Raw genomic sequence first — 65,245 nt, 5'->3', positions numbered from 1 at the left:
GTTGTGTCAAATCCTCGGCCATGACTTCACAGCGCCGTGGAACTGTACTTCTTGATAGCTGGAGAGCTCTGATTGAAGATAATATTTCGGTTTTGTTTTTAAAGTCCCGAAACAACGAGTCAGCTGCGTCTACGAATGCCTCTTTTATCATCTCTCCGTCTTGGAATGACTTCTTGTGTTTAATGATGGAGTGACTCATCCGGAACGATGCTTCGGTGGCTGCCTTAGCATTTGAAGTCAGTCGTGAGAATCGTAGTTTTTATGAACAGTCCTAAAGTGCCGCTCCACATTTCCCTTTTTCGGAATAGCAATGGTAGCTTGGCAGATCAGACAAACGCACTTCGAATATGACATCGTGAAAAAAAATCATCCTCCCATTCCGCATGGAAGTGATAAGTCTTCGGTTTCTTGCTTGATCCCGCTAACTCACTCATTTTGTACCCTTTCTTCAATAGGAATAAATTGGAAAGTTAACTCAGTGATTTCGCTCGATAGCCTTTAGCGCTGGCGCGTTTGATCGCACACGCATGGTGAGAGAAAAGACGAGATCTCAGACTGGCTGCCCTCTACATCATCGCTAACATCTATTTTTTTTGAATGGGGATCTACCAGCACTTCCTTTGCGATCGACCGGACGTATTGGGCACCCCTGATCTACCCCTTTTATTTATTACAGTATTTGGTGAAATGAACTTGACTGGTTTATATCTGTGTGAAGCTGCTTCATTCACAATAATATTATATTCTCTTTTTCTTATTTCATTATTCATTACAAGTCATCTGGACCTCCCATAGAAGTTTGTGTGACAGAAGACAAGACAGCACTCACACTCCGCCCATCTAGTTAACTTCACATCATCTCCCCACACACGCAGTAGTTTAGACATTGTCTAGACTGCACACGTGGGTCTGCGCTACAGCTCCATTTCACACACACACACACACACACACACACACAGGTTTTTATCACATATTACTTCTCCCTGCTGATCCACATCCCCAATAATCACACTACACACACCAGATAAGTTTAAAACAGAACATCTTTATTTACGTGTCTGTATATTTGTATAGTCTGTCTTTGTTTGTGCTGTAGATTGTCCGCGTCCGTCTTCCGGGTCCAGTCCGCCGAGACTACAACAAGAGGGAGGAGATAAACTCCTGTCCTATTTCTGCACCAGTGTTTATGTGTCTGGGGGAAAAGGGGGACTTTTATTGAAATGAACATGAGGAAGGTGATTAATATGTGTGTATGTTCACATTATGATCATATTATATGTTAATGATGATGTATACTTATTTTTATGTGTGAGGTTGTTGTATTCATAATAATAATAATAATAATAATAATAAACTTTGATAGAGTGCCTTTAAAAGCAGCTTCTCAAAGCGCTGTACGCACAATAAGAAGTACACAGAAAAAAATGAAATAAATAAAATTTAATAATAATAATAATAATAATAATAATAATGAAAAAGTAGACATCAGCAGTCAAATGCAAGTTTAAAAAGTAAGTCTTAAGTTGAGCTTTAAAAATGCCAAAGGTCTGAGCTTCCCTAAGTTCGAGAGGAAGAGAGTTCCAAAGGGAAGGAACATAGACAGAAAAAGCCCCGTCACCCATAGATTTTAAGCAGGTTTGTGGAACAGTTAACAGATTACATTGTGAGGAGCGCAGTCTGTGATTTGGGGTGTAAGGAATTAATAAAGCAGACAAGTAATGAAGAGCCAAACCATGTAATGCTTTGTATGTCAGCATCATAATTTTAAAATCAACACGGAACCTGACCGGGAGCCAGTGCAAGGACTCCAGAACAGGAGTAATATGATTGTATTTCCTGGTCCCAGTCGGGATCCTCACAGCAGAGTTTTGAACATATTGGAGTTTATTGATTGTGGATTTAGAAACTCTGACGGTAATCCAGCCGAGTGACAACAAATGAGTTTATCAGTTTTTCAGCTACAGAGAAGTTTAGCATAGGGTGCAGTCTTGCTATATTTCTGAGGTGAAAAAAGGATGCTCAACAGTGCTCTGTACAAAAGAATCAAATGTAAGGCCGGTATCAAAAATTACTCCAAGGTTCCTCATTTTACTTTGAGTCTCTAGAACAGAGCCATCAACAAATAAAGACAGTGGACCAGCTTTGAGAATTTGCTGACGGGAACCTATAAGCATAACTTTGGTTTTACTGACATTCAGGTACAGAAAATTATTATTCATCCACGTTTTTATCTCAGAAATACAATCAGAAAGAAAACAGTCATCAAGGTTTTCACCAGATTTTGAGTGAATGTAGATTTGGCTTTCGTCAGCATAAAAGTGATAATGGAGGCCGAGTGATCGCAGCAAATGCCCAAGTGGAGACAAATAAATATGAAAAAGTAAAGGGCCTAATACTGAAACCTAAGGAACACGAGCGAGCACAGAGCTAGTGTCAGACCTGTAACCACCCATAGAAATAATTCATACTTACCTGATATTTATTCTTTATCATGGCTCATGCCAAATGGGCGGAGCTTCAGCTTTATAAGCGGGCCACTACCCTACATGCGGGCGCTAATGGAAAGTCCGATTCATTTCCGCGAACCGGTTCTTTCTGAGGGTTTGTTTCAATGAACCGGTTCATCGGTTCCTTTACGTCGTCAAGCAATGGCGTAACTACATATTCCTTTTCTAACAACTCAGTGTCATGTTGTATCAATGAAACTGCTGGCCCAAATTTAGCCTATTACCCAAAGACACTTAAAATTCAACATAGAAGCAAATACTCACATCTGTGAACCCAGCTGGAGATAGAAAAAAAGACACCAGCCGTGAGTGAGAAGAAGCAAGGGTCCAGATTTATCGGTTCCGTTCCACCACACGAGATCCACACTGATGAGAATTCTCAGAAGTGATCTTACACCTGGAGCTCATGCTCCAGTATTTATACTGTATTTACACAGTAAATAACCAATATATCTTAGAAAGACTATGATATCAATACCAATAGGGTTCAAAAAGAGCTCATCTACATTACCATGATGTTTAAAAAGAGGCTTATCAAATTTACCATTATGTTTTGAACAAGGATTTTCTGACTACCATTATGTTTTGAAAGAGGACTTTCTGACTACCATTAGGATTGAAAGTGGGAGAGAGACAAAACAATTTAGAGAGACCTTGGTCTCAGCTACCCTTATAAATGGCTCCTCATGGTTTTCTCTTAAAATTATGGCCCCCGTCTACACCACGCCTGACCCTTCCTCGCGAGACAAGAATCTTCACCATCTGAATTATGAGTAAGTTTCTTTGACATTTTTCTGTATTTCTGGTTTATAATTTACTTTCATATTTGCTCTATATCTCTATTTTATATATGGTTATACCGCTTGCAAATGGTTTACTGTACTCCCTACTTCATAATATCATTATATTTCCTTCTAATATCCTACATATCCTACTACTCTTTATATTACCCTTATAATATCTTAATACTCCTTTTTATTATTCTTATAAAGTTATAATGTTATGTGTGTGTGTGGGAGAGAGAGAGAGAGAGAGAGAGAGACAGAGAGAGTGTGTGTGTGTGTGGGTGTTATGTCTGCACGCCTGCCCTTGACTGTACGAGAGTGTGTGTGTTTCTCAGCCTGCACTTCTCAGCTCTTATATTGCTCTGTGACTAATAAACCATAGTCTGTTACTCTTAAAGATCTTAAAGTGTGAATCCAATTCGTCAATATCCGCCTAATACCGCTTCTGTGTGTCTAGGTGCCCGTCATCATTTTTCCTTCTCTCCTTTACTGGAGGGGCTGGATTTGGATCTGAACACTCACTATCAGCTCGCGCATCTCACTGCTGACATCATGGTGCTACTTAACGTTCTTAACAGTACCCCCTCTGGAAATGGAAATGCGGGGTTCCCCCCCTCTCAGATACAGAATCCACCCCGTGAATGTGTGTATTGACGCCTCTACACAGACAGACCCTCTGCCTGACCCTCCCTCCAGCTTTCAGTCTGAGGATGGTGTCACCTTCTCTGATCTGGGCTCTGACCATTCTTCCCTCTTCTCACCTGTCAGTCCGCTGTACTCTCAGTGTTCTCCTTATTTCACCCTTGCTGACTATCCCACGTCCCCAGGACGCACCCCATTTTCTTCCCCCTACCGCTCTCCTCAAGATTACGCACCCACCAGTCCTGTGAATTTTCAATAAAATGACATATTACTCATACTAGGTCTCCCTCATGTTTATTTCATGTCATTTTTATCCACAACATTCCCCCATCTGAGGCTATAAAGCCTCATAAACTACCTTATTTAAGCAGGTATCTGTGGAGAAACTGGTTCTGCCGCACCCCATGGCCGTCCCTCGCTAGCTGTCGGAGGATTACTCTAACGAAGCCATAATTCCTTCGCTCATCCTTGTAATCAAATGGGTCCCTTACAGTAACCACTTCTATGCTACACTGATCAGGATAGGAGCTGAGGAGGGTTTGTAGACCTGGTGGGAGACGTGCTAGCGGTGTGCGCCCCGGGGCTTCATAGTAGATTGGCAGCTGGAGAATGGGCCTTAGGACCCCCTACGTCACGTCTACTTTGCGCCGGACCCATGTAGATGTACCTAGCCATAACTCTTAACCCTTAACATTCTCCTTTCAACTATATATATATATATATATATATATGTTATTTCGAATCTAACTACCTTGATTATATGTTTGTTTGCCTACATCGATTATAAGTGTGATTAACTGAGTTCCCCAAATCATTTATTACTACTACTACTGCCATCGCTAGACTAAGTATGAGTGGCCACTACAGTAACTACTTGATTGGATCTACACGTCCCTATCTTTCTCAACTAGGCCTGTCAGCCCACAGTTTTGTATTTGTCGGGACCTGCAGAGTCTTGCTTCCCCCCATAAAACAAACCCCAATCCTTCGCAGTCAGGGGTGGGCGAAAAAACCTCCTATGAGGAAAAATTCCCACACTGCCAGCACTATGTGCTCAACAGCACCATTATACTTTTCTCGTGCCTGATTACGTCACACTTTGTTGCACATCACAGATCATACCCCATCACATATCATATCACATATCACATATCACAACATTTTATAACAATCGACATGACAGTCTCTATCGGCAGTATCTCTATGTATTCCGGTTGTCTTCGGCTCAAGCACTTTACGTACTGTAGAGAACCACCCTTTGGGGAGAGGTTAGGCTAGCACTTACACCCAGGGTATGGATCATCACATCTTCTTCTCACCCCTCAGGGTTCAGTAGATCTGCAACACAGATGAACACATACAAAACACCAATAGGTCCCGTTTTTCTCGGATAGGCCCAGTTGGCCACTACCTTGTACAAACGGGTCCTTGCGCTCCCTTGCGCTGTCCTCATCAGTCCTGGCTCATGTCCCGTCTCATGTCCTCGTAGACCCCCCAAGTCTCGCTGGTGTTGCTGCTGTCTCTGCTCATTGTCTCCCTTCGCATGGTCTCGATCACCACCCCCCGTTGAGGCGGTAACACCTCACCCTTAACAATGTACTGGCCAGAAAAGGAGGCAGAGGACATCACCATCCGTCGTGCGCAGGGGATCACACAGCAGGCCACCAGACCCACAAGGAGAAGGAGGGCAAGCAGGGGCACTCCCAAGCGGGTCAGGGCAGCAGTCCAATCTCCAGAAAGAAACCAGGAGAGCCACGGCGGGAGGCGGAGACTAGACCCAAAGCTAGAGTTAGCTGCTTGCTCCGCTTGGAGGGCCTGTAGTTGACCCAGGACCTTGGAGAGAGCACCCTCAGAACCAGTGTGCAAAGGGATCGCAGCACAGCACTCGGGACCAATCATTGCATAGACACCCTCTTCAGGGGCATGCATCTAGTCCAGGACAAAACGGTTCTGAGCAGCCATAAGGGAGGTGGCATGGAGCTGATCACGGACCAGTCCGAAAGCACTCACCGAGTAGTTAATGAAGCGTTGCTCGTTGTACCAAATGTAATTAATCCACGCCACGTTGCGAGTGATCTGCACGGCCGGGAGCAAAATAGATGTTACACCACTGCCAACAGCCTCCATGGCTCTGTAGCGAGCAGGAACGCCAACGGGGGTGCCCCCAAAGTCAAGATGGATGGTCTCATCAGTGGCCCAGTCAGAATAGCTCACTGCACCAGCGTCACGGACATACTGAGTCCACAGGGCCACGTCGCGGCGTGAACGGGACCGGCTGGATCACGGTTGGTCAGCCACCAACAAAACACGGGTCTTACCGTCCAACCTAACCGGGGCGCAGCACCCCTGCCATTCCGCAGGCAAAGTCTGGCGTACACGTTGGCCCCCACAAAACCAGAAAACATCCGCAAGGGGAACAGTACCAACACTAAGATCAGGTAGGGGAATTGTCACACTGGGGGTGCATGGGGATGAATCACAGACAGAGAGGGTCTCAATTTGCAAATCATTAGCGAACAGGGAGACATTACATCGGGCAGACACGTTTCCCACAGGATACACGCCAACAGAGGAGCAGAGGCAAATGGGAAAGAACAAGGGCAGAGATGGTTGGACGCGGACAAAAGTCGACACATGAGTGGAAACAGGGTGAAACAGGCATGAGGAGCTTGCATTGTACATCCACGATGGGCCAAAGTCAGCAGAAAGGGCCCCAAGAAGGCACACAGTAGGACACAAAAAATCAACAGAATAGGGGGTGGTGAGGCATTCCGTGAGGTTCCCCATAGGCAGCATAAAATGGGGGGTGAGGCTACGATCATGACATACGAGACACGAGCGATCCGTCACAGATCGAGCAGTATGGACCATCCATGCCAGATACATGTTACTCTGCTCCTCCGTAAGCGAGGTGTTATCGGTGGAGATTGAATAGCGTTGTAATTTCATTAATTTATGTGCGATAGGAGTTGACATCGGGGCAATGAGGAGGGGGTGGAGAGCCCGGGATGCGAAAGGTGAACCTGTACTATCATGGTAAGAACACGCCGTAGTCGAGCAAAGGAACGGTAGCCACAGGGGGCCAACAGTGGGCAGCTCAAAGGAGCACCTACTCGTCCGTGCCATAACAGTAATTCTAAGATGTCCCACGCGAATCTCCGCTGATCAAGCTCGGGAGAAAGTGAATGAGGCCAAATGGGGACTTCTGCCAATCAGGGACTCTTCATGGGCGAGTCTAAGGAGAGCTAACGCGCACATCGAGCTACGTGAACCCACATTTAAGCCAAGGGCAGTCCAGGATCGAACATGCCTAATACGGGGATAGGGGGCTGTTCGGGAAGTAGCAACCAATCGTGGGCGAAAGGTGTTATAGGAATCCAGGGCATTATTGAAGGTATGAATAGTCCTTCTGAACATCGGGTCATAGAAAAAGAAAAAGAATGCTATTAGCCCTGCTGCAAAAATCACCCTACCCCCATATGTGCTACTATTCTGCGGAGCTCGTGCCACCGGTCCCCTCCGGAACCGGTGGTAGGGGAGTGTGCAAGGATTCATGCGGAGACTGAAGCTCAGGAGTAAGCCCAGGTAAGCTCAACTGTGCTTCAAGGGACTGCAGCGTATCCAAGTCAATTAGGCTCAGAGGCAAAGCGGGGTCGTCAAGGTCCTGACAGAGAGTGGCAAGCGTAGACAGAAAATCCTCCTCCGATGGGGTTACAAATTCCTGCGGGCTGGTAGCTACGACACCCGTCACTTCTACTCAGGGCGAGAGAACAAGTTCCATATCATAGTAAGGAGTGGAGAGAAGCAGAGGGCCGTTTGGGCTACTGGCATCAGACTGAGACAGTTTATCTAGTTTTTCCACAGCCCGCCGCTTAGTCTGGGCTCGAGTGCCGTAGGCAGGGCTCAGTTATGCATCTGAATCACTGTCACTATCGATGAACACCACTGCCTCAGTGGGCTGCCTTGACTAGGCCTGAGGTTGACGGTTATTCGTCGGTAGTGTCTTGCAGTAGCGGTCCCTTACCTGGTTCGGCGCAGCTGCAGTGGTTCAAGTGATACCAGTAATTCCTCCCCTGAACTTTCACAGCCGTGGGGGTTGCAGTGACCACGGTGAAGGGTCCTTCCCGGCGTCCCGCGAGGGGGCTCTTCCTCTTGAAGATACGAATGTATACCTGGTCCCCGGGTGCCACTAGACGCACGTCCTCCCGTACCTCGTTCTCTCCATGGACTGCCTCACGAACCTGTGAATACAAATGTCTGTGGATTTGGGTGAGGGTTCGCACATAATTGTGCCAAAGATGGCCCTGTGTATGGACCTCGGGTGAACGCCATGGGCATTGGGCGCCCAGTAAGCATTTCATGAGGAGTCAAGTGCGTCATACGATTGGTCTGTGAACGCATCTTCATCAATGCCAGTGGTAAGGCTTGGACCCAGTTTAGGCGAGAGCTCTCGCATATTTTTGCCAGTTTACTTAGTAGGGTACCGTTCACCCGTTCCACCATGCCCTGGGATTGAGGATGATATACACAACCTAGCTTATGATCTACCCCCAAGGCAGATGCAACATTGTCGATGACGTTATTCACAAAGTGGGTGCCGTTGTCCGAACTCAGAAAATCTGGAATACCGAACCGGGGAATGACCTCGCGACATAAAAATTTAGCTGTGGCCATCGCGTCCTCCTTGGAAGTCACAGTTGCCTCCACCCACCTGCTGAAGCGGTCTACTATTACTAGAATGTAGCGCTTCCCTTCTTTCCGGTTGTCTGCTCCCATGTCTACATAATCCATCATTATATGCCGGAAAGGTCCCGTCGGTGGGGGAATATGTCCTAAAGGGGCAGTAAAGTTCTTTCGCACATTGTTCTTGATGCACACATCACATCTTTTCAACGCATAGTCCACCATACTGGCCAGAAATGGGGACCACCATTCCTGACGGATTTTTCGGATAGTTTCGGTCCTATGGGCGTGATCCAAGCAATGGGCTTCTTTGATCAAGAGCGGGAGGTAACAGGCTGGGGCTATACACAACCCTTCTATGCTGCGCCACAATCCAGTACCCACCTCTTTTTTCGCCCCCCGTTTTATCCACGCCGATATTTCAGCCACCCCTGCGGTGTTTTGCAGCTCCACTAAGTGGGCCACATTGTCTTCCTGTGGATACCACAGCTGACTCTCCCCGGGCTGAGTTAGGGCCATCATCTGCGCAGGCACTATGGCAGCTTTCTTTGCTGCCTCATCCGCCAGTGCGTTCCCTTTAGTGATAAAGGAATCATCAGTCTTATGTGCCCTGCATTTCACTACAGCTAATTTTGTGGGCAATGTCATAGCATATAGTAAATCTGAAATGGCTTCCCCGTGGGTCACGGCGGACCCATCTGCCCGCTGGAATCCCCTTTGAGCCCAGATTGGTCCAAACACATGGCAGACTCCATGAGCATAGGCCGAGTCCGTATACACAGTGCAACTATCATTACAGCCCAACTTACATGCAGCTGTCAACGCCCGTAGTTCAGCTAGCTGGGCCGAGCAGGGTTGGGGAAGGGGAACACTCATCACCACCTCAAACGTCGCCGGGTTTCGTCGTGCTTCTACTACTGCCAACCCAGCCTTATTGCCCGTATCGGTACGATAAGAGGAACCGTCCACAAAATACGTATGCTTAGCATTATCAATAGGGCAGTTCTCCAAATCCGAACGCGCTTTCAAAAATTTCTCTGATTCCGCTACGCACTCATGGGGTACACCATCTATCGGGGTTACCAGTTTATCGGCCGGATTCACCGTGGTGCACCGTTCTATAGTGAGCTCCGGGGCTGACAGAATGGAGTCATACCCCGTTCGACGGGAGTTTGTTATCACAAAGGTCTGACTCGTTAGGAGCGCATGCAGTGCATGGGTCGTATATAATGTAACTGGGTGCCCCATGGTGATTGAGGACGCTTTCTGATATGCAAATGCGGCCGCTGCCAAAGAACGATAACAGGGTGGCATCTCCTTTTCTACGTTATTGAGAGCCGTGCTGTAATAGGCGATGGCCTGTTTCCCCATGCCTTGTTGCTGTTGAGTTAAGACGGCCGACGCATACCTCTTTCTTTCGGATACATAGAGGTGAAACTGTTTGCTATAGTCTGGGTTAGCCAATGCAGGAGCGGTCATTAAGGCCATTTTGATATCTGCGATTGCGGCTAGAGCTTCAGGAGTCCAAACAAGGGGGGCATTTGGCTGTGATTGGTCTGCTGCCTTAATCATGTCCCGTAATGGTTGAACCCTTAGCGCGAACTCACATATCCATGGGCGACTGAACCCCGCCATTCCTAGAAACTCCAACATCTGCCGTACGGTGGTTGGCTGTGGGGCCTTGCGTATGGCCTCTACATGCTTTGGCGCTATAGTACGGCTTTCTCCCTCTAACACACGACCTAGGTATTCCACTTTTTGTCTGCAAAATTGCAACTTTTCTTTACTGGCCATTTTCGGCCATTTGTGGCCATTTTCGGCCAACATTCTTAGGACCTTTAGTGAGTCGTGCTGGCATTGTTCTTTGGATGCACTACAAATCAAAAGGTCGTCGACATACTGCAAGATGGTGCTACGGCACTCCAGGGCTGAGAGGTCTTGAGCCAGTACCTGATTAAATATGGATGGGCTTTCACAGTAACCCTGCGGAAGTCTAGTGTATGTGTACTGCTGCCTTTCATATGTGAAAGCAAATAAATGCTGTGAGTCTGGGTGCAGTGGCACGCTAAAAATGCTGTGCATGTCTATGACAGTATACCATTTGGTCCCTTCTGGAATGTTCGACAATAGGGTGTGTGGGTCTGGCACTACTGGTGTTTCAGGTATCACGATTTGGTTAATAGCACGCAAATCACGTACTAGCCTCCACTTCTCTGAGTCAGGTTTTCTAACTGGAAAAATGGGGGTATTGCACTGACTTCGCGTAGAGATTAGCACTCTGGCCTCTACCAATCCATGTATTGTGGGCCGTATGCCTTTCTGTAGCTTGCGCTGACAACGGATACCGTTTCTGCTAGGGCAACCATGCATTCTCTTTTACCTTATTCCGAGCTAGGTCGGTGGATTTAACAAGCCCTACGTCGGTCAGATGTTTTGTCCATAGCTGTTCTGGAACAGTTTTCAGTATTTCCCCATTGTCCTGATCTTTTGCTGCCTTAACTGCCATTTGCAAACCACTTCTGTCCATGCTCGTGCATATGCAGACACTAGTGGCCACGGCGGTGTCAACTGCCGTTATTGAGATTCGCACAAACTTTCCATCAGGCAGTTTGTGCAAAGACGGATTGGTAGTTGGTTTCCACTCTTTTACTTCTTTCGTCTGCCTTATCATTGGCCCTACATCTTCCGGTTCAAGGCCTTTGGTGACCATGAGTGTGACATGGGGCGCCGTCCCTTCCAGCTGATACCAGTTTGTGATTCCCTCTGGGAGCTTGATCATAGCCGCCACTCCCTGTGGGCCGCTTATTATATCCATGGTTTTAATGTCCATTACTTGTCCCTGTTCCATGTCTTCCCAAAGCTGAGCATATTCCTGGTCTCGTCCACCATCATCATATTTAATAGTGCAATGTAAAGGGGCCTCCACCTCTGTGCAATCGGGCCGCATGTACTGTAACCATGGTTTCCATTGTGCGTATCTGTGCCAGAGTTCCGAATTAGATGGATCGGACATCTCCAACCAGTATACCATCCTCACATTACGGGCGGTGCTAGGTGGTTCGTGCAACAGTAGGTATTGTGTGGATATTGATTTAGGAACTGTCACCCAAATCCCAGTCGCCTCGCACTGTATCTGAGCTCCCAGCTTACACAGGGCATCACGTCCCAGTAGGTTAACAGGCACTCCTGGCAAATATAACAGGGGTGCTTGTATTGTTACACCATCCAGAGTTAGTTCTTGAGGCTCGGTGAATCGTAAGGTCTGTATTTTTCCTGAGAAGCCCATAGTTTGAATTGCCTTACAGGTGAGAGGGAGCTGTGAACCTTCTTTCCCTATGCTTGAATATGTAGCTCCAGTTGCCACTGAGGTGGCATTCCATAGCTCTCCGGCACTCTCAGTCCAAGCACCTGACCTCTTCTTTCGGCTCTATCCACGCGGTCTCCCCAAGTTGGTCGTGGGACACGTGGACAATTTCTCCTGAAGTGGCTAGGGTCGCCGCATCCCCAACACCCTTCAGCTGCCATATTTGGTCTTTGCAGAACTCGACCCCGTCCGTATCCTTGTCCCCTCCCCCAGGCGGGTGGCGTCCCCGGGTACATGGGGGCCCTCATTTGATATATGTAATTCATCTGGGCGGGGTGCAACATAGTATTTATGTGTGGGACTTGCGGTTGTGGGTGGGCCTGGTATCCACTGGCCAGCAGCAAAGGGTCAGCTGCCGTTTGTGAATGGGGCACCATTAATGCCGCTTGTTTAATGTGTTCCTTCCTCCATTCCTTCTCTTCCTGTTTAGTCCTGGTCAGTTCGCCGAGCTGTGCTTTACAGAGTTGGCTCATTAGGGTTTCAGTGGCATCTTTAGCTTCTTTTTTCAGCTTTCTGTGTTGCTCCACGTGATGGGTCACATGTGCCAGAAATGAAGCCCATTCCATTGCGTTGAGCCCCACCACTTCCTCTATCTTCTGCTGCACTTCCCCAGGGAGAGCCTTCTTCAACAGCAGTTTGAACAGTCCCACACTTGCCACCGAATCATCCCATTTGGCACCCGTTTCATCCCTCCATTTGTCTTGAAACTGTTGTATGAAGGTTATCACGTTTTCTTCGTCTTTCAGTTTTATATTTTCGAGCTTCCCAGGGTCCATCTTAGCCAGAAACATGCTCCTCACTGCATCCCATATTTCAGTGGTGCCTCCAACGGGGGGTGGCCCTTGAGTCCTCTTCCTCACTGACGTCCTGTTCAACTTTTCCTTCGTCTTCTGTTTCGGTCCCCTCGCTCTCAGTCCCTCCTTGTTCGTCCAGATCCATGTCTGAACTCACTTGCTTCATCTTCTGCTGGTGGTATATTAGGCCGTTTGAGTCCTTACTCAGGCTCTTCACATGTTTTCCTACTGTCTGGTTCAGTGCTCTTCTCGACCTCTGTGATTTTGATTCTCCCAATATACCGTCCTCCAGCGGTCGAATCCTGCCCTCCAATTCCTTATCCTCCTCGATAGCATATGGGGAGAGCACCACATCCCCCTCTATACAGACCACCCGCCCCACATTGTCTCTCGGCTCCCCTTTTTCTCCTCCTCTGGTGTGTGGAGCCCCTCGTGCTCTGTTTTCACCCTCATGCCCTCTCTCACTCCTATGACCTTCTTGATTTTCACTGGTCCTATGCTCCTTGTCTCTTTGCTTGTGCACCATCGGCTGTGACCCTGGCCTCTGGGTGCTAGTGCTGGTGGGAATCTCCCCATGCTCTGGCCACCCCGGAGTGTGGGTCCAGTTTTTCATGTACTCCTGCAGTTCCCTGTCCCTCTCTTTGTTGCTTACATGTGGGAGGTCCAGCCGTGGGCTTTTGCTCTCGACCGGGGTTCTATCCTCGTATCCGGCAGCTCCTTCTTCCATTTTGGTAGGTTCTCCATCCTCCCGCATGCGATGCCTCATTCTTTGGTATCCGCTGAATGTACCCTGAATGTCCAATTCGGTTTCCTTCCATTCATCTTCTCTGTCCTCCAGTTCTTGCATCATGTAGAGCCTGGCAGGTGGGGCACTTCTGACAGGTCTCACACAGGGAGGTACTGAGGGTTATATGGGGGCGGGGCCTCGGCCCGTTCTTTCTGAATGGCCTCTTATATCTTTTTTTCTAGGCTTGCTTCCCTTTCTTCTTTCTTCCGTACCACTGCCTCTGCTCGTTCTCTCTGCCATCTATCCTTCTCCTTCTCCTCCTTCCCTGCGTTCACAAACCAGTCCACTATCTTCTCTGTCTTCACACCTTTCTCCCTCACTCTCAAGCCTTTTTTCTGTTCATTCCATACAGCTAATCTCTCTTTCATTATCTGGCATAGCTGTTCATAAAGAGTACCTTCCTCGGGCCATTTCCACTCACCACTAGTCTTCTCACTCCATTTTTTACAATAATGCCTAATGTCTTTCTCATCTGTACAGTGTTTGCTTATCACCCTCTCTATCGGGCTCATCCCTTTCTTACATTCGACCATAACTCTACTGCAGGTCGTGTCTCACACCTCTCAGCCCTTAGAGTCTTTTGTACATGCCCCCCCTAAAACCCTACGTTATCCCTCACAGCCAAATGTTTTCCTCCTACCTTGTCCTGTTGTTCCGGCCTGCTTAACCTATCTCGTACCGATTTATGCCTGTTTATCCCCTTCCGTCCGTACTCGGTCCAGCTGCCCTAGGGACTCACAAACACTCAGAGCACATACATATCAATGCACACAATTGTGGTCTCAGAGTATAAAGCACCTTCACACCAGCTCCGTATGTATGAAGCTTACAGTCATATAAATTAAATGCAACTTTCTCCTAAACTAATTTTCAAAGCTTATCCAACACACTTATCTCCTTATGTATGGAGCTCATGTTCAGAGCACTAATGAATACATTTTTCCCTGTCTCCAAAACTAAGTTTCAGAGCTTATCGCACATGCATGCACGCTCTCACACCACACTCGTATTATAAGCACACACATTTGTTATTACACATTCATACACCGGGCACGCTGGGTCCGTTCCCTAAGTTGCATGACCCGGACCTGGGCCCAGGATTTATACCCCTCTCTATCCAGACCTGGATTCAATCCAGCGGTATTAGTGGTCCCCCACCAATGCAGCCGCCACCTCTAGTAGCCGGTATCTGGGGTTTGAGGCCTCATATCCACCTGCTTCCTATCCAGCCCTGGAATTTTTAACCAGTGGTATTACAGGACTTTCATTCACACAAGACATACAATTTCATTAAACAGTCTTATGAACCTTATTCATAGCCCTTACACAATTACAATCGGTTCACACTTCTCTTACCTCTTCTCACTCACTCAAGGTTCTTTTGGAGACCAACTTTAGTCTTTCTTCCCACCCCGGGGGCTTCCCAATCGTAACAACAGACCACTAAGACAGAGCTTTGAAATAACAGGTGTCTGCAATGCCATCTTTCTACACGGCCTATCTGTTGCTTGGAGAGTAAAGTCCCATGGGAGAGATTACAGACATATAGATCTTAGCCCAGTCCCATCTGGGGTGCCAAATGCTGGCCCAAATTTAGCCTATTACCCAAAGACACTTAAAATTCAACATAGAAGCAAATACTCACATCTGTGAACCCAGTTGGAGATAGAAAAAAAAGACACCAGCCGTGAGTGAGAAGAAGCAAGGGTCCAGATTTATTGGTTCCGTTCCACCACACGAGATCCACACTGATGAGAATTCTCAGAAGTGATCTTACACCTGGAGCTCAAGCTCCAGTATTTATACTGTATTTACACAGTAAATAACAAATATAGATTAGAAAGACTATGATATCAATACCAATAGGGTTAAAAAAGAGCTCATCTACATTACCATGATGTTTAAAAAGAGGCTTATCAAATTTACCATTATGTTTTGAATGAGGACTTTCTGACTACCATTAGGATTGAAAGTGGGAGAGAGAGAAAACAATTTAGAGAGACCTTGGTCTCACTGTTATCTCGCGGGGGCAGCTTGACTCAGCTACCCTTCTAAATTGCTCCTCATGGTTTCTCTTAAAATTAAGGCCCCCGTCTACACCACGCCTGACCCTTCCTCACGAGATAAGAATCTTCACCATCTGAATTATGAGTAAGTTTCTTTTACATTTTTCTGTATTTCTGGTTTATAATTTACTTTCATATTTGCTCTATATCTCTATTTTATATATGGTTATACTGCTTGCAAATAGTTTACTGTACTCCCTACTTCATATCATCATTATATTATCCTTCTAATATCCTACATATCCTACTACTCTTTATATTACCCTTATAATATCTTAATACTCCTTTTTATTATTCTTATAATGTTATAATGTTATGTGTGTGTGTGTGTGTGTGTGTGTGTGTGTGAGAGAGAGAGAGAGAGAGAGAGAGACAGAGAGTGTGTGTGTGTGTGTGTGTGTGGGTGTTATGTCTGCACGCCTGCCCTTGACTGTACGAGAGTGTGTGTGTTTCTCAGCCTGCACTCATCAGCTCTTATATTTCTCTGTGACTAATAAACCATAGTGTGATACTCTTAAAGATCTTAAAGTGTGAATCCAATTCGTCAATATCCGCCTAATACCGCTTCTGTGTGTCTAGGTGCCCGTCGTCATTTTTCCTTCTCTCCTTTAATGGAGGGACTGGATTTGGATCTGAACACTCACTATCAGCTCGCGCATCTCACTGCTGACATCATGGTGCTACTTAACGTTCTTCGCAGCACCCCCTCTGGAAATGGAAATGCGGGGTTCCCCCCCCTCTCAGATACAGAATCCACCCTGTGAATGTGTGTATTGACGCCTCTACACAGACAGACCCTCCGCCTGACCCTCCCTCCAGCTTTCAGTCTGAGGATGATGTCACCTTCTCTGATCTGGGCTCTGACCACTCTTCCCTCTTGTCACCTGTCAGTCCACCGTACTCTCAGTGTTCTCCTTATTTCACCCTTGCTGACTATCCCATGTCCCCAGGACGCACCCCATTTTCTTCCCCCTACCGCTCTCCTCAAGATTACGCACCCACCAGTCCTGTGAATTTTCAATAAAATTACATATTACTCATACTAGGCCTCCCTCATATTTATTTCATGTCATTTTTATCCACAACAAAACCTTCAAATAAAGTCATTTGTGTGAACGCATATTGCTGATTATTGCCTTTTATTCGCTTAAGTTGATGGTGTTTGTGGTCACAGTTTCATTCGCTGGTCCTTCATATCAGATTCGACAGACCAATATTGAGTAGCGTACATCTTGGATAAGTTTCCTACATTAAAGTTTTACACCTACAGCACACATTACAGACATTGATAAACAATCATGGATATGTTCTATGTGTCTAAAGTATAAGGAAAGAATAAACTAGTCTTATAAACTCCACAATTTAGCTTCAACTTAGATAGAAAGGTTTTTCCATATTTTAATAAGAATGTATTTAATGTAACTAGTCATAAGCATATTTCCAGTACGTTTTGTTTGTTATTTAAAAAAAAACAACAACTTACATTTCCCATCAGGCTCGTTCAAGTCATGTGCATAGTGTCAACAACTCACTCGTCTGAATCCTCTGCAAACTTCAACAGTTAGTTGAACCGGCTCATACGGTACTTTTTGAGTCGAATATATTGAAAAATCAACTCTGCCTGTAGGTTTGATTTGACCTAGTATAGTCTCCAACTTGTTCATTTCGAACTGGGTCTCAGGCTCGTGGCAGACACCCTGGATCGTCATTATAGGCTACTATGTTGGTGTCGATGCATAAAGTGAAGCATCATTGAACAGCATCCATTAAGTCTAATGACAAATGTAATCACAAGTTCACAACTGGAAAACAAATATATTTAGGTTTAATAGGAATGTTGTAGAGTAAAATGCCTACTTCAAATTCTCAAGACCTTAGTTTGCACATATTTTTAAATAAATCAAAAATAACAGAAACAAAGATCTGTCAGTTTATAAATGTTTCATTCCACTACTGCCATTAACGTCACAGCACATAGCGGGTCCTCAGTAATCCTCGGCAAACTTCGACAGTTAGATGAACCTGTTCATTCGGTTCTTTTTGAGTTGGACATGGTGCGGAGCATGCTACTCCAGCTGTGTCTTCATCATCAAGCCAGATTAAAGTTCGATTCAGTGAACCGGCTTGACTGATTACTTCTTGAGAACCAGCTCAAAAGAACGATTCTTTCAAGAACTGGCCATCACTACATGCGGGGTTTAGTTTGCTGGTTCATGTGGAGTTAGATGTGAGAGTAGAGTAGTGTTGTCAATAGTAGTGATATCGAGAACTGTTTTGAAAAAGCAATCCAGTCTAATTATAAAATTATTATTATATAATTAGTATTTAATATATATATATATATATATATATATATATATATATATATATATATATATATATATATATATATACATATGTATATATTATATGTGTGTGTGTGTGTATATATATATATATATATATATATATATATATATATATATATATATATACACATATACATACATATATATATATATATATATATATATATATATATATATATATATATATATATATATGCCCTGCGATGGACTGGCACCCTGTCCAGGGTGTACCCATCCTTGTGCCCAATGCTCCCTGGGATAGGCTCCAGGTTCCCCGCGACCCTGAAAACGAGTAAGCGGTAGAAGATGGATTGATGGATGGATATATATATATATATATATATATATTAGATATTCATTTTTCTTTTCACCATTGTGTAAATATTATTTTTTTTCTTTGTTTAGCCTGAGAATGTAAAATGATGGATCAGCAGTACAAAATCACTTTAGCACCTCCTGTCTCTTTCTCACTTTTTAAATCACACTGCTGAGAAAAGCAAAACACCACAACTGCTTTAAAGCCCAGTGATGATCAGAGTGGGAAATGTTCACTCAGTCAGAATAGAGGCAGTTAAACAGCTCCTAAACAGAACCAGAATTATTGTTAACAGTAAATAAAATGAAAAGTCTAGCCACTATATTATGGAGACAATAGGACAAAGCCACAACATACACCCAATCAATAGTAAAGTGATTGTGTGGGAAAACGAACCTACAGAGCCCCCTAGTGTCAGGTAAGAAAGAAAAAAAACAGCCATGTGTAAACCGTGCTCTCAGATTCGTAATCCGTGCCCTTATTGGTCTGCCGAAGCCATACCCCGAGCAAAGCCAATAGATTAATTCACATGTCCTGCCACACACACACACGCACACACACACACACACACGCACATGTATATAAAGATGTCATTGATTTTGGGAAGACACTGTCACTGTCTGTCTATGAAGCTCTCTGGAACTACCTGTGCAGTAGTTTTAATCGCACCACCTTCCAACCAATCAGAATCCAGTATTGAGACTGAGAATTTTATAATACAACATGATCAACTTTGTATTCTGCTTACATGGGACTGCTCCAGAAGATATACTGTTGTATAATAATTAAAGTATTAATGTTTTATTATAGAAACTTGGCAAATCAAATTTCACCTGGCCATTGGACTATGTCCTTACTGAGAGACTGTGAGGTACAGCTTTTAACTTCTTTGCATGTAAACCATTATTATCAGCAGTGGAGTGTCATCATATACTACATTCACAGTACACTATAGACTGTATGTACAGTATCTGGTCTTATTCCACTCTTCATTAACAGGGACACCACTTCAGCTTGGAGCTACGGACTGTGGGATATTCATGTTGATGGTAAGTGGTCATATAATTGCTATACCATTGCCTCTGTGTGTGCTAAACACTGCATTTGTTAATATAACATCAGAGTTTTGATTTTGTATTTAACGAGGATGATGCCTTGTTGGCCATCACAATGCAGGACCTGTTTATCAACACTATTTTTTATGAAAGTGAAATGGACGAAGAGAAAATCTGGGCTCCCTTCCTTTTCACCTTCGAGAGATTAGAGGACATGGAGTTTTTCATGCAGGAAATATACGATAAGAAATATTCATGTGTCTTGCCTGCACAACCCTCACCGCTAACAAGCTAATTAGTGGGGTAGATCTGTGAAAATATTGTTTTTACGTGTAGTTTTAGGTTTTGTAAAATGTTTTTTTTTTTAACCAATTAAAGTTTTGTGGGAAAAAAATGTGTTCTTGAAACCTAATATACTAAAATTTTATTTTGTATCTTTTATCTTATTATATATTTTTTTCCTAGAGTGAAGACTGATTTTTATGTTAGATGTACATTTTGTTAATGAAGGTGAATAGAAATAAAATAAATTCAGCAACACTTGAGGGCAGTGGAGTATGTGACTAATAAATTGTTAATTAAGTAACACTCCCAGTCTACTACCAAATGTTCATGGAGTTGGTTGCCTTGCTACCAGTCTCAGACCACATGTGTCCTCTTGTTTTGTTCTTTAGTGTGACACGTGGCTGGGTTCAGACTACAAGACAAGTTGCTTATTACCATTTGATGAAGACAATCACATGTGGACTGAGTCCATCCAAAATTATATTCACATATTTCCATCTAAATTATATTCACAATGATACTCTCGTTGTACATGCATTCATTTTTCTTTCATGTGGTGGAGACCCTAAGTGTACATTTAAAAGCAACAAAAGAGATAAGACAAGCAGATAGGTGATCATTTTATTTATTTATTTATTTATTTTTTATCATACCTGCAAGGGTAACTCAGTTCCCATGTTTAAAAGCAAACAGCATATTAGGAGCACACTTTATTACATTAATGAATCACATATGACTGAGAAAATTCACAAATAGCTTACATAGCCTTAATACAGTGGGGAAAAAAGAAGGTAGTCTAGTCATGCAGTTTGTCACAGAAACAGTGCAGAAAAATCATGAAATCATGAAAAATGTTAAAGAAAGGTAAGGCAATATTAGCTATGCCAGCATCTCCAGTTCCATGCAAGTCTCATGGTTACTTTGACCTAACCTTCGTGCATTAACAATCAACATTTTTTCCCCTTTAGGTAAGTTTGATCTAATGAAGGGCTTGCATTGACGTTAACAGCCAGTAGGTGGCGAAATGAGCCATAGAGGTGGAACTAGACTACATCCATAGAGGTGAAACTAGACTAGACCCATAGATTACTAGACTAGATCAAGAGAGGTGGAGCTAGACGTCCAGCTCCATCTATTTGGCTCTGCAGTGAGCAGTAGTGATGGGAAGTTCGGACCATTTTACTGACTCGGATCTTTGAATCTCGTTCAGCAAAATGAACAAATCTTTTTTCAAGTCATTTCTTTAATTTCAGCAGAATACAATTAAAATGTTACATGTTAAATTCACCAACACATCTAGTACTTACGCAAACGTTGATCACATTTGGAATAAAAAATAAAATATAGGCTATTGCAGCCAAGGCCAAATTATGAGAAACAGAAATGATTAATTAATAGCTTAGCATTAGGTCTTCAGGCTATACAGTCTGTTAGTTCACCTCACCTCCCGATCCGAGTCGTTCTTTCTTTTGTCACGTCGCATTTCTCACGTCTGTTCCCCGGAAACAGAAATGATTATTTCAGCTCTCGAGTCTTCGGGTCAGAGTCGTTCGTTCATCACGTTACAGCTCCATGGACTAAATGCAGTGTTCTCTGTTGCACGGGGAGCTGCTGTTATATAAACGCTAGATGATAAAAAATAATGTAAACACCTGAGACTCAGACAGACGCTTCAGCTTCTATCACTCTGTACGGTCTGTTGTCCTCATCAGGGTCAGCTGTAAAATAAACACTCATGAACACTTCAAATTAGCCTCTTATTAAATGTTAGGGTTTAATTTTATGGCTAATGAAGAACACTGTGAGGTCTTACTTCGAGCTCTGTAACATTTCACTGCCAGAATGATGGTCACCAGCACATACGGAGAGGCCGCTACTGCACTGCTGAGGAGCTTCAGTACTGACAGTGGAGCTTTTCCATCTGATAGAACTGGAGGGAAAAATACATAAGATAATAAAATAATTATATAATCATCATCATAATAAATTATAATTAATCATATATAAAGCATACATTTACAGATCATACATTTAAGTTTCATGTGAAGATATGAGTCTGAAAAGTTGTCTGTAACTTAATGTTTCTTTAACCACATACATTTAATTGAACATTAGGGCAGTTATATTTGCTTTTATGCTAGTGATAAAGATGATACTGACATCCAAAAAGTCTCATCTTTCTGTATTCTTTTTCCCTCTTTTTTATTCTGAGTCTGATCTTTGTGTGCAGATGTGTGTATAAACCTCTGTGTCTCAGATCTCTGCAGCCCTGAACACAGCGCTATCTGTTGGTCTTTTGTTAGAATCGACTGAATAAAAACATCAAATCTGTGTCACCCTAGACACTGCACTCAGTTTCTTTATAACAATATTATAATTTATTTTCACCAATTCAGTAGATTATAAAAGTGTTATCTTTATTCCTGTATATTGTACATCTATTACTGATGAGAACATTGAAGACTCACGGTGCACTGTGATGTTGACAGGTTTACTGCGTCCTCCAGATTCAGACATTAATAGCATTAAATGTTATTGTTACAAAGGGAATCAAATACTTTGAAAGCTGACTGAAAACACTGTGCATATGAACTTTGTTAATAAAAAGAGAATCAAATAAAAAGAAATTCTCTCAAGGTTTCTCACCTCTGACTGAAACCCAGCTTTTGGGTGACTCTTCTCTCTCTGGGTGTTTACAGTGGTAGAAACCTTCATCTGACTTTGAGACAGTACTGATGGTCATCTCTCCTGTAGTCTTGTTCTGCAGGACTGAACCATCTTTATAGACATCAACACCAGAAGCTGAGGTATTTGAGTTGCGAGATAAACAATGTAAAGTCAGAGGATGTCCCTCAGTCACAGGATGGACAGGACTGTCCAGGATCACATGACCATCTGTAGGAAAGAGAAAGAAGACACTGAAATCAGAAAGTGTGTAAAATACAGTAATGATTTTAACACAGAGAGCTACAGTAAATCAGTGGTAGATATCAGAGAGAGTGTACACAGTGCAGCGCTCACAGAGTCTTCATGTGTGAAAGAGAAAATGTGCTTAAATGCCAGTTTTATCAGTAACATTCAGATGTGAAAGCAGCTTTCACTGTAATATTCTTAACATCCTGAAACTAAACTAGTCTTCATGAGTTATTCTTATTTCTGTTTATATTCTTATTGTTAAAACATTGTGAGAGGCTTTTTTAGGTTTACCCTCTGCAGTCTAACTTCTATATGGGGATAATAGTTTTATTTATGTAAGTCTAATGTATTTATGCCTCTTCTCTCTCTCTCTTGCCTGCTTTGTGTGTGTGTGTGTGTGTCTTGCTCAACTCTGTCTACCTTGTTCTTTATGTTAGTGATAAAGGTTATATTTACAATACAAGTTGTATTATTATAAAATGTTATAAAATGTTTGTGATATGACGCACTCAGGCATGAGAAAAGTATAATGGTGCTGTCGAGCACACAGTGCTGGCAGGGTGGGAATTTTTCCTCATAGGAGGTTTTTTCGCCCACCCCTGACTGCGCAGGATTGGGGTTTGTTTCTTGGGGGGAAGCAAGACTCTGCAGGTCCCGACAAATACAAAACTGTGGGCTGACAGGCCTAGTTGAGAAAGATAGGGACGTGTAGATCCAATCAAGTAGTTAGTTACTGTAGTGGCCACTCATACGTACGGCAGTAGTAGTAGTAATAAATGATTAGGGGAACTCAGTTAATCACACTTATAATCGATGTAGGCAAACAAACGTATAATCAAGGTAGTTAGATTCGATATATATATATATATATATATATATATATATATAGTTGAAAGGAGAAGTAAGTTAAGGGTTAAGAGTTATGGCTCGGTACATCTACACATGTCCGGCGCAAAGTGGACGTAGGCCCATTCTCCAGCTGCCAATCTACTATGAGACCCCGGGGTGCAGGCGCTAGCACGTCTCCCACCAGGTCTACAAAACCTCCTCAGCTCCTATTCGATCAGTGTTGCGTAGAAGTGGTTAATGTAAGGGACCCATTTGAGTACGGGGACGGGCGCAGGGTTTATGGCTTCGTTAGAGTAATCCTCCGACAGCTAGCGGGGGACGGCCATGGGGTGCGGCAGAACCAGTTCCTCCACAGATACCCGCTTAATTAAGGTGGTGTATGAGGCTTTATAGCCTCAGAGGGGGGAAATGTTGTGGATAAAAAATGTCATAAAATAAACATAAGGGAAACCTAGCATCCAGCAAAGGGGAGAGGAAGGACTGACGACGGGCACCTAGACACATAGAAGCGGGATTAGGCGGACATTGACAAATTGGAATTACACTTTAAAGATCTTTAAGAGCAGTAGTAGTCAAAAAAGTCAAAAAGAGGTATACGAGCTGAGCTGAGGAGTGCTAATATACACACACACACACACACACACACACACGCTCGTACAGTCAAGGGCGGGCAAGTAGACACAACATACACACACACTCTCTCTTTCTCATACACACACATGAATAACTTTAATAATATCTTATAGTAATAGAGAAACTCTCTATAAAAAAACAGAATAGTAGGATATGCAGGACAGTAGAACTGTAATGATATTAAGAAGTTGGAAGTACAGTAAACCGCTTTTCAAGTAGTATAAATATATATAAAATAAGAAATATAGAGCAAATATGAAAATAAATTATAAACTAGAAATACAGAGAAATGTAACTTACTCAGGACTCAAATGGTGAAGGTTCTTGTCTCGCAAGGAAGGCCTTAATTTTAAGAAAGAACCATGAGGAGCCATTTATAAGGGTGGCTGAGTCAAGCTGCCCCCCCCCCCCCCCCCCCCCCCCGCGAGATAACAGTAAGACCAAGGTCACTCTAGATTGTTTAGTCTTGTCCACTTTCTATTTTACGGGTAATTCAAATTCACTGGTTTCGATTCTCTGGGTAACTGAAATTCTCTGGTTTTGATTCTCTGGGTAACTGAAAATCTCTGGTTTTTGTTCTCTGGGTAACTGAAACTCTCTGGTTTTGACTTTCTGGGTTATTAGAAATCCCTGGATTCTGATTTTATGTGTAAATTGAAACCCCTGGTTTTGATTCTATGTGTAAGTGGAATAGCCCTTTTCTGGAACATAAGAGTAAGGTAGATGAGCTCTTTTTTAACCCTATTGGTAGTGAGATCATAGTCTTCTTGAAACATATGGGTTATTTACTGTGTAAGTACAGTATAAATACTGGAGCTTAAGCTCAGGGTATGGGGATCACTTCTGAGAATTCTCATCGGTGTGGATCTCGTGTGGTGGAATGGAACAATAAAGCTGGACCCTTGCTTCTTCTCACTCACGGCTGGTGTATTTTTTCTATCTCCAACTGGGCTCAGAAGTAGATGTGAGTATTGGCTTCTATGTTGAATTTTAAGTGTTTTTGGGTAATAGGCTAAATTTGAGCCAACAACATCCAAAAAGTCTCATCTCTCTGTATTCTTTTTCCCTCTTTTTTATTCTCTGAGTCTGATCTTTGTGTGCAGATGTGTGTATAAACCTCTGTGTCTCAGATCTCTGCAGCCCTGAACACAGCGCTATCTGTTGGTCTTTTGTTAGAATCGACTGAATAAAAACATCAAATCTGTGTCACCCTACACACTGCACTCAGTTTCTTTATAACAATATTATAATTTATTTTCAACAATTCAGTAGATTATAAAAGTGTTATGTTTATTCCCGTATATTGTACATCTATTACTGGTGAGAACATTGAAGACTCACGGTGCACTGTGATGTTGACAGGATTACTGCGTCCTCCAGATTCAGACTGACACCAGTAAACTCCAGTGTGTGATGTAGAGAGGAAGCTGATGTTACATGTAGATCCTGAACCTGATGAACAATCAGACACTGTCTCACTGTGTGTGTATCCTCTCACTGTCCATCCAGTAGAGTCACTCTGGTCCTCACAGCTCAGTGAGAGAGAGTCAGCAGTAAAGTGTTGAGTTCTGCTGGGATTGATGATCAGAGACACTGGAGGAGATTCACCTGAAACACACACATTATAATTCAGATCTTATTCTGAAAATTAACATGTATTTAGATTTTATTATGATGTTAATTTCACTGTACAGTTTAGTAAACATGTGTAACATTAAAATTACCACAGGACTAATACTTGCTCTGATTAGACAATGATATCCGAATAAAAATCTACTATCAGGTGCTTATTCAGCTGCTTTACACATTCCTCACTAAGGAGTTTAAATAAACAGTTATTACACAACACATTAGCACAGATACAACACTTAATATTAATAAATGTACATTTGCTACACTCCAACTCAACTCTATTGTTGATTTATTTCCTCACCAGTGATCCACAGTGGCTGTAGGTTACTGTCCCGTGTGTGAAAGACCGGTTCTCCTCTCTCTGCTCTGCACATATAAACTCCTGTGTGCTTCACAGTAACAGGACTGAGAGTGTAGGAGCCTCCAGATCCTCTGCTGCTGTCTGAGAGGAGTGCTGTACTGTACCTGAGGGAACCCTGACTGTCTCTGGAGGGAACCTCTGTGTACCAGCTGAATGTCCAGCCTGTAGAGGAGTGTCTAACCGCACAGCTTAGAGTCACTGAGTCTCCTTCAGTCAGCCAGCGCAGTGGAGACACACTCACTACTGCCTCTGCTGCATCTGATGGACAACAAATGTAAAAATAAATAAATAAAATTATACAGAGTGGTAATCTCGTTATATATAATTAATGACAAGATAAAACAAACTCACACACTCACCTGATACAGTGAGTGTAACAGCATCACTGATCTCTGAGCTCTGAGAGTCACTTCTCCTCCCTCTGCAGGTGTATTCACCACTGTCATCATTTCTAACTGAGCTGAAGCTGAACTCCTGTGTTGTGCGGTATGGGTAGAGTGTGTTATCTTTCTTATACCAGTCGTATGTCCACTCAGTGTCTCCTCCTCCCTGTATTTCACATCTGAGAGTCACAGTCTCTCCTCTGAACACATGTTTATCAGGCTTTATGGTCACCACAGCTTTAGGATTCTCTGCAGAAACATAATTTTATTATTAATTTTATTATTTTATTTTTGTTTTATTATTAACCCAAATACAAACACACTTCAATAATATACAGTTCTAATACTACAACTGCTGTATATTTAAGTGATTAGTGATGATGCAGTCTTTTGCAACCTGTTTTTACTCACCAATAACATTTACCCAGAGTGCATCACTGTAGTGTGTGTAGTAGACTGGGTTTCGTCTTCCAGCTCTGCACCTGTACTGACCTCCATCAGAGACTCTAACGGAGCTGATGTTGTAGTAGTCTGTTTCAGTCTCAGTCTCAGTGCTCTGTGTGGGTTTGATCCAGTAAAACTTCCATCCAGCAGACTGCAGCTTCAGTGTACAGGACAGAGTCATGGATTTTCCTTTCAGTACAGCTCCTTCACGACTTGGTGTGAGTTCAGGTTTAGGTTTTTCTGCAGTTGGAGATGAAACACACAGTTCAGGATGTTAACTGTTCATGTTCTGCTGTCAGAGTGTTTAACTCACTAATCACTACTACAGACAAACACACTATTACTGATACACTGTAAAGACTCCTGTCATAGTGAAATTATTCATGAATATCTATCAAAATATTTTGTGGTATTTATGAAAGTAATTTAGTTTTTGTGAGAGTAGATTTAATGTGGAGTACATTGTTCTCTTAGTCAAGAAAAAGTGTACAGACAAAATGTACTGCATTATGTTTGACTGTTATTTAAAACATCCTTCAATATAAAATGTTTGAACCAGCAGAATGCATTTTATTATTTCATTTTACACTTAATGCAGTAATAATAAAAGAAGAGATATTTTGCCATTAATGTTATTTATTATTGGATAAACCTGGGACATTTTCATGTTCAGCATTTTGCAGCACATTGAGTCAGCAAATAAATAAAAATCACATCTTTAGTCTTCATCGACTGCATTTCACATCATCATCTCAAAGTCCAACATCTTTACTGCATATCACACTTTGTATGCATATTGTGCAGCTCTAATCTACACCAGTACTGAGTGCTGAGGTGAACCTGAGGTTAATGAGTACTGAGGAGATGATCACACTCACCTGATACAGTCAGTGTAACAGCATCACTGGTGTGTGAGGAGTGTGAGCCTCCTCTCTCTCCTCCTCTACAGGTGTATTTACCTGCATGAGATGTTTCAGCGCTACTGATTCTGTACTCCTGTTCACTACTGACACCAGAACCATCTTTATTCCATCTGTAGATCCAGTCAGAGTCCTCTTCATCCTGTAGGTCACATCTGAGAGTGACAGTCTCTCCTCTGTACACCTGTACATCAGGATTTATGGACACCACAGGTTTTGGGAGCGCTGTACAAAGATAATAAAATATTTCCTGAAATAATTAGTATACTTTTGATTGATTGATTTTCATGAGTGTAGAGAGTTTAGAAGATTTTGGAAAAGAATGTAACATTACACATGTAAAGGTTTTGGACAAGTTATAACCACATGCAACAAAAAGTCCAGCGTCTTCAACAGATCCTGATTCTAATCATTTGGTATTGTGATAGATGTATTTATAGTAAAGTATTATTCAGATTTGTTTAATAAAATGAAAGGTGATTCATGACATCACATTTTATTCTGTATAATTCCATGTTTTGGTCATTGGTAAGGAAGCAGAGTGGAGCAAAAGAAAAAAAATCCTACAATTACTCGAGATCCTGATGTGATCTGGCTCCAGGTCGCTTATGTATGATTTCCAAAGTGATTAGTCAGCACTTATAGAGACGAAGCAGGTGATTTATTTACAGTGTAGCTTTAAGGCCTCTGGAATCAGACACACACTGTACATTCTTTCTATATTGATCATAATTTAATATTCTGTAGTGAGTGTTTCAGCACTAATGTCTGTGTTTCAGTTACAGTTATAAACACCATCATGAGTCTGATTAACATGAGTGCTGTGTAATTATAATTTCCATCTTTCTACTACCATGAGATTTATTATCCCTACATATCACTGATATCTGATAGTCTGTATCTCTTATAACAGAGATTCTCTTCCTGATGAACACACACTCAGCGGTACTTTAACTTTTGCTCTACTGTTCATGAATGACAGGCTTTATAAATATCTCAAATATAATAAGAAATAACTTAAAACATGCAGTGAGAGAGTAGAAAGCATGACGTACCTCTAACTGTAACTGTAACTGGATCACTGAGCTCTGAGTCGTAGTTTCCTCTGCGTGCTTTACACTGATACACTGTTTCTCCTGCATTAGAGACTGTATCATGGAGTGTGTTGGTGTCTTCAGCTACTTGGATTAGAGGTCGCTGATCTTTGTACCAGAGAAAAGTCCATCCATTAGACAGCAGATTACAGTTCAGAGTAACTCTGTCTCCAGTGTAGACGGAGCTCTGAGGATTCACTCTCACAGTCGGTTTGGGTTTTTCTGTTGATATGAAATGATGATATTAAAGTTTTCATCTTTACAACATAAACAAGGGTTTTATCATCTTAAACAGATGATTTGTGTCTAATAATGCATTTATATTCAGCATTTGTTAAACAGTTACAGTTGTGCGACTTTATTACATGACAACATGGTCTTATAATATCATTATACTCTATATATACTGTACATGGAATTAATTGAATAAATTTTTCATAACTGAACAAACACACTGAAGTTGTAATGAATTCATCTTCATCAATGTGTGTTCACTATTATGAATGTTGGACGCAGTGAATGTACAACTACACCATTAATCATTACTAGACACAGGATAAGTAAATAAACGTTGTTTTTTTTTCGGATCTGTGACATTTTAAATAAATCTTGTGACTTTAATCCACACTGCATGTAGTGATGTGATGCTGAAGTTAATAAATATTGGTGTGAGGAAGAGATTAACACACACACACACACACACACACACACACCTGACACAGTGAGTGTAACAGTGTTGCTGGTCTCTGAGGTCTGAGAGTCGCTTCTTCTCCGTCCGCTGCAGGTGTATTTAGCGCTGAGAGACTCTACAGGAGTGAATGAATAATTACTGCTCTCAGTGTAGGAGGATATTTGGACACCATCTTTATTCCAGTTGTACATCCACTCAGTGTCTGCATGTCCTCGTATTTCACATGTGAAAGTGACTTCCTGTCCACTGAATATCTGTCCATCAGGCTGCAGAGTCAGAACGGCTTTTGGTCTCTCTGTACAGTTACAAGAAATACATCAAATCAGTCAAACACACCCTTCTCTGACCATCTGATATTTAATCAGTGTGTTTTGTAATGATTATGTGTCTCAGTGCATGTTACAGGAGTGTAAGATCAGACATGTACCTCTCACTGAGAGAGTCACTTCATTACTACCTGTCGTGAACCATCCATCAATAGACCCGTAACATCTGTATTTGTGACTCTGGTCTACTTTTATAGTGTAGTAATTTTCAGCAGATCTGTGAACATTAACACCATCTTTGTTCCAGTGGTACGGTCCACTTCCTCCTGAAATCCTACATGTGAGTGTAACCGTCTCTCCTCTGAATATTTGAGGTAAATTCGGCTCCACAGACAGAACTGGTTTAAACACTGCTGGAAAAGTCAAAAAGCAAACACACACTGTCAATGTAAACAACTTAAATTCTGCATGACAATGTACAAACAATCTTCTCCACCTTAATACAAATCCAACATGTACACAACATGGGCAATAAAATATGTATAAATCACCTTGAGCTTGTCCGACTTGGATAAGTGAAATAAGCACTAAAAAGGGAAGAGGAACAGAGAATATGATGTAACGCTGACTTGTTTCTTTTCTTTAAGAAGACAAATGAGAACAATGTCATATACTGCAAAAAAATCTGTATTTAGTTTCACTTCAGCTATAAGAAATGCAATATATCGACCTGTTTCAATAATGAATGGTGTTTAGAAAAAGCTATTTTCACTCAGGTCACTATGCTGCTCATTACTGTCTCATGTTTAATCTGATCCACATCTGCTAATCTGAAGCTGGATTACACACTTCCTTCTCTGTGTCTCACATGAGAAAGGCGCTCCTGTGCACTAAAGCTGTGGTGTAATACATACAGCCTGCAGAACGATGTGTCATATATGAGGAAAAACCCGATCTCAGTAGCACATACAGGCTAATGAACACACACAGTTTAATGAACACACACAGGTTAATGAACACACACAGGCTAATGAACACACACAGGTTAATGAACACACACAGGTTAATGAACACACACAGGTTAATGAACACACACAGGTTAATGAACACACACAGGCTAATGAACACACACAGGTTAATGAACACACACAGTTTAGGATGATCAGTGTAAATTGTTATTTTGTCTTCTGGGAAACATGCAAGTATCTTATTTAGCGTCTGAAGGGCAGTACTAAATGGAAAAAATAAGATCTTTAAATAAATAAACAATTTAAACTGATCACCCTGTTCAAAAGTTTACACCCCACTGAATCTTAATGTATCGTGTCACCTTCTCGAGCATCAGTGAATGTTTTGCACCTTATGTAATAGTTGTGTACGAGTCCCTCAGTCGCCCTCAGTGTGAAAAGTCAGATCTGAACATCATATAGCCTGTGTTGGAAAGGGCTAAAATATACAGAAGATGCTGGAAAAGCAAAGAATGTGCAGGACCTGGAGGATTTTTCTGAAGAACGGGGGCAGTTTAACTGCTCAGGAGAAACAAGGGACTTGCGAACAACTCTCACAAAACATAAACACACTCGTGGATCATCCAGGTAAATCATCCAATGGTTGAATTTTAGTTTCCCTACTAAAATGAAGTACATTTAGCAGTTTCTGGCCCGGGGACCAAGCCGACTCTCAGCCAGATCTGTCTTACAGTGTCTGGGGCAGACCCGGGCCAAATAAAACAATATAATTCACTTTACAGTGTGTGGGCCGGATCTGGGCCTGAGGAAATTGTGTATGTCGGTTTGCAGTGTGTGGGCCGGATCTGGGCTGGAGGAAATTGTGCGTGTCAGTTTGCAGTGTGTGGGCCGGATCTGGGCTGGAGGAAATTGTGTGTGTCGGTTTGCAGTGTGTGGGCCAGTTTTGGCCTGGGGACCCAGGCGTATACTGGGCTAGAACTAAAGCAAGTATGTGGCCCACAAGTGGCCAGACAAATTTTGCTATCTGGGTGAGAGACGGAGATTTAACAATGTCATGGATGAGGAGACGCGCCCTTCGTCCCTATTCGTCCCACTGTGAATGTTTTTAGAATGTAAGACGAATGTAATGCAAGATGTTTTCCATGTAAAATAGTCCATGTTATTACAGCCTAGTTCTCTGTTCAAAATAGTTATAGTGTTCAGAAACATTTCATATCATTCATGTTCAATACCTGTCCGTTATATACTTTTATAAAAGTCATAAAAGTTATTTTTTAAAATCATGAAAGTTATGAAAAGTAATAAAAAAGTACAAAAACACAAAAGCAAAAAAATTATCTATCTATTTATTGATCTATCTATCTATCAAAAACAGATTACATATATATATATATATATATATATATATATATATATATATATATATATATATATATATAAAATAGATCATCATTATACCTGGTCCCCTATTATATGGAGGGGGGGATGGGGGGCATGCCACATGATAGGGAAGGCTTGGGGGGGGGCTTTAGTTACAAAAGGTTGAGAACCTCTGCCATAATGCAACGGGACTGGCGCGGAAGAGCTGTCAGAATCGGTGCCGAGTAGTATGTCTGGTTTGTATTCATGCTTACCACTTACTACTGATCAGCACTGTACTGTATCAACGACCGAGCAGTAGGTACTGAATCTAATGCAACAGGTACTGAATCTAATGCAATAGGTACTGAATCTAATTTAGTAGGTACTGAATCTAATGTAGTAGATACTGAATCTAATGCAATAGGTACTGAATCTAATGTAGTAGATACTGAATCTAATGTAGTAGGTACTGAATCTAATGCAATAGGTACTGAATCTAATGCAGTAGACCTGTCACAGTATGTCTTTTCGGAAGGAGCCGCAGTTTTCACCACACACACGCTCACGCACAACTTATCAACACTATCTTTTATTTATTTATTTAAAAGTAACAACATAACACTCTGATCATGTACTCATCCTTTCATACCTTCTAAGAAACAGAAAATGTTCATCCATGATAAAAGCCAACCAAAAATATCACAAACCAAAATCTGATTCATGCTCAGAAAAAACTCCATGTCACCTCAGACACTCTACAACCCAAAATAACACACATATACTGAAGATGGTAGATTTTAGATTCCACACATATTCACTAAAATGGACCAAAAGGTCTTCACTGCAGTCTGTAGCATAATGACACATTGGATTTTATCCACTAGGTACTGCATGTTGTAACACGCATGCGCCAACGCCAGACACAGTACATCACTGTTATCCATCTATGGTTAGGGTTGGGGTTAGTGTTAAGGTTAGAACATCCAGTACGTAGTATATCTAATCTAATGTCATTACACTACAGGCTGCAGTGAGGACACACCCAATTAACAGCAATCCATATAAACTAAGCTGAAAATAAAAAATATTTAGTCCCCTCTGACACCATTGGAACAGCAGGCCGCGTTATTGTTATTGCTGTAGACTGAAGACATTTGGGTTTGATATCAAAAGATGAAAAGGAGAAGAGAGGTTAGAATTTCAGCTTCTGTTTCCTGGTATTTATATGTAGATGTGTTAAACGACATAGAACATAGCACATTTCTTTCAGACCACCCAATTGGTAGATACTAGGAAATAAAAGCTGAAATCCTAAACTCTTGTCTCATATCCATCTTTTGATCACAAACCCAAATGTCTTTGGTGTACAGCAGAAACAAATGAATAGGCCTTGCCGTTCCAATAGTTTCAGAGGGGACTGTACTGTACGCTCCCACTGATATCATTATTAATGTAACTAATTAATACTATTCTCTATATAAATGTAACCCTTACCTTAACCTCAGTAACCAAACAATAAAAAAAGTTCTCACAAGGGCTCAACTCAAATGAACTAACTCACACAACTGATATGGATGTACACTGATCCAACAATCATATCAGAGACTCCTATGAAAATGTTCTAATCACATATTAACCTCATCACACAGGACATTAGACGTCATCTGAACATATTGTTTTAAGCCGCCACTCACTCTAATGAAGACACAAAGAAAACATTTACTCACAGATCATCACACGGAGTGGACGGAGCTCCATCCTGTCACACTGATGAAGGACTGACTGATCAGTGGTCTGTGTTAAAGACACTACACTTCCTGTGTTCTTACACACAGAGAGAAAGTGAGAAAGACTTCCGTTCTGGTCAAAGTTGATGTGCTCTTTTCATGTGAACCCAGAAATTATAACAACAATTTGCAGAACATAACTTTAGTCAACTCCTGAACATGTACAGTTCCTCTGCTACTTCACTCAGGTTCATGATTGATCTCAACAAGACATCCAGTGGACCTTCTGTAAAGCTTTTTATCTCGTTTGATTGAATAAGCAAGCTAACTCTTTTAAAAGAACGAGGTCTTTCCTAAATCAAGAAACTTTTCTATTCTGTCAGATTTACTTCAGGTTTCGGGTTTGATGCATTCCATAAAGATCAGAAAAGTTCACTGGACATGATGTCAGAACCTCCTATGAAGCTGGGAGGCAGAGCTTCTGCTAGTCACAAAATGGGGTTCTGAAATGTACAACCTAGATGTAATCAGTGAAAGGGATTCTAAAATTTAGATTTTTCCAATAAATCTGTGTGTATTTTCATCCATATTATTTGGATAATAATAATAATAATAATAATAATAATAATAATAATAATAATAATAATAATATCAATAATTCCTTAGATCAATGTAAGGCTTTTCTAGGCACTCAAAGCGTTTTGTATTGTATGGGGGGGGGGGGGGTAGCATCCACCTGGATACACCCGGAACACCCAATACACCCAGAACACCCAGAACACCCAGAACAACCAGCTATTGGTGGAGAGGAGAGTGATGTATCCAATTCAGGGATGGAGATTATTAGGGGGCCATGATGGGGGCCAGTGGGGGAATTTCACCAGGACACCAGGGTTATACAGAAAAATAAGTGTTCTGGGATTTTAATGACCATAGGACCTTGGTTTAATGTCTCATACCATAGACTGTGCATTAGGACCCACACTGAGCACCCCACAGAGTGAGCACAGCATGCTTTCTTTGCTGCTACAGCAGCAAGCTTAGTTTTCCCCAGAGAGTCCTCCATGAAGGTAATGGCCAAACTCACCCCTGCTTAGCTGCAGTGGGAAACCAGACGAGATCTACAGGGGGACATAGCTCGAGCAAATGATAAGATAACAATCTGTAAAGCTTCATGTGAAAGTAGAAGGTGTTTTTCTGGAGATGAACAAGTACTGAGTAATGCTGCTGACAGGTACTGAATAAATAGGCTTGAGAAATAAAATGCTATTGAAATCTAAAAAAGTTTTAAATGAAAACAAATTAAATGGAAAAAGTGAAAAGAGTCTGATATGTACTCTGGTAAAAGTCTGGAAAAGCATCACAAAAGAAGGAATTAATAATGTGGTGATGTCAGTGAGCTGCAGGCTTGATGAAGTTATTGCAAGCAAGAGATATGCAACCAAATATTAAGTGTTATTTACTTCAGTTTACTTCAACTTATCTGTTCCTACACTTTTGCTCACCTAAAAATTGTTTGGTCTGATACAAAAGGTTCTATGTTTTATGATGTTTAACACCAAGATGTAAATACCAAGAAATAAAAACTCTAAACTCTTGTCTCATATCCATCTTTTGATATTAAATCCAAAGGTCTACAGGTGTACAGCAGAAACAAATGAATTGGCCTTGCTGTTCCAATAGTTTCAGAGGGGACTGTATGTACTAATCCCATAAACAAGTGTTTAGATCTTTTATATTTATTAATCCCCATAGTTAATGTGTGTTTAAATCTTTTATATTTATTAATCCCCATCACTAATTCATGTTTAGGTCTTTAATGTATGCTGCAGTGACATCTAGCATTATGTTTATCTTGTATTATTAGCTCAGCTCACTGAGTGCTGTTAGTGTTTGCCACAGAAACTAGAGTGAGAACATGCAGGTGTGACTGTTTTAATTTTGGCATTACTGAGAATTTGAATGGCAGCATTTCCTCATTTCTCACACAGCTCAACTAGAATAGAAACCAAACCACAATAATGTTTCATGTCTTAACTGCTAATCATTTAAACTGTGTAATCATTAAAATCATTTAAAATCACATATCTGCTGACGAACAAATAAGAACAAATAAACTCTTTGTGTAGTAACGTCAATTAATCACAACATTCATTGCTAGATATACATGGTTATTTTTTAATGTAAATCAGATCTGAAATGACTGACGTGAGATAATGTGCAGTTGTGTACAGTTTTCAGATAAGACTACCAGCACTTCCTTTGCGATCGACCGGACGTATTGGGCACCCCTGATCTACCCCTTTTATTTATTACAGTATTTGGTGAAATGAACTTGACTGGTTTATATCTGTGTGAAGCTGCTTCATTCACAATAATATTATATTCTCTTTTTCTTATTTCATTACTCATTACAAGTCATCTGGACCTCCCATAGAAGTTTGTGTGACAGAAGACAAGACAGCACTCACACTCCGCCCATCTAGTTAACTTCACATCATCTCCCCACACACGCAGTAGTTTAGTCATTGTCTAGACTGCACACGTGGGTCTGCGCTACAGCTCCATTTCACACACACACAGGTTTTTATCACATATTACTTCTCCCTGCTGATCCACATCCCCAATAATCACACTACACACACCAGATAAGTTTAAAACAGAACATCTTTATTTACGTGTCTGTATATTTGTATAGTCTGTCTTTGTTTGTGCTGTAGATTGTCCGCGTCCGTCTTCCGGGTCCAGTCCGCCGAGACTACAGCAAGAGGGAGGAGATAAACTCCTGTCCTATTTCTGCACCAGTGTTTATGTGTCTGGGGGAAAAGGGGGACTTTTATTGAAATGAACATGAGGAAGGTGGTTAATATGTGTGTATGTTCACATTATGATCATATTATATGTTTATATCTATATGTTTATGATGGTGTATACTTATCTTTATGTGTGAGGTTGTTGTGTTCATACTTACCTGATATTTATTCTTTATAATGGTTCATGCCGAATGGGCGGAGCTTCAGCTTTATAAGCGGGCTGCTTCCCTACATGCGGCTGCTGATGGAAAGTCTGCTTCATTTTCACGAACCGGTTCTTTCGGACAGTTTGTTTCAATGAACCGGTTCCTTTACGTCATCAGACAATGGCGTCACTACATATATCTTTTCTAACAACTCAGTGTCATGTTGCATCAGTGAAACCTTCAGATAAAGTCATTTGTGTGAACGCATATTGCTGATTATTGCCTTTTATTCACTTAAGTTAATGGTGTTTGTGGTCATTAACCATTCATATTTCCACAAAAAAACAAAACAAAAAAAAACCACACAAATTAAAAACAAATGTAAAATGTACATTTTCTAAGACATAGAATTTAATAATACGTAGACTTTTCTAAAATGAATTATACCCAGAAGATGGCACTGTTGTAATCTTTTGACAAGTGCGTAAAGGTAATAAAATGACCCCTTTATACAGAAAACACATGAATGCATTTTTGTTGTTTGATTGTTTTGTTTTTAAATTTGCAATATCTTACAGTAGACTTTATTCACAGTCTGTGTGATGCAGGATTGATAAAATATTTCCTCATCTGAAATTTTTCATGCTCTCTGTTTAGCTTTAGCCACTTTTTAAACATAATATTAATGAGAAACAGAGCTGATGATTTCTACTGCAATGCAGGTATTTTTCTTGTAGAGTACAACAATAATGATGCATGAGAATGAATTTATGCATTGTTTCATAGGACGTCATCAATTGTAAAGCAACTGGAGGTTAATCAGTGAATAACGCCCCTTAATAAAATACAGCTGCTTTGTATACATGTATATTTTAATGCAGGGTATCATTTGTGTGACCTAAAAGTACAACTGTAATCGCTGAAATGCTTACAAATTTAAACCAAAGAAAAAAAGTACATTAAAATACCAAGTAAATAAATTGAGAGATTGCACTGTACTGAGCACCTCTAACTTTACATATACTGATACTGCTTATGTCCACATGGATGGAGATGAGTACAAACGTTTGCTGGAGATAAAACTGTACACTCTATGCACATGACTTTTCTAACAGGCTTGTTACAGTGCGATAAAAATACATTAAAACGATAGTTTCTGGAAGATGTGCGACATTACAGACACATTTGGTGCACACAGTTTAGGACTTGTGATAGATATTCATCTTCTTGTGGTTTGTGATATCTGCATGCATTTATTTAAAGTGTTGCTTAATACAATGAAACCATGAAGTGATATTTGTTATGATGAAATGATACATGATCTTTTTAACTGTAGGCTGCAGATTGTGGTTGTACCGTGTGGTGGAAAATACATCAGTGTATCTCTGTATGTGATCGTAACGACTTTCAGTTCTGTAGGTGTGAACTGCACACAGATGACATGATGAAGCCCCTCACATGAGTGAAAAAACATTTTCAAGAATAAAAGTTCAGTCACATTGACTTATTACTCTTACTATTACTACTAAATCCTTTTGCTTTACAACCAGTCTTAATAGTGGCACAAGTAATCAATAAAATACACCCTGTAAATACTTCTTAATGCTGTCCATACACACGTTCTTAATCCCCCCCACACACATTTTAAACCAAATAAGTGCAAAGAACCTGTACAAAACAATCTCACTCCGATTTTACTGTCACTGCACACATGATGAACTTCTCTCTCTCTCTTCTCTCTCGTCTGTTCAGTTGTGTATTCACTCCTCCAGCACCTGTAAATGAACATTTAGAGCTGTTTTAGATTTTAGTTCCTGAAATGGTTAAACTTTGGTGTTTTAAGCCAACAGCAAATCATTAAGGAACATTTAAAAGGCAATGCAAATTTATATTTCAGTATATACAGTAATTATTAAATATAAAGCAGTAAATAGTGATGGCTTATTTAAGGAGAAACTGTCATGTATGTTATTACACTGCAATATTTGCACTTCTTATAGTAGAATTTCTCTTAACTGCACTGACACTATAGGATTGAGCAACAAATTTCATGAAAATGCATAATTTTTTTTTATTTTAAACCACTTTATCTTTATTTTATGTATTTTCCAAAAAATTGGATTGGCAGTAGAGTCAACAACTTCAATGTCGTCTTGAACAAGAGACATGGGCTTGTTTAATCCACACACTGTATTCCACAGTAGCTAATGATACATCAGCAATAACGAGTCTTTGTAAATGTATAGTTATTGGACCAGGTAGTGGTAAACAGTTTAATACACATAAAAAGTGTATTAAATCCAGTTTCTACTGTGAAAAACTGTGAAACTGATTTACTTGTCATAATACATGTTATACGTTCAGCTGTGGGATCTGGTTGCCTTAAGGTTGTTTATTTTTCTATAGACTGAGGTTTATTTGTTTTCCTAAATTAGTTGAGGGTGTGAACACAGTGAGCTTTAAAAGTAAAGATCAACCCCAGGAAATGAAAGTACTAGAGGACTCTCTCACTTTGTTTACTGAGTGTTTGAGCTGTGAGAGGAACCAGAATGCACATCTCTATTTTCTACTGCTAAGAGCTATAGAGCATTTCTACAGTTGACTCACTTCCGCTGTGATTACATCATGATACCCAGCAGCTGGTAAGGCTTGCAGCAACAGGAAGAGAGGACACTGGAGCTGCTTTTTGAAGTAAAGCCTGTTTATACATTTACACACTGCAAAGAAGGAATTTGAAGAAAGTAGAAAAAAGCCTTGTTTCTGGGAAATTAGTCTTATTTTTTGTGTAAAAAGAAAAAATAATCTTGTCAAGAATCTTTTGCATTAGAAAAGTAATCTCATTTGAAGAAAATAAAAATATTTAATTTTGTGTAAATAAGATATGCCAGCTAATACGGAGCAAGATTTAACCAGTAACAAGCTACAACAATGGTTTGCAGAAAATACCAGCAGAGGAACAACATTATAACATTATCCTTATTTTAAGACTATCTTTTCAATGAAGCAGCTATGTGTCCTGGGCTGCATCTGAAATGGCGTACCCTGCTACATAGTAGGCGGAAAGCAGTACATCAGAGGGATAGTACGTCTGAATTCTCAGTAGACGAGAAACAGTAGGCACGAAATACCCGAATGGCGTACTGCTTCCGGTGAGTTTTTTAAGTGTGCAACCGATGGACACTACACTAGTCAAAAATCCCACAATGCAATGGGACTGGTCCGCACAAGCTCAGAAAAAAAAAAAAAATGGTGGAAGACAGCGTATGGGCTCTTTTTAAGTATTAAGCCTTGGTTAAACAGGACTTGTTTAATAATACCTGAATAAATTGTTAACTTGTTGAAGGTTTAAACAAGAAAACTGTTGTCACAGCATTTTAAAGCTTTTTTGTGATCTCCATCATGCGTTAGCTGGCCAAGATAACTAACGAATTTACCTCAGCCTGTTAACCCCGCCCACATTACAAATTCAGTTAACTTTCCTGATGTGCATTTTGCCGTTAGTGCGGTTGCTTTAATCTGGTGGTTTAATCTGGTGATTTTTGTGTTTATGATGACATCGAAGGTCGCATGACAACGCCAACATGGCTGATGTAGTATGTCCAGGATTGTATTCATACTACACACATATACTGATTAGTATGTACTGTTTCAATGGTCATGCAGTAAGTACTGTCACAGTACAAGAGTTCAGACGCAGCCCTGATTATGCTGGAAACCACACTGAACTACTTTATCCATCAGCCACAGCATGTCACATGACCTAGTCACGTGTCCAACTGATCATTCACACCTGTTCTGTGTTACCCCTGATAAGCAACCCTGTACAAGTTCTAGTTTTTCAGCACCTAACAGTCAAGCTTTTGTTGTCGTGTTCATGTGTTATGTGTCCTACAGCTGCTCTCATAGTCTGCATGTTTTTGCCTTGTGTCCGTTGTTACGTTTATGGCTCTTGTTTACACAGATTTGGTTGTTTGTTTTGCACTTCATTCAATAAAACTCTGCGCTTGCATCCGCTGCCTTCTACAATCCCTGACACTATGTTGCAGAGTTTTTCCCTGTTTCAATAAAAATGATAAAAATAACAATGCTTCTGGTGGCTTAATTTAAGACAAAGTCACTTATTTTATTATACTGTTTGAAGAAATTGTGTGTTATTATAAGCTTGTTTTGTGCTAATTATTAATCTTAGATTAAGGGATAAATTCTTATTAAACTCAAGCAAGAGACCAAAATACTCATTTTAAGTAAGTGTATGTTGAAAACTGAGTTTTCATTACTTGCGATAAGCACAACTTGCTAAAAATTTGGCATTTTTGTCTAGATTTAATATCCAATAGCATTTTTAGTGACTAGATATTTATGCTATTTTCAGGAATTCTTACCAAGTCAGTTTGGCTTACCCCATTGGCAGATTTTCTTTGCTTGATTTTAGTACACTTTAACTAGATTTAAGTGTGTCTTGCTTGTTTCAAGAAAGGCATTTTTTGCACACTGCGAGTGACCTCTGACTGAAATTTGATGCAGCGTACAATTTGCTTTTAAAATTGCTTCAGGTGTAGTACCATTTGATTACACAACACTATTTATCAGACACAACTCCTATTTAACTCCTTGAACAAAACTTGAACTAGGGTTTCTATACAAGATCTCTCCAAGTATTTCTAACTTAATTTGAGAACAAATTTTGTCTTACCTATGTGCTCTGCTTCAGCTGTGAGTAAACAGTTCCATACTCTACACTGGCCTTCACTAGATGTAAACAAGAAACGCTGAATTAATGTCCACAATCAACTGTAGCCCATCTCAACTGTTAAATAGACATGAACTAAATGAATTGGTTAATAAATCAGAAAACATTCAAAGTTGATGTACCTGCATACGCATGCAAAGATAGCTTTACCTTGATTTTTCTTTGTTTTTTTCTGTGGCTTGAGTTCAAGCTCAGTGTAAGTCACGTCACTGGGTCCAGCAACATCATCTGCAGTGACAGTGAACAGAACAAAACAAACACAGCTACAGCTTTAACCTGAATCTAGCTTTGCTTAAAAAGAATCAGTGTGGGGAATTACTGGTATATGATGGGATGTAGCTGAACACAAGATTCATTTTAAATGTGGAGCTTATTGTCACTTCTACATGTTATGGTTTTGAAATACATGTGTTCCCTTCGCATGTTTTTTTGTTGAAAACTTGCAAACTTTATATGCACATTAACTAAAGCTTGATATATATATATATATATATAACATTAAAACCACTGACAGGTGAAGGGAGCATTGATTATCTCATCACAATGGCACTTGATCTAATGGCACCTATCACAAGGGGTGGGATATATTAGGCAGAAAGTGAACAATTAGTTCTTGAAGTTGATGTGTTGAAAGCAGGAAAAATGGGTAAGTGTAAGTGACTTTGACAAGGAGAAATTGTGATGGCTAGATGACTGGGTCAGAATGACAGGTCTTGTGGGGTGTTCCCAGAATGCAATGGTTAGTACCTACCAAAAGTGCTCCAAGGAAGGACAAACAGTGAACTGGTGACAGGGTCATGGGCACCCAAGGCACTGATGCTTGTGGGAGGGAAGGCTAGCTTGTCTGGTCAAATCCCACAGAAGAGCTACTGTAGTGTAAAAGTTAATGCTGGCTATGATAGAAAGGTGTCAGAACACACAGTGCATCATAGCTTGCTGTGTATAGGGCTGCGTAGTCCCAGAGTGCCATGGAAGAAGGTTTGATGGTCTGATGAATCACTTTTTCTTTTACATCAGGTGAAAGGTCCGGTGTGTGTGTACATCATTTACCTGGGGAAGAGATGGCACCGGGATGCACTTTGGGAAGAAGGCAAGCCGGCGGTTTGATGCTTTGGCCAATGTTCTGCTGTGAAACCTTGGGTTCAAGTGGATGTTATTTTGACACATACCACATACCGAAACATTGTTGCAGACCAAGCACACCCCTTCATGGCAACGGTATTCTATAATGGCAGTGGCCTCTTTCAGCAGAATTATGCGTGCTGCCATACTGCATAAATTGTTGCTAATCGATATAAATACAGTGCCATCCACTAATACTGCTTTACTGACCATAAAATCAAGGTCCTGCCATGGCCATCCCAGTCCCCTGACCTGAACCCCATAGTAAACCTGTGGGGTGAACTGAAGAGAGTCCACCAGTGTGGACCTTGAAATTTTAAGGATCTGGAGAGATTCTGTATGGAGGACTGGTCTCAGAACCCTTGCCATGGGTTTTTCCAACCTCCAACCTCATCAGGCATTATAGGAGAAGACTCAGAGCTGTTATCTTGGCAAAGGGAGGTAGCACAAAGTACTGACTAAAAGTGTGCCAATAACTGTTGCACACCTATATATAACAAAGATTTTTTTTTTTTTGATAAACCTGTGTTTTGTTTGCAATTGTTTGATATTATTATTTTGAAGGCATCTTTGCTCGACAGCATTTCTTTGCATTTAAATAAATATGTAAGTGTTTTTATATATAAAATGTGAAGTTGCAGTATGAAAATACTCCACTTTTATTGTTGTGTGGCTCCTTTTTCTTCATGACCTTTGTGTAAATGTCCCCACTGGGTTCAGCTGCAGAGTCACCTAATCACAGTGCAATGCGATAGTCACTACAGGAGATGTATTTACTGTATGGTGTTAATCTGAGATTTATTCCTTCTAGTGTAAGTGGAAATATTTGACATGAAATAAAGAAATCTCTCACTTTTACTTGCGTTCTCCACAGTGGCATAAATGTGCACATCTACAGAAAAGAGTGCAAATAAAGAACAAACAGGAGAAATTTTCAGACAATTTTGAAAGCGTTTAAGAACTGAACATTGTTTACATTAACTTGTTAGTAAGAACACAATCTTATATTGAATTACCGTATACATAAGGAAAGTATTCATTATGTGACACATTGTCTGACCGGTCTGAAGTGGAGTGTGTCCTGACTGAGAATCCTCAGCTCCTGACTGACTCGGGTTCTGGCCTGGTGTCTGATTGCTGTTCTGCTGTATGTCTCTGTCCTTTCCTGTATGAGAAGACAGAAATTCTTCATTTGCCCAATTTATAAATCATACAAACTTTATTTTAGAGAACGCTTATACGTTAGCGTATGGCAAAAATGTACCAGTAAATAAAGAGCAATTACAAGCTATTAAATGTGTAAGCAACAATTTGTCTGATTTATCAAGCTGGATATGATCACATTTATTTGAAAATCAAATCACAGGAGCGTTTACATACATAATGTGTTATTTATTAAAAACCCAGTTAGTTTAAAAAAGTCTATCCTACAAGATATTTTGAGTGTGGGCTAATTTATTTATAAGGAGAATCACTAATGTGAACCAATAAGGAGAACAATAATGGTGGAAGATATAAAAGGAGGAAAAGTTATTGTGTCTATAGCTGAACTGTATTATCAGAAAATTTAGTTTGTTTTTCACCGTTTAGTCATCATCATGTTGTTTTTGTCTCTTAAGTTTTGTGGTTGTCACTAAATGTAAATCTGCTGTGTCATAAATGCACTTGATTCAGTTTACAGCTCATTGGAATTTATCATCATACACATGAGTATGAAGAAAATCAGCAATGCTAAAACTGTAAATCTGGTTGGAATTTATTTTAGTTTGGCCTATGAAAACATTTAGACTTGAATTTGATAAAGATTAATAAATGAGCACCAAATTGTGTACTTGCAAGTACAAAGTGTAATAATTAGTTTTATTTTTCTATTTTTAAGCATTGTACATTATTTTAATGATAATTAAGGATGTGTGAAATCATGTGTAACGAGAGTAATTATTGAAAAGTGTCATATACCAGCCATAGACCATTTTGTTAACATGTTTAAGTTATTTCCATGTTTGTGTAAGGCATATTATTTCATGTTTTATAGACTAAGCTTTGTAGAAGTACTGATTATATTATAAGCAATGTAGTGAAAACTAGTTATCAGACCTTTGTTGGATTTGTGCCACCAACGCAGGATCAGTAAAAGGATGATGAACAGCAAGGCCAAACTCAGTCCCACAGACACAAATACTATATCAATACTGGATCCAGACCCTGAGTCTGAGGAAACTAAAAGACACAAATGAAAAAACCTGCTGACACTACAGTTCTGTTAAACTGTCTACAAATGTTCACAATCTAGATAGAATTTTTGACAACACACTTTCATTTGAACTCTGCATTAGGTCACTCACAACAATCGCTTGTTTATATTTGATCAGATCTGACCCTTACTTAGTTTGAAAGATGCTGAATTTAATGATTTCATCATGTTACAGTAATATTCCTGTAATTTCCTCTTCATTCTCATTTCTGGTAAAGCATGTAATAGACTTAAACATGTTTGAAAATATGTTTGCTGTAGTCCTTACTCATACCAAGCACACATTAGATTTGTACTCTATCATTAACACGGTTTACCCATCTCACAGAGAATCAAACAAACACACTCTTAATTCTCACACAGTACATGACCTCGCCGTAACTCTCTACACCCTGGAGTCTTAGATCCACCAGTACTGATCTACTAGCGGCTCCTAACGACCAGACTGACAAGAATGAGCAAAATATTTAGCGCCATAATCCAACTCTAGGCCTTTAACTGCACCTCCTAAAACATACATTTTGTACCAACACAAAAATGACCTCTTTTTCTTCCTGCTAGCCTTTTTCAGTCTTTTTTTTTTTTTTTACAGCCAGTTTGAGTGTTAGGTGCTACTTGCTACAGAATTCAAATGTATTGTTGTTGTTATTATTATTATTATGATTATTATTATTAATAGTAGTAGTAATAACTGCATGTTTTAAATGTTAATGTTACAAAAGGAATCAAATACTTTGAAAGCTGACTGAAACCCAGGTTTTCGGTGACTCTCCTCTCTCTGGGTGTTTACAGTGGTAGAAACCTTCATCTGACTTTGAGACAGTACTGATGGTCATCTCTCCTGTAGTCTTCTTCTGCAGGACTGAACCATCTTTATAGAAATCAACACCAGAAGCTGAGGTCTTTGAGTTGCGAGATAAACAATGTAAAGTCAGAGGATGTCCCTCAGTCACTGGATGGACAGGACTGTCCAGGATCACATGACCATCTGTAGGAAAGAGAAAGAAGACACTGAAATCAGAAAGTGTGTAAAATACAGTAATGATTTTAACACAGAGAGCTACAGTAAATCAGTGGTAGATATCAGAGAGAGTGTACACAGTGCAGCGCTCACAGAGTCTTCATGTGTGAAAGAGAAAATGTGCTTAAATGCCAGTTTTATCAGTAACATTCAGATGTGAAAGCAGCTTTCACTGTAATATTCTTAACATCCTGAAACTAAACTAGTCTTCATGAGTTATTCTTATTTCTTATTTCTGTTTATATTCTTATTGTTAAAACATTGAGAGAAGCTTTTTTAGGTTTACCCTCTGCAGCCTAACTTCTGTATGGGGATAATAGTTTTATTTATGTAAGTCTAATGTCTTTATGCCTCTATTGCTATCATCTCTTTGTATTTTTCTTCTCTTTTTTCTTCTCTGAGTCTGATCTTTGTGTGCAGATGTGTGTTTAAACCTCTGTGTCTCAGATCTCTGCAGCCCTGAACACAGCGCTATCTGTTGGTCTTTTGTTAGAATCGACTGAATAAAAACATCAAATCTGTGTCACCCTAGAAACTGCACTCAGTTTCTTTATAACAATATTATAATTTATTTTCACCAATTCAGTAGATTTTAAAAGTGTTATCTTTATTCCTGTATATTGTACATCTATTACTGATGAGAACATTGAAGACTCACTGTGCACTGTGATGTTGACAGGATTACTGCGTCCTCCAGATTCAGACTGACACCAGTAAACTCCAGTGTGTGATGTAGAGAGGAAGCTGATGTTACATGTAGATCCTGAAACTGATGAACAATCAGACACTGTCTCACTGTGTGTGTATCCTCTCACTGTCCATCCAGTAGAGTCACTCTGGTCCTCACAGCTCAGTGAGAGAGAGTCAGCAGTAAAGTGTTGAGTTCTGCTGGGATTGATGATCAGAGACACTGGAGGAGATTCACCTGAAACACACACATTATAATTCAGATCTTATTCTGAAAATTAACATGTATTTTGATTTTATCATGATGTTAATTTCAATGTACAGTTTAGTAAACATGTGTAACATTAAAATTACCACAGGACTAATACTTGCTCATATCTGAATAAAAATCTACTATCAGGTGCTTATTCAGCTGCTTTACACATTCCTCACTAAGGAGTTTAAATATAAACAGTTATTACACAACACATTAGCACAGATACAACACTTAATATTAATAAATGTACATTTGCTACACTCCAACTCAACTCTATTGTTGATTTATTTCCTCACCAGTGATGCACAGTGGCTGTAGGTTACTGTCCCGTGTGTGAAAGACTGGTTCTCCTCTCTCTGCTCTGCACATATAAACTCCTGTGTGCTTCACAGTAACAGGACTGAGAGTGTAGGAGCCTCCAGATCCTCTGCTGCTGTCTGAGAGGAGTGCTGTACTGTACCTGAGGGAACCCTGACTGTCTCTGGAGGGAACCTCTGTGTACCAGCTGAATGTCCAGCCTGTAGAGGAGTGTTTAACCTCACAGCTTAGAGTCACTGAGTCTCCTTCAGTCAGCCAGCGCAGTGGAGACACACTCACTACTGCCTCTGCTGCATCTGATGGACAACAAAGGTAAAGAAATAAAATAAATAAAATCATACAGAGTGATCATCTGATCAAATGGATCGACAGCATATGAATATATAATTAATGACGAGATAAAACAAACTCACACACTCACCTGATACAGTGAGTGTAACAGCATCACTGATCTCTGAGCTCTGAGAGTCACTTCTCCTCCCTCTGCAGGTGTATTCACCACTGTCATCATTTCTAACTGAGCTGAAGCTGAACTCCTGTGTTGTGCGGTATGGGTAGAGTGTGTTATCTTTCTTATACCAGCTGTATTTCCACTCAGTGTCTCCTCCTCCCTGTATTTCACATCTGAGAGTCACAGTCTCTCCTCTGAACACATGTTTATCAGGCTTTATGGTCACCACAGCTTTAGGACTCTCTGCAGAAACACAATTTTATTATTAATTTTATTGTCTCCACAGACAGAACTGGTTTAAACACGGCTGGAAAAGTCAAAAAGCAAACACACACTGTCAATGTAAACAACTTAAATTCTGCATGACAATGTACAAACAATCTTCTCCACCTTAATACAAATCCAACATGTACACAACATAGGCAATAAAATATGTATAAATCACCTTGAGCTTGTCCGACTCAGATAAGTGAAATAAGCACTAAAAAGGGAAGAGGAGCAGAGAATATGACGTAACGCTGACTTGTTTCTTTTCTTTAAGAAGACAAATGAGAACAATGTCATATACTGCAACAAATCTATATTTGGTTTCACTTCAGCTATAAGAAATGCAATATATCGACCTGTTTCAATAATGAATGGAGTTTAGAAAAAGCTATTTTCACTCAGGTCACTATGCTGCTCATTACTGTCTCATGTCTAATCTGATCCACATCTGCTAATCTGAAGCTGGATTACACACTTCCTTCTCTGTGTATCACATGAGAAAGGTGCTCCTGTGCACTAAAGCTGTGGTGTAATACATACAGCCTGCAGGACGATGTCATATATGAGGAAAAACCTGATCTCAGTAGCACACAGAGGCTAATAAACACACACAGGCTAATAAAAACATTCAGACTAGGATTGTGCAATGTACGGAAAAATGTCTCTCCCAGAAACATCTGTGAGAATGACTGTCGAGTGTAAAACTGAAAACTGGCATGGCTTTTAAAGTTCAAAGATGTTCTCTTAAAGCTAAGACAATATAGAAGGTTCATTCAGTCTTCACTTTCTTCTGAAACAGGTGATCCTATCACAGAGCAGGACAGAGTCAAAAGGGAAATGAAGATCTGCAAGGCTGGATTACATAGTCAAAGTAGAAGTAGAAGATCTTGCTGTTGCAGATTCGGCAATCATCAGATTTTCTCAACAAGAAACGCACAAGGGAGAGATTGCTGCCTTGCAAAATGGAAGATCTGGAGTAAAGAGCAGCTGTGATATTCATAACCTTCATCCAGTGTTGATGGATGGTGTGCTCAAAGTTGGTGGAGGACTTAGTAGAGCAGCGATGCCAGAAGAGATGAAACGTCCTGTTATCTTGTCGAAGGAACACCATGTATCCAAACTCATCTGGCCACATGTTCATAAAAACTAGGTCATGCTGGAGGAAACCACATGTCAACACTTCAAAAAAGGTAATGAGTTATGAATGCAAACTCTGCCTGTAGAAATAAATTTTCAGAATGCGTTGTTTGTCAACGTCTACAGGGCAAGATGGGAGAACAAACAATGGCTGAGACTCATGCATTAAAGTTTGATAATGGCACAAATTTCATTGGAGCAGAAAGAGAGCTCCAGACAGCTTTGAACACACTGGATCATGACTAAATCCTGCGTACATGTTTCTATCTGAGGGACGCAAATGGACTTTAATCCCCCTGCTGCATCACATCACTGTGGCGTGTGGGAGCGGCTCATTCATCTGGTAAAGAAGGTCCTGTACTCCACTCTCCAAAAACAATCGTTGGATGATGAGAATTTTCACACCATCCTTTGTGAAATTGAAGCTATTCTTAATGACCTCCCCATCACAAAGTTTCTGATGATTTAAACAACTTGGAAGCTCTTACGCCCAATCACATTTTACAGCTGAGATCAAAACCACCTCTTCCACCATGGATTTTTAAAGACAGTGATCTGTACTTAAACACGTAAAGAGCGACAAGTCCAGTACTTGTCTGATCTTTTTGGAAAAGGTGGATCAGAGAATACCTTCCACTGCTCCAGGAATATCAGAAGTGGATGAAACCACACAGAAGCTTCGCTGTTGGTGATATTGTGATCATCATGGATCCAGCAGCTCCACAAAGTTCTTGGCTACTTGACAAAATATCTCAAACATATCCTGACAGTAGAGGACTAATACGAACTGCACAACTCAAAACTAAAACAGGATTACTGGACAGACCTGTGATTAAAATCTGCCTGTTTTTAGAAGACACTGAGGACTAATCTTTAAAGTAGATATACACACATACATATTCCGACTCCTTTGGTAATTTAAAGGATTGTAGTTGCACACCAACAATTATGGGGCCAGTGTGTAGGAGCCATTGTAGATACAGGTGTATCTAAAAAAAATTTAATATTGTAGAAAAGTTCATTTTTTTCCCATAATTTAATTCAAAACGTGGTACTTTCATATTTTCTAGATTCATTACACAAAGTGAAATATTTCAAGCCTTTTTTCTTTTAATCTCAATGAATACGGCTTACACCTCATGGAAATCAAAAATCCAGTATCTTAGAATATTAGAAAAAAAAATTTATAATACAGAAATTCGACCATCTGAAAGGTATGTTTATTTATGCACTCAATACGCGGTTGGGGCTTTAATCCTTTAGCACAAATTACTGTATCAATGTGCCGTGGCATGGAGGCGATCAGCCTGTGGCACTGCTGAGGTGTTCTGGAAGACAAGGTTTCTTTGATTATTGTATTATAAGTTCTATATTCTAATATTTCTGTGAGCTGTAATCCAAAATCATCGAGATTAAAACAACAAAAAGGCTTGAAATATTTCACTTCATGTGTAATGAATATAAAATATACATATTAAATTATGGCAAAAATACATTTTTCTACAATGTAAAATTTTTATGAGATGCACCTGTAAATGTATGTGTAATGCAGGTACTGAAGCTAATGCAGTAGGTACTGAATCTAGTGTAGCAGGTACTGAATCTAATGCAGTAGGTACTGAATCTAATGCAGTAGACCTGTCACAGTATGCCATTTCGGATGCAGCCGCAATTCTTACCACACAAACACGCTCACACACAACTTATCAACACAATCTTTTATTTATTTATTTATTTATTTAAAACTAACCACATAACACTCTGATCATGTACTCTTCCTTTCATACGTTCTAAGAAACAGAAAATGTTTATCCATGATAAAAGCCCCCCAAAAATATCATGAACCAAAATTTGATTCATGCTCAGAAAAAAACTTCACGTCACCACAGACACTCTACAACCCAAAATAAGACACAAATCCTGAAGATTTTAGATTCCACACTTATGCACTAAAATGAACCAAAAGGTCCTCACTGCAGTCTGTAGTGTTATTCGATTAGATTAGATTGCATTGGATTAGATCCACTACGTAATGTATGTTGTAACACGCATGCGCCAACGGCAGAAACAGTACATCACTGTTATCCATCTATGGTTAGGGCTGGGGTTAGTGTTAAGGTTAGAACATCCAGTACGTAGTATATCTAATCTAATGTCATTACACTACAGGATGCAGTGAGGACACACCCAATTAACAGCAATCCACATAAACTATGCTGAAAATAAAAAATATTTAGTCCCCTCCGACACCATTGGAACAGCAGGCCAAGTTATTGTTATTGGTATTTATATGTAGACGTGTTAAATGACATAGAACATAGCACATTTCTTTCAGACCACCCAATTGGTAGATACTAGGAAATAAAAGCTGAAATCCTAAACTCTTGTCTCATATCCATCTTTTGATCGCAAACCCAAATGTCTTTGGTGTACAGCAGAAACAAATGAATAGGCCTTGCCGTTCCAATAGTTTCAGAGGGGACTGTACTGTATGCTCCCACTGATATTATTAATGCAACTAATTAATACTATTCTACATATAAATGTAACCCTTACCTTAACCTCAGTAACCAAATAATAAAAAAAGTTCTCACATGGGCTCAACTCAAATGAACTAACTCACACAACTGATATGGATGTACACTGATCCAACAATCATATCAGAGACTCTTACGAAAATGTTCTAATCACATATTAACCTCATCACACAGGACATTAGACTTCATCTGAACATATTGTTTTAAGCCGCCACTCACTCTAATGAAGACACAAAGAAAACATTTACTCACAGATCATCACACGGAGTGGACGGAGCTCCATCCTGTCACTCTGATGAAGGACTGACTGATCAGTGGTCTGTGTTAAAGACACTACACTTCCTGTGTTCTTACACACAGAGAGAAAGAGAGAAAGACTTCCGTTCTGGTCAAAGTTGATGTGCTCTTTTCAGGTGAACCCAGAAATTATAAGAACAATTTGCAGAACATAACTTTATTCAACTCCTGAACTTGTACAGTTCCTCTGCTACTTCACTCAGGTTCATGATTGATCTCAACAAGACATCCAGTGGACCTTTCTGGAAAGCTTTTTATCTCGTTTGATTGAATAAGCAAGCTAACTCTTTTAAAAGAATGAGGTCTTTCCTAAATCAAGAAACTTTTCCATTCTGTCAGATTTACCTCAATCGGAAACTTTTCCATTCTGTCAGGTTTGATGCATTCCATAAAGATCAGAAAATTTTACTGGTCATGATGTCAGAACCTCCTATGAAGCTGGGAGGCAAGGCTTATACTAGTCACAAAATGGGGTTCTTAAATGTACAACCTAGATGTGATTAGTGAAAGGGATTCCAATATTTAGGAATTTTTCCAATAAATCTGTGCATAGTTTCATCCATTTTACAATAATAATAATAATAATAATAATAATAATAATAATTCCTTAGATGTATGGGGGGTGGTCTTCTCAACCACCACCAGTGTGTATGATGCGACAGAACACCCACTACACACCATCCATTGGTGGAGAGGAGAGGAGAGTGATGTAGCCAATTCAGAGATGGAGATTATTAGGGGGCCATGCTAGATAAGGGCCAATGGAGGAATTTCATCAGGACACCAGGGTTATACCCCTACTCTTTACAAGAAGTGTCCTGGGATTTTTAATGACCATAGTGAACCAGGACCTTGGTTTAATGTCTCATCCCAACGACTGTGCATTTGGACCCACATAGACCACTAAGTGAGCACGCCATACTGGCCTCACTAATAGGTATTTAATGTATAAATTTTATACTAATCCCCACAAGTATGATAAACAATTAGCTCTTTATTTACTGAATCCCATTAGCTTTCCACAGTTCTACAGGTTCCTGTTGCTGCTGAAGGTCACAGTGAACCTCCACTGAGTCTCAGGATTTTCCTCCTTTTTGCATGTTGCTTACTGTTAACAATTTTCAACAGACTAGCAGATAAAATATCCAGTTTATGTGAACACAGCACTGTACATAAAGCTTTTATGTTAATTCTTCTTACTGCCTGTTGATGATTCAAGTTATTTACATTCTGAGTTCTCTGTGTTTAGATGCACTTAATGGCAGCACAAAGTAATGTGTTATAAGATGAGATAAGATCTAACATTATGTTCATCTTTTATTATTAGCTCAGCTCACTGAGTGCTGTTAGTGTTTACCACAGAAACGAGAGTGAGAACATGCAGGTGTGGCTGTTTTAATTTTGGCATTACTGAGATTGTGAATGACAGCATTTCCTCATTTCTCACACAGCTCAACTAGAATAGAAACCAATCTGTATTTCTGGTTTATAATTTACTTTCATATTTGCTCTATATCTCTATTTTATATATGGTTATACCGCTTGCAAATGGTTTACTGTACTCCCTACTTCATAATATCATTATATTTCCTTCTAATATCCTACATATCCTACTACTCTTTATATTACCCTTATAATATCTTAATACTCCTTTTTATTATTCTTATAAAGTTATAATGTTATGTGTGTGTGTGGGAGAGAGAGACAGAGAGAGAGAGACAGAGAGAGTGTGTGTGTGTGTGTGGGTGTTATGTCTGCACGCCTGCCCTTGACTGTACGAGAGTGTGTGTGTTTCTCAGCCTGCACTCCTCAGCTCTTATATTTCTTTGTGACTAATAAACCATAGTCTGTTACTCTTAAAGATCTTAAAGTGTGAATCCAATTCGTCAATATCCGCCTAATACCGCTTCTGTGTGTCTAGGTGCCCGTCATCATTTTTCCTTCTCTCCTTTACTGGAGGGGCTGGATTTGGATCTGAACACTCACTATCAGCTCGCGCATCTCACTGCTGACATCATGGTGCTACTTAACGTTCTTAACAGTACCCCCTCTGGAAATGGAAATGCGGGGTTCCCCCCCTCTCAGATACAGAATCCACCCCGTGAATGTGTGTATTGACGCCTCTACACAGACAGACCCTCTGCCTGACCCTCCCTCCAGCTTTCAGTCTGAGGATGATGTCACCTTCTCTGATCTGGGCTCTGACCATTCTTCCCTCTTCTCACCTGTCAGTCCGCCGTACTCTCAGTATTCTCCTTATTTCACCCTTGCTGACTATCCCACGTCCCCAGGACGCACCCCATTTTCTTCCCCCTACCGCTCTCCTCAAGATTACGCACCCACCAGTCCTGTGAATTTTCAATAAAATTACATATTACTCATACTAGGTCTCCCTCATGTTTATTTCATGTCATTTTTATCCACAACATTCCCCCATCTGAGGCTATAAAGCCTCATAAACTACCTTATTTAAGCAGGTATCTGTGGAGAAACTGGTTCTGCCGCACCTCATGGCCGTCCCTCGCTAGCTGTCGGAGGATTACTCTAACGAAGCCATAATTCCTTCGCTCATCCTTGTAGTCAAATGGGTCCCTTACAGTAACCACTTCTATGCTACACTGATCAGGATAGGAGCTGAGGAGGGTTTGTAGACCTGGTGGGAGACGTGCTAGCGGTGTGCGCCCCGGGGCTTCATAGTAGATTGGCAGCTGGAGAATGGGCCTTAGGACCCCCTACGTCACGTCTACTTTGCACCGGACCCATGTAGATGTACCTAGCCATAACTCTTAACCCTTAACATTCTCCTTTCAACTATATATATATATATATATATATATATATATATATATATATATATATATATATATATATATATATATGTTATTTCGAATCTAACTACCTTGATTATATGTTTGTTTGCCTACATCGATTATAAGTGTGATTAACTGAGTTCCCCAAATCATTTATTACTACTACTACTGCCATCGCTAGTCTAAGTATGAGTGGCCACTACAATAACTACTTGATTGGATCTACACGTCCCTATCTTTCTCAACTAGGCCTGTCAGCCCACAGTTTTGTATTTGTCGGGACCTGCAGAGTCTTGCTTCCCCCCATAAAACAAACCCCAATCCTTCGCAGTCAGGGGTGGGCGAAAAAACCTCCTATGAGGAAAAATTCCCACCCTGCCAGCACTATGTGCTCAACAGCACCATTATACTTTTCTCGTGCCTGATTACGTCACACTTTGTTGCACATCACAGATCATACCCCATCACATATCATATCACATAACACATATCACAACATTTTATAACAATCGACATGACAGTCTCTATCGGCAGTATCTCTATGTATTCCCGTTGTATTCGGCTCAAGCACTTTACGTACTGTAGAGAACCACCCTTTGGGGAGAGGTTAGGCTAGCACTTACACCCAGGGTATGGATCATCACATCTTCTTCTCACCCCTCAGGGTTCAGTAGATCTGCAACACAGATGAACACATACAAAACACCAATAGGTCCCGTTTTTCTCGGATAGGCCCAGTTGGCCACTACCTTGTACAAACGGGTCCTTGCGCTCCCTTGCGCTGTCCTCATCAGTCCTGGCTCATGTCCCGTCTCATGTCCTCGTAGACCCCCCAAGTCTCGCTGGTGTTGCTGCTGTCTCTGCTCATTGTCTCCCTTCGCATGGTCTCGATCACCACCCCCCGTTGAGGCGGTAACAACTCACCCTTAACAATGTACTGGCCAGAAAAGGAGGCAGAGGACATCACCATCTGTCGTGCGCAGGGGATCACACAGCAGGCCACCAGACCCACAAGGAGAAGGAGGGCAAGCAGGGGCACTCCCAAGCGGGTCAGGGCAGCAGTCCAATCTCCAGAAAGAAACCAGGAGAGCCACGGCGGGAGGCGGAGACTAGACCCAAAGCTGGAGTTAGCTGCTTGCTCCGCTTGGAGGGCCTGTAGTTGACCCAGGACCTTGGAGAGAGCACCCTCAGAAACAGTGTGCAAAGGGATCACAGCACAGCACTCGGGACCAATCATTGCACAGACACCCTCTTCAGGGGCATGCATCTAGTCCAGGACAAAACGGTTCTGAGCAGCCATAAGGGAGGTGGCATGGAGCTGATCACGGACCAGTCCGAAAGCACTCACCGAGTAGTTAATGAAGCGTTGCTCGTTGTACCAAATGTAATTAATCCACGCCACGTTGCGAGTGATCTGCACGGCCGGGAGCAAAATAGATGTTACACCACTGCCAACAGCCTCCATGGCTCTGTAGCGAGCAGGAACGCCAACGGGGGTGCCCCCAAAGTCAAGATGGATGGTCTCATCAGTGGCCCAGTCAGAATAGCTCACTGCACCAGCGTCGCGGACATACTGAGTCCACAGGGCCACGTCGCGGCGTGAACGGGACCGGCTGGATCACGGTTGGTCAGCCACCAACAAAACACGGGTCTTACCGTCCAACCTAACCGGGGCGCAGCACCCCTGCCATTCCGCAGCCAAAGTCTGGCGTACACGTTGGCCCCCACAAAACCAGAAAACATCCGCAAGGGGAACAGTCCCAACACTAAGATCAGGTAGGGGAATTGTCACACTGGGGGTGCATGGGGATGAATCACAGACAGAGAGGGTCTCAATTTGCAAATCATTAGCGAACAGGGAGACATTACATCGGGCAGACACGTTTCCCACAGGATACACGCCAACAGAGGAGCAGAGGCAAATGGGAAAGAACAAGGGCAGAGATGGTTGGACGCGGACAAAAGTCGACACATGAGTGGAAACAGGGTGAAACAGGCATGAGGAGCTTGCATTGTACATCCACGATGGGCCAAAGTCAGCAGAAAGGGCCCCAAGAAGGCACACAGTAGGACACAAAAAATCAACAGAATAGGGGGTGGTGAGGCATTCCGTGAGGTTCCCCATAGGCAGCATAAAATGGGGGGTGAGGCTACGATCATGACATACGAGACACGAGCGATCCGTCACAGATCGAGCAGTATGGACCATCCATGCCAGATACATGTTACTCTGCTCCTCTGTAAGCGAGGAGTTATCGGTGGAGATTGAATAGCGTTGTAATTTCATTAATTTATGTGCGATAGGAGTTGACATCGGGGCAATGAGGAGGGGGTGGAGAGCCCGGGATGCAAAAGGTGAACCTGTACTATCATGGTAAGAACACGCCGTAGTCGAGCAAAGGAACGGTAGCCACAGGGGGCCAATAGTGGGCAGCTCAAAGGAGCACCTACTCGTCCGTGCCATACCAGTAATTCTAAGATGTCCCACGCGAATCTCCGCTGATCAAGCTCGGGAGAAAGTGAATGAGGCCAAATGGGGACTTCTGCCAATCAGGGACTCTTCATGGGCGAGTCTAAGGAGAGCTAACGTGCACATCGAGCTACGTGAACCCACATTTAAGCCAAGGGCAGTCCAGGATCGAACATGCCTAATACGGGGATAGGGGGCTGTTCGGGAAGTAGCAACCAATCGTGGGCGAAAGGTGTTATAGGAATCCAGGGCATTATTGAAGGTATGAATAGTCCTTCTGAACATCGGGTCATAGAAAAAGAAAAAGAATGCTATTAGCCCTGCTGCAAAAATCACCCTACCCCCATATGCGCTACTATTCTGCGGAGCTCGTGCCACCGGTCCCCTCCGGAACCGGTGGTAGGGGAGTGTGCAAGGATTCATGTGGAGACTGAAGCTCAGGAGTAAGCCCAGGTAAGCTCAACTGTGCTTCAAGGGACTGCAGCGTATCCAAGTCAATTAGGCTCAGAGGCAAAGCGGGGTCGTCAAGGTCCTGACAGAGAGTGGCAAGCGTAGACAGAAAATCCTCCTCCGATGGGGTTACAAATTCCTGCGGGCTGGTAGCTACGACACCCGTCACTTCTACTCAGGGCGAGAGAACAAGTTCCATATCATAGTAAGGAGTGGAGAGAAGCAGAGGGCCGTTTGGGCTACTGGCATCAGACTGAGACAGTTTATCTAGTTTTTCCACAGCCCGCCGCTTAGTCTGGGCTCGAGTGCCGTAGGCAGGGCTCAGTTATGCATCCGAATCACTGTCACTATCGATGAACACCACTGCCTCAGTGGGCTGCCTTGACTAGGCCTGAGGTTGACGGTTATTCGTCGGTAGTGTCTTGCAGTAGCGGTCCCTTACCTGGTTCGGCGCAGCTGCAGTGGTTCAAGTGATACCAGTAATTCCTCCCCTCAACTTTCACAGCCGTGGGGGTTGCAGTGACCACGGTGAAGGGTCCTTCCCGGCGTCCCGCGAGGGGGCTCTTCCTCTTGAAGATACGAATGTATACCTGGTCCCCGGGTGCCACTAGACGCACGTCCTCCCGTACCTCGTTCTCTCCATGGACTGCCTCACGAACCTGTGAATACAAATGTCTGTGGATTTGGGTGAGGGTTCGCACATAATCCTGCATTTCGTCCTCCAATTGTGCCAAAGATGGCCCTGTGTATGGACCTCGGGTGAACGCCATGGGCATTGGGCGCCCAGTAAGCATTTCATGAGGAGTCAAGTGCGTCATACGATTGGTCTGTGAACGCATCTTCATCAATGCCAGTGGTAAGGCTTGGACCCAGTTTAGGCGAGAGCTCTCGCATATTTTTGCCAGTTTACTTAGTAGGGTACCGTTCACCCGTTCCACCATGCCCTGGGATTGAGGATGATATACACAACCTAGCTTATGATCTACCCCCAAGGCAGATGCAACATTGTCGATGACGTTATTCACAAAGTGGGTGCCGTTGTCCGAACTCAGAAAATCTGGAATACCGAACCGGGGAATGACCTCGCGACATAAAAATTTAGCTGTGGCCATCGCGTCCTCCTTGGAAGTCACAGTTGCCTCCAACCACCTGCTGAAGCGGTCTACTATTACTAGAATGTAGCGCTTCCCTTCTTTCCGGTTGTCTGCTCCCATGTCTACATAATCCATCATTATATGCCGGAAAGGTCCCGTCGGTGGGGGAATATGTCCTAAAGGGGCAGTAAAGTTCTTTCGCACATTGTTCTTGATGCACACATCACATCTTTTCAACGCATAGTCCACCATACTGGCCAGAAATGGGGACCACCATTCCTGAGGGATTTTTCGGATAGTTTCGGTCCTATGGGCGTGATCCAAGCAATGGGCTTCTTTGATCAAGAGCGGGAGGTAACAGGCTGGGGCTATAAACAACCCTTCTATGCTGCGCCACAATCCAGTACCCGCCTCTTTTTTCGCCCCCCGTTTTATCCACGCCGATATTTCAGCCACCCCTGCGGTGTTTTGCAGCTCCACTAAGTGGGCCACATTGTCTTCCTGTGGATACCACAGCTGACTCTCCCCGGGCTGAGTTAGGGCCATCATCTGCGCAGGCACTACGGCAGCTTTCTTTGCTGCCTCATCCGCCAGTGCGTTCCCTTTAGTGATAAAGGAATCATCAGTCTTATGTGCCCTGCATTTCACTACAGCTAATTTTGTGGGCAATGTCATAGCATATAGTAAATCTGAAATGGCTTCCCCGTGGGTCACGGCAGACCCATCTGCCCGCTGGAATCCCCTTTGAGCCCAGATTGGTCCAAACACATGGCAGACTCCATGAGCATAGGCCGAGTCCGTATACACAGTGCAACTATCATTACAGCCCAACTTACATGCAGCTGTCAACGCCCGTAGTTCAGCTAGCTGGGCCGAGCAGGGTTGGGGAAGGGGAACACTCATCACCACCTCAAACGTCGCCGGGTTTCGTCGTGCTTCTACTACTGCCAACCCAGCCTTATTGCCCGTATCGGTACGATAAGAGGAACCGTCCACAAAATACGTATGCTTAGCATTATCAATAGGGCAGTTCTCCAAATCCGAACGCGCTTTCAAAAATTTCTCTGATTCCGCTACGCACTCATGGGGTACACCATCTATCGGGGTTACCAGCTTATCGGCCGGATTCACCGTGGTGCACCGTTCTATAGTGAGCTCCGGGGCTGACAGAATGGAGTCATACCCCGTTTGACGGGAGTTCGTTATCACAAAGGTCTGACTCGTTAGGAGCGCATGCAGTGCATGGGTCGTATATAATGTAACTGGGTGCCCCATGGTGATTGAGGACGCTTTCTGATATGCAAATGCGGCCGCTGCCAAAGAACGATAACAGGGTGGCATCCCCTTTTCTACGATATCGAGAGCCGTGCTGTAATAGGCGATGGCCTGTTTCCCCATGCCTTGTTGCTGTTGAGTTAAGACGGCCGAAGCGTCCCCTTTCTTTCGGATATATAGAGGTGAAACGGTTTGCTATAGTCTGGGTTAGCCAATGCGGGAGCGGTCATTAAGGCCATTTTAATATCTGCGAGTGCGGCTAGAGCTTCAGGAGTCCAGACAAGGGGGGAATTTGGCTGTGATTGGTCTGCTGCCTTAATCATGTCCCGTAATGGTTGAACCCTTAGCGCGAACTCACATATCCATGGGAGACTGAACCCTGCCATTCCTAAAAACGCCAACATCTGCCGTACGGTGGTTGGCTGTGGGGCCTTGCGTATGGCCTCTACATGCTTTGGCGCTATAGTACGGCTTTCTCCCTCTAACACACGACCTAGGTATTCCACTTTTTGTCTGCAAAATTGCAGCTTTTCTTTACTCACTTTGTGGCCATTTTCGGCCAACATTCATAGGACCTTTAGTGAGTCGTGCTGGCATTGTTCTTTGGACGCACTACAAATCAAAAGGTCGTCAACATACTGCAAGATGGTGCTATGGCACTCCAGGGCTGAGAGGTCTTGAGCCAGTACCTGATTAAATATGGATGGGCTTTCACAGTAACCCTGCGGAAGTCTAGTGTATGTGTACTGCTGCCCTTCATACGTGAAAGCAAACAAATGCTGTGAGTCTGGGTGCAGTGGCACGCTAAAAAATGCTGAGCATAAGTCTATGACAGTATACTATTTGGTCCCTTCTGGAATGTTCGACAATAGGGTGTATGGGTCTGGCTCTACTGGTGTTTCAGGTATCACGATTTGATTAATAGCACGCAAATCACGTACTAGCCTCCACTTCTCTGAGTAATTTTTTCTAACTGGAAAAATGGGGGTATTGCACTGACTTCGCGTGGAGATTAGCACTCCGGCCTCTACCAATCCGTGTATTGAGGGCCGTATGCCTTCTCTAGCTTGCGCTGACAACGGATACTGTTTCTGCTAGGGCAACCGTGCATTCTCTTTTACCTTATTCCAAGCTAGGTCGGCGGATTTAACAAGCCCTACGTCGGTCGGATGTTTTGTCCATAGCTATTCTGGAACAGTTTTCAGTATTTCCTCATTGTCCTGATCTTTTGCTGCCTTAACTGCCATTTGCAAACCACTTCGGTCCGTGCTCACGCATATGCAGACACTAGTGGCCACGGCAGTGTCAACCGCCGTTACTGAGATTCGCACGAACTTTCCATCAGGCAATTTGTGCAAAGACGGATTGGTAGTTGGTTTCCACTCTTTTACTTCTTTCGTCTGCCTTATTATTGGCCCTACATCTTCCGGTTCAAGGCCTTTGGTGACCATGAGTGTGACATGGGGCGCCATCCTTTCCAGCTGATACCAGTTTGTGATTCCCTCTGGGAGCTTGATCATAGCCGCCACTCCCTGTGGGCCACTTATTATATCCATGGTTTTAATGTCCATTACTTGTCCCTGTTCCATGTCTTCCCAAAGCTGAGCATATTCCTGGTCTCGTCCACCATCATCATATTTAACAGTGCAATGTAAAGGGGCCTCCACCTCTGTGCAATCGGGCCGCATGTACTGTAACCATGGTTTCCATTCTGCGTATCTGTGCCAGAGTTCCGACTTAGATGGATCGGACATCTCCAACCAGTATACCATCCTCACATTACGGGCGGTGCGAGGTGGTTCGTGCAACAGTAAGAATTGTGTGGATATTGATTTAGGGAATGTCACCCAAATCCCAGTCGCCTCGCACTGTATCTGAGCTCCCAGCTTACACAAGGCATCACGTCCCAGTAGGTTAACAGGCGCTCCTGGCGAATATAACAGGGGTGCTTGTATTGTCACGCCATCCAGAGTTAGTTCTTGAGGCTCGGTGAATCGTAAGGTCTGTATTTTTCCTGAGAAGCCCATAGTTTGAATTGCCTTACAGGTGAGGGGGAGCTGTGAACCTTCTTTCCCTCAGTGGCATCTTTAGCTTCTTTTTTCAGCTTTCTGTGTTGCTCCACGTGATGGGTCACATGTGCCAGAAATGAAGCCCATTCCATTGCGTTGAGCCCCACCACTTCCTCTAACTTCTGCTGCACCTCCCCAGGGAGAGTCTTCTTCAACAGCAGTTTGAACAGTCCCACACTTGCCACTGAATCATCCCATTTGGCACCCGTTTCATCCCTCCATTTGTCTTGAAACTCTTGTATGAAGGTTATCACGTTTTCTTCGTCTTTCAGTTTTATATTTACGAGCTTCCCAGGGTCCATCTTAGCCGGAAACATGCTCCTCACTGCGTCCCATATTTCAGCAGTGCCTCCAACGGGGGGTGGCCCTTGAGTCCTCCTCCTCACTGACGTCCTGTTCAACTTTTCCTTTGTCGTCTGTTTCGGTCCCCTCGCTCTCAGTCCCCCCTTGTTCGTCCAGATCCATGTCTGAACTCACTTGCTTCTTCTTCTGCTGGTGGTATATTAGGCCCTTTGAGTCCTTACTCAGGCTCTTCACATGTTTTCCTACTGTCTGGTTCAGTGCTCTTCTCGACCTCTGTGATTTTGATTCTCCCAATATCCCATCCTCCAGCCGTCGAATCCTGCCCTCCAATTCCTTATCGTCCTCGATAGCATATGGGGAGCGCACCACATCCCCCTGTATACGGACCACCCGCCCCACATTGTCTCTCGGCTCCCCTTTTTTTTCCTCCTCTGGTGTGTGGAGCCCCTCGTGCTCTGTTTTCACCCTCGTGCCCTCTCTCACTCCTACGACCTTCTTGATTTTCACTGGTCCTATGCCCCTCCTGGTCCTGTATTTCCTCCAGTTTCTTGTCTCTTTGCTTGTGCACCATCGGCTGTGACCCTGGCCTCGGGGTGCTAGTGCTGGTGGGAATCTCCCCATGCTCCGGCCACCCCGGAGTGTGGGTCCAGTTTTTCATGTACTCCTGTAGTTCCCTGTCCCTCTCTTTGTTGCCTACATGTGGGAGGTCCAGCCGTGGGCTTTCGCTCTCGACCGGGGTTCTATCCTCGTATCCGGCAGCTCCTTCTTCCATTTTGGTAGGTTCTCCATCCTCCCGCATGCGATGCCTCATTCTTTGGTATCCTCTGAATGTTCCCTGAATGTCCACCTCGGTTTCCTTCCATTCATCTTCTCTGTCCTCCAGGTCTTGCATCATGTAGAGCCCGGCAGGTGGGGCACTTCTGACAGGTCTCACTGGAGGGCGGTACTGAGGGTTATATGGGGGCGGGGCCTCGGCCCGTTCTTTCTGAATAGCCTCTTTTATCTTTTTTTCTAGGCTTGCTTCCCTTTCTTCTTTCTTCCGTACCACCGCCTCTGCTCGTTCTCTCTGTCGTCTATACTTCTCCTTCTCCTCCTTCCCTGCGTTCACAAACCAGTCCACTATCTTCTCTGTCTTCACACCTTTCTCCCTCACTCTCAAGACTTTTTTCTGTTCATTCCATACAGCTAATCTCTCTTTCATTATCTGGCATAGCTGTTCATCAAGAGTACCTTCCTCGGGCCATTTCCACTCACCACTAGTCTTCTCACTCCATTTTTTACAATAATGCCTAATGTCTTTCTCATCTGTACAGTGTTTGCTTATCACCCTCTCTATCGGGCTCATCCCTTTCTTACATTCGGCCATAACTCTACTGCAGGTCGTGTCTCACACCTCTCAGCCCTTAGAGTCTTTTGTACATGCCCCCCCTAAATCCCCTACGTTATCCCTCACAGCCAAATGTTTTCCTCCAACCTTGTCCTGCTGTTCCGGCCTGCTTAGCCTATCTCGTACCGATTTATGCCTGTTTATCCCCTTCCGTCCGTACTCGGTCCAGCTCCCCTAGGGACTCACATATACTCAGAGTACATACATATCAATGCATTTCATATGACGATTCAATTAATCTTATGATTCTTAAGTTTAAATTTAGGTAATTCACACAGCCTCACACAACGGGCAATCCGGCAGTTCTTACATGTTTACACTGTTCTTAGACATAATATTTACAACACCTATTCAATTTTACCCAATTTTGGGGCCTGTACTTTTTCATTTATCATAAGTTTTTTTCGGGAAGGAATTGTTGTGGATAAAAATGACATGAAATAAACATGAGGGAGACTTAGTAAAATAGTAAAATGTAATTTTATTGGTAATTCATGGGATGGGTGGGTGCGTAGTCTGGAGGAGAGCGGGAGGGGGAAGAAAATGGGGTGCGTCCTGGGGACATGGGAAAATCAGCAAAGGTGAAGTGAGGGGACCACTGAGAGTGGGGCGGACTGGTAGGTGAGAAGAGGGACGAATGGTCGGGGCCCGGATCAGAGAAGAGGACATCTCCCTCAGACTGAAAGCTGGAGGGGGGTTCTGGCTGTGTAGAGGCGTCAACACACACGTTCACGGGGCAGATTCTGTATCAGGGGGGGAACCCCGCATTTCCATTTCTAGAGGGGGTGCTGCGAAGATAGTTAAGTAGCACCATGATATCAGCAGTGAGATGCACAAGCTGATAATGAGTGTCCAGATCCAGATCCAGATCCAGTAAAGGGGAGAGGAAGGACTGACGATGGGCACCTAGACACACAGAAGCGGTTTTAGGCAGATATTGACAAACTGGATTTACACTTTAAACTTTAAGAGTACTACACTATGGTTTACTAGTCGAAGAGTCAAAAAGAAGTATAAGAGCTGAGGAGTACTGACACACACACACACACACACACTCACTCTCGCACAGTCAAGGACGGGCATGTAGACATAAAGCACACACACATAAATAACTTTATAAGAATAATGAAAAGGAGTATTAAGATAGTACAAGACATTACAATATCTTATAATAATAGAAAAACTCTTTATAAAATACAGAATAGCAGGATATGCAGAACAGTAGAAGGGTAATATAATGATATTATGAAGTAGGAAATACAGTAAACCGTTTTTCAAGCAGTATAACTATATATAAAATAGAGATATAGAGCAAATATAAAAATAAATTATAAACTAGAAATACAGAAAAATATGGTGAAGATTCTTGTCTCGCAAGGAAGGCCTTAATTTTAAGAGAGAACCATGAGGAGCCATTTATAAGGGCAGCTGTGTCAAGCTGCCCCCCGGCGAG

The 65,245-nt window shown here is 41.9% G+C and overlaps 1 protein-coding gene across 1 annotated transcript; it reads right to left on the bottom strand.

Moving 5' to 3' along the window:
* Positions 1–20,247: 20,247 nt before the first annotated feature.
* Positions 20,248–33,909, bottom strand: LOC128610654 (Fc receptor-like protein 5). Its single transcript, XM_053630073.1, has 12 exons — positions 33,879–33,909; positions 29,983–30,408; positions 29,578–29,850; positions 28,826–29,086; positions 27,810–27,995; positions 26,818–27,090; positions 26,383–26,655; positions 25,964–26,281; positions 25,372–25,638; positions 22,279–22,527; positions 21,446–21,562; positions 20,248–21,350 (listed from the first exon to the last, which is right to left on the bottom strand). The coding sequence occupies exons 1-12, from the start codon at positions 33,907–33,909 to the stop codon at positions 21,292–21,294; spliced, it is 2,733 nt and encodes a 910-aa protein (XP_053486048.1). The 3' UTR covers positions 20,248–21,291.
* Positions 33,910–65,245: the final 31,336 nt, after the last annotated feature.

Source organism: Ictalurus furcatus, chromosome 7 (assembly GCF_023375685.1).
Source record: "Ictalurus furcatus strain D&B chromosome 7, Billie_1.0, whole genome shotgun sequence".
NCBI classification, from domain to species: Eukaryota; Metazoa; Chordata; class Actinopteri; order Siluriformes; family Ictaluridae; genus Ictalurus; species Ictalurus furcatus.
The sequence above is the reverse complement of the archived record's forward strand: the minus strand, read 5'-3'. Positions and strand labels throughout refer to the sequence as shown.

What these genes read in the sequence shown, in the direction of transcription:
- LOC128610654 (XM_053630073.1), bottom strand. Translation starts at nt 33,909, where the DNA reads ATGGAGCTCCGTCCACTCCGTGTGATGATCT. An exon ending in TCCACTCCGTGTGATGATCT is followed by an intron (nt 30,409 to 33,878) that starts GTGAGTAAATGT and finishes TTCCCTTTTTAG; the next exon opens with TGCTTATTTCACTTATCCAA. An exon ending in GAAATGTTACAGAGCTCGAA is followed by an intron (nt 21,351 to 21,445) that starts GTAAGACCTCAC and finishes TTTATTTTACAG; the next exon opens with CTGACCCTGATGAGGACAAC.